This window comes from Mus caroli, unplaced genomic scaffold (assembly GCF_978045245.1).
Source record: "Mus caroli unplaced genomic scaffold, Mus_caroli_1 scaffold_3, whole genome shotgun sequence".
NCBI lineage: Eukaryota > Metazoa > Chordata > Mammalia > Rodentia > Muridae > Mus > Mus caroli.
Window position 1 is genome coordinate 146,321,255 of NW_028227258.1, and position 72,089 is coordinate 146,393,343.

Below are 72,089 nucleotides of genomic sequence, written 5' to 3' on the forward strand. Positions count from 1 at the left end.
TAAATCCATTTGTTTCATAACTTCTGTTAGTGTCCATATGTCTCGGTTTAGTTTCTGTTTCCAGGATCTATCCATTCAATGAGAGTGGAGTGTTGAAGTCTCCCACTATTATTGTGTGAGGTGCAATGTGTGCTTTGAGCTTTACTAAAGTTTCTTTAATGAATGTGGCTGCCCTTGCATTTGGAGCATTGATATTTAGAATTGAGAGTTCATCTTGGTAAAGTTTACCTTTGATGAGTATGAAGTTACACTCCTTATCTTTTTTGATAACTTTGGGTTGGAAGTCAATTTTATTCAATATTAGAATGACTACTCCAGCTTGTTTCTTCAAACCAATACCTTGGAAAATTGTTTTCTAGCCTTTTACTCTGAGGTAGTGTCTGTCTTTGTCCCTGAGGTCAGTTTCTTGTAAGCAGCAAAATCTTGGGTCCTGTTTGTGTAGCCAATCTATTAGTCCGTGTCTTTTTATTGGGGAGTTGAGTCCATTGATGTTAAGAGAAATCAAAGAAAAGTAATTGTTGCTTCCTGTCATTTTTGTTGTTAAATTTGGGATTCTGTTCTTGTGACTGTCTTCTTTTAGTTTTGTTGAAACATTCCTTTCTTGCTTTTTCTAGGGTGTAGGTTCCATCTTTGTGTAGGTGTTTTCCCTTTATTATCTATGAAGGACTGGATTCGTGAAAAGATATTGTGTGAATTTGGTTTTGTCATGGAATAATTTGGTTTCTCCATCTATGGTAATTGTGAATTTTGCTGGGTTTAGTAGCCTGAGCTGGCATTTGTGTTCTCTTAGTGTCTGTATAACATCTGTCCAGGATCTTCTGGCTTTCATAGTCTCTGGTGAGAAGTCTGGAATAATCTAATAGGCCTGCCTTTATATGTTACTTGAACTTTTTCCCTTACTTCTTTGAGTATTCTGTCTTTATTTAGTGCATTTGTTGTTCTGATTATTATGTGTCAGGAGGAATTTCTTTTCTGGTCCAGTCTATTTGGAGTTCTGTAGGCTTCTTGTATGCTCATGAACATCTCTTTCTTTAGGTATGGGAAGTTTTCTTCTATAATTTTGTTGAAGATATCTGCTGGCCCTTTAAGTTGAAAAAATATTCTTTCTCAACTACTCCTATTATGCTCAGATTTGGTCTTCCATTATGTCCTGGATTCCCTGGATGTTTTGAGTTAGGATCTTTTTGCATTTTGTATTTTCTTGGATTGTTGTGTCCATGTTCTCTATGGAATCTTCTGCATCTGAAATTCTATCTTCCATCTCTTGTATTCTGTTGCTGATGCTCACATCTATGGTTCCTGATTTCTTTCCTAGGGTTTCTATCTCCAGAGTTATCTCCCTTTGGGTTTTCTTCATTGTTTCTACTTCCATTTTTAGATCTTGGATGGTTTTGTTAAATTCCATCCCCTGCTTAGTTGTGTTTTCCTGTAATTCTGTAGGGAATTTTGTGTTTCTTCTTAAAATACTGCTAGTGTTTAGCAGTGTTCTCCTGTAATTCTTTAAGCAATTCTACCTGTTCAGTAGTGTTCTCTTGTATTTCTTTAAGTGAGTTACTAATGCCCTTATTAAAATCTTCTACCACCATCATGAGACATGATTTTAAATCTGATCTTGCTTTTTGGGTGTGTTTGGGTTTTCAGGACTTGCTGTGGTGGGCATACTGGGTTCTGATCATGCCTAGTGTTCTTGGTTTCTGTTGGTAAGATTCTTACTTTTGCCTTTCGCCATCTGGTAATCTCTGGTGTTAGTGTTCAAGCAGTCTCTGGATGGATGGCTGGAACTTGATCCTCCTGTGATTCTTTTTGTTTGTTTGTTTGTTTGTTTGGTTGGTTGGTTTTTCTGTTTGTTTGTTTGTTTGTTTGTTTTGGTTTTTCTTGACAGGGTTTCTCTGTATGTTCTCAGGCTGTCCTGGAACTCACTTTGTAGACCAGGCTGGCCTCGAACTCAGAAATCTGCCTTCCTCTGCCTCCCAAGTCCTGAGATTAAAGGCATGAGCCACCACTGCCTGGCTCTCCTGTGATTCTGTTAGCCTTTGTCAGCACTCCTGGTAGTCCAAATCTCACCTGAGTCCCAGTGGTCAGAGCACTCTCTGCAGTCAATCTCTCCTCTTGCAGAGCAGGTATCCAGAAGTCTGGATCTCTGATCCACCTCCTGAGTCCTGGGGTCAGAGCCCTCCCTGTAGGGGAACTCTCCTCTGGCAAGGAAGGTGCCCAGTGGTCTGTGTCTCAGCTCTGCCTCCTGAAGGCCTGAAGGAACCCTGTCCAAGAAGCTCTGTTGCTTCTGTACCTCATGTGCTCTCCAGTGATCATGAGGTCCTGGGTGTGCCCGCGGTCCTGCGGAGTGGAGAGTCTTCTGGGGCCCTCTATGCCCTAGGTCGGGTTCATGCTGAAGATGGCCGGGCTGGCCCTGACTGGAAAGAATCCAGATCTGGTTGGGTGGGGTTCCTTTGTCCCTTTTCCTCCTGGCACAAGACCCTCCTCAATTCTTCCGAACTGATGTTGCATTCCACTCACCTGTGATCCTAAGGTCCCGGGTGTGCTAGGGGGTCCTGTGGTGTGGTGAGTCCTCTGGGTCTCTTAGAACCCTTGACTGGGTTCACAAGGTAGATGGTGGAGCTGACCCTGAATGGAAAGGATCCCAGCCTCTGGTTGGGTGGGGTTCCTTTGTCCCTGTTCCTGCTGGCACAAGACCCTCCTTGATTCTTTGGAGCTGATGTTGCGATCTACTCACCTGTGATCCCGAGGTGATCCGGAGGTCCTGAGGAATGGAGAGTACTCTGGGGTCCTTGGCAGCCTTCGGCGGGTTCACGTGAAAGATCGCAAATACATTTCAATTCTGTACTTGGTTAGTGAATGATATTACAACATTGGACAAAGGCTCATGGCCAATTCCTACTGTGATCCAAAAAAGTTGTCAATGTTTTGTCACTTCTATAATTCAGTTGAGGTTCATATGCTTCTTACACAGAAGCATCATTTTCAACTAGAAATACTTCACTGTAGTCCTTCCAGTTATGTCTAAATTTGTTTGCATCCTCAAACGTATTCACAGCCTTCTAGCCAATAAGTGTAAAGTGGTATCTTAAAATTCTCATTATCTGTCTTCCACTCTGCTGGCATGACTTATTGGATGGCAATGAAAGGGAGATATCAAGAGGCTAAGTTGGCAAATGATGAAAATAAGTATATTCAAATTAAATGAAAGTGGAATTTTCATTTTCTGTTAACAGGGTCTTACTATGTACTACTGGCTGGCATCAAACTCAGGGAGATGCACCTGACTCTGTCTGATTGATGAGATTAAAGGCATGTGACACCACACCTGGCTTGAGTTCCATTCTTATTCTGCTTGGGTTCACCTGCATAAGGTAGCATTGCCCAAATTGAGCTAGATCTTCCTTAGTTTCCAATGGAAAGAGTATACCACAGATATACTCATAGGGCAGCATTGAGCAGAAAAATTCTCAACTGAGGTTCCTGTTCTTAGGTACCCTGGTATGGTGTTCACAGCCAATATTAGCTCTTACACCCACTAAAACACCAAAGCAAACATTTCTTACACCTGGTTTAGATAGGAGAGAATTTGGTCTTGACGATTAGCTTTCTTGCTCTTTTTCCCAGCTCATATCTAAAGTTAGTGAGGGCACTTATACGTCTTTCTCCCTAGTTCCTATCTGAACACAGTAAGAATTGAAATATCTTCTTTCTATACAAAATAGAAACTGACATCCTTGTTTCAGCTAGTTCTCCATGTCTTAAGAAGCAATCTACTCAATTTCCTTTACAGTATACTGATGTACACATTCATGCTCCATTAAGAATATATGATCATATACCCCAGTACAGGGGAATGCCAGGGCCAGGAAGCAGGAGTGAGTGGGTTGGGGAGCAGGACAGGGGGAAGGTGTAGGGGATTTTAAGGATAGCATTTGAAATGTAAATGAAGAAAATATCTAATTAAAAAAGAAGAAGAAAAAAGAATATACTTATTAAAATGTTCCCATTTTAAAGGAGTCAAAAGCTGACTTCTGAGAGGCTCTGCCAGAGCCTGACCAGTACAGATGTTGATGCAGTCAACTATTGGACTGAGCATGGGAAACCCCATGGAGGAGTTAGGAGAAGGACTGAAGGAACTGAAGGGGATTGCAACCCCATAGGCAAAACAACAATATCAACAAATCAGACCCCCAGAGCTCCCAGGGACTAAACCAACAACCAAAGAATGGAACCTATGGATTCAGCTGCATATGTAGCAGAGGAAGGCCTTATCTAGCATCAGAGGGAGAGGGGCCCTTGGTCCTGTGAAGGCTTGATGCCCCAGTGTAGGGTAATGCTAGGGCAGTGAGGCAGAAGTGGGTAGGTGGGTGAGAGGGGGAGCACCCTCATAGAAACAGGGGATGGGGATAGGATAGAGGGTTTGAGGAGGAGAAACCAAGAAAGGGGATGACATTTGAAATGTAAATAAATAAAATATCCAACAAAAAAAAATCATTGTTTTATCATTTTCTCATTTTTTCTCTGGCAAAAATCAGGATGATATGATTGAAACATCTGGCAAAGGCAACTTAAAAGATCACAGATTTACTGAACTTACAACTCCAAATTATAGTTTATCATTGCAGCGATATCAGGGTGCCAAGATTTTTAAGCATGGAGTCATTATATATCCATTGATAAGAGTAGGGAGCAAAGAGTTTATGCATATATGCTAGGATTCATCTAACCTATCCATTTTATTGTTCAAGAGGACCTACTTAGAACATAATTTTGTCCAAAATTAAGATGAGTTTTCTCAAACCAATTAACTAAAGACATCCCACTCAGATGGTTTAAGAGGCCTTCTAAACCTCATCAAACTCACAGATGTTCCTAGTGGTCTGTTTCTTGTATGCCAGGTTGAGAATTAATACTATTTGCAATATATACTGTTACATGTTTGTGTATGCAAAAAGGCTCTTAAGTCTCATTTTGACAACATATCAGGATATTAGTAAAGGATATTCAAAGGATCATGAGAAAAAAACAGCACTGAGCTGTTCTCACAAATATGGGCTTAACTGTGAAGTTTTATGTGGCACTTGAAAATGATATATAGACTTGGGTGTATGGGAAACACTTTTTGGGGGATTCTAACTGGGGAGTTACTAAGTCAAGATATCTTGAAACCACAGGAATCCAAGACAGGTTTAAGAGAAAGAGAAAGGATTACTTAAAGTATAAATATCTGAGTTTCTCTACAAATAACTGCCAAAAACAACTCTTCCGTTGCAGCTTCCTGCAACACTGTGAATCTATTTCAAAATAACCTGTATTGTTCCTCTTTCCCCATAACACTGACATATACTTATTGCAGAAAAAGCCACAATACCTCTTTTCTCTTCAGACCAGAGGCTAGGACCTCACAAGAAAGTAGAAAAGACTCCTTAAACCTGACCATGCATCACCTGAACTTCAGGCCACATACTCTCCACAGAACTCTGCTCATGACTCTACTCCTGGGACTTACAGGTAAGCATGTCACAATAGCATCATCTTCCTGCTTCTGGACTATCTTCTGCTATTGAAACTACAGAAATAAGGATAACCACTTGAACTGCCGCAGGAGAGAAGTCCAGAACATTGTCTCAGGTCTTCACCCGAATCCTGAGCACTGCTCAGCATGTCGATAAGTTGCAGCAGTTAGCTAGAACATCCTATTAAAAAATGCTTCAAAAAGCATAATTTCTAATACTTCACCTAATAAAAGTTGGTTTACAGAATCTCACTTAAACTACTGTATCTCTTAGGCCCATCAGAGCCAGGAGTCACTGCCAATGAAGCTGATGGGGCTACCTGTCACTAAGCTCAGTACTCTCTGCTCATTTCCTGAAACACTGAAGCTGACATGCAGACCACTGACAGGATTCTGGGTGAAGCATGTTGGGCAATACTCAGCCACTATACTGTCTTGCGGAGGTTTCTCATTTTGTCTTCAGGCCTGCAGTTCCTCCCTCAACTGATCTCAGTCTTCTCACATGGTTATTGCTTCCATGACAAGCATGTACTAATATTTTTCTCATCTAACGCTGTGTTTTACTGCTGTGGTTGCTGTAACAAGTACCACAGTGTGGTGGTCAAAAGAGTAGACATTCATTTCCTCAAAATTTTGAAGGCTGGAATCTCAGAGTCAAGGTGTCCACAGAGATATTTTTTTCCAAGATGCTTCTACTTTGTAAATTAAATCTTCTCTTTCTGTCTTTATGTATTATCTTACCTCATTCTTTCTCTGCGAATATTTTCTACTTCCTGAAATAAAACCAATCACATTGGGTTAATATTCACCCAAATGACTTCTATTGACTTTGACTCCTTAAATACTCTCCACCATATATAGTCACTATATGGCACATGAGATTATGGCATTGATATGCAGAGTATACGCACTGTATCCATAACAGGTTCCCACATGTCCCTGGTCTTCTCAATCTTCTCCAGTGAACTTTCCTTCCTTCTACTTGTAGCAAACAGGATTAGTGACACACTGAGTGTTCCCTACTCACGATTCACCTAAGAATATTTGTTCGCTGTTCATTTTTCAGTGGTGAGGAAGACTCTATTACTGATTCCGTGGCTTTAGGTCTGGGCATAGCAGCCTTCAGGTTCCACTTTGGCTCATGTGTTATATCGTCTAACAAGATAAAAGTCTAAGTTTTAAATGTTCTCATTACACTCTCTCTGCACCTGAGAGTAGCAGTAAGAGAATAGTCCTGCTGATTCTTTTAACACTTCCTAAAGCTTTCTGTATTTCAAATTTTCTAAAATTAATATGTAATTACTTCATTTCCCTGCTGTCTCTTTTCAAGTCCATAGCCCTTGTTTATTTCTTTCTTTAAGTGCTTTACATACACACACACACACACACACACACACACACACACCCATACACACACTTACTCATATATATCTATATGTTCCTAAATATATAAATACAACTTGTAATGTCTCTATGTTACCAGCCTACATGGCCAGAAGAATGAAGGGCATATCTCAGTGAAGAAGACTGTATGGCCCTGCTGTATTCTTTTTATTCATGTTCCAGCCACTCTTTGCTTTACTGCTGTCTTCCTACCTCATGGTTTTCTGATGTATTCCCCCAAATCTCAGTGCAAAAGGACTGTTAGTGAGTTAAAATTCTAAACTGTAATATATAGGACAACTTCTGCTCTTATTGATTGATTTATATTAGAAATTTGCTTCTGTACTTGGAAGTGGTTTTACATAAATGTTATGCTTTGAGTTTCAAACATATCCAAAAATTCATGTACTAAAAATCCTTTCAACAGATTATGGCACTATTTTGAAAGTTGGTTCAGTATTTGGATATGAAGATCTAGTGGGGTAGGTCACAGAAACATGTCTTTGAAGGATGTAGCCCACATCCATTCTTGCCACTCAGTGTTTCCTGCCATCATGAGATGAACAACATTGTTCCATCACAGACCATCATCATGATGAGCTTCTGCCCAAACTGAGACAAATGGAACAGTCAACCCTCAGAATCTTTTTCTGTCTGAAACAATTAGCTAGACAAAGTATTTCTTCATTTAAACTGCTGATCCCAGTTGCCTTTCAAATCAATAAAAAGATAAATAGCAAGCTATAATTATATTTAGATCAACATTTGTTTCTAGAGCTAAACTCAACTTCAAAAACTGTAACCAGATCCATATTTTTATGCAGATCATTTAGTGTCAGTTGAGGCCTCCATGACTCAGTAAATTAATGGAGAAATTACTTTACTTTTCAAAGTCATGAAAATTCACCATGTCCCAGATTCTGTGAGAAGCAATCCATACTTCTACATCATATGGGCCAACATATCAGTTTCATGATCTTGTCACACTGACACTGACACACAAAAGGAATCAAAAAGTACAAACAACAGTAATTGTAACATCTAGAGCTTTGGACTGTTCTCAGGCTTTCTGACTGAGGTCTTAGTAAATAACTTCCCAGAAACTCTGATTGGTCCTGTGAGCTTTAGCATAATGAAGTAAGGACGGGGTCTATAATTTTTATTTCCTGGACTCTTCATCCTTACATGCAAACAGTTTTTCTTGAAAATGTCCTTCACTTGGCTTCTATTCTCCATAGATTACCAATTTAAAATGAGTTCCAGTGACTTAGAAAATGTCAAACTGAATGAATATTACATAGGGAAGATGTTTGTTGGATACTCACTAGGAGTTAGAGGCTGTTCTGGGAACGTGTGTGGCAATGGAGAAAAGAATTGGAGGCATAGTCACTCATGTAGAACTTAGATTCTCTTAGGGTAAGTGATAATAAAAAAATGGTGAAATGTATAATATTTTAATGAAGTATATTTGGACATATGTCCAATTATCTAAAAAAATAAGAAGACTTTTGGAAACTTAGATATCAAAAACTGGGTGATGAGTATGAACATCATTGAGAAGAAGAAAATTGATAAAACATTAGAGATATATAAAGATAAAAGTGGAATATGAGAATGAGTCATGTGGCCAAGCATTACTGAAAAGCTTTACTGAAGGCATTAGCATATGTAAAGGCCATAAGTAGAGCTTCCTGCCATTTAATGTTAGTGCTTTCAGTCTAAGAAAATTGGAGCAACTTCAGGCTGAGCTTAAAGAAGCACCACAGCATTATATGAATTTTAAATTGATTTTTTTATCTCATGATTGAACACAAACTCTTCAAGGAGAAATAGAAGGAGGTTAATGCATGTGAGAATTGAGCAAGGACCGCTTGCCCAGGATACTGGCAGGAGAGGGACAGGAAGAGATCTCTGTTTCCATAAGTGCTGAAGTGGAGCCTGTAGAATTTTCTGAAGGATCACACTTGATGTGAGAGTAAAGACCCTAGTCTTGGGACCCAGGCATCTGAAAAAAAGGAATTTCAGCTAAAATATACAGGTCATGCAGGAAATTCCCCTGGACTTGTTTAGCCTGAGCTGATCACTTCGCTTGAGAGGCCACTCAAGTTCACTGCTAGATAAACCTAGATGGCTATTGGGGGAGTGGGGGAGGGCTGGGCTTTAGGTTTTTCTTCTAACTGTATTCATTCATGTTTCGGTACTGACACCTCAGCTCCTTCCTCTCACCTTTCCAATATGTTAAAACTCAAACCATCCAAGGGTCATGGACCATAGTTCCATGCCTGTGCTCTCTTAAGGAAGGAAGATCTGTAATATCACTTATACTTACAATGTATGTTATCAAATCATTCCCTCCTTATAATCTTTTCTTAAAGTTCCTTGCCAGGAATTTAACTGATATGATGTCCTTCAGGAACTGTTACTAGGATTATGTTGTACTTTATAAGTCATCCTGCTGGTACCTTGTCATCTTCTGGTTTTCAGTGAACACTTGAAAGTTCTACTTGAGATTTATGCATCAAATAATCTGTTATCTCTGCTACATTGATGAAAGGTCCTTTATAGTAAATGTGCTTTCTCCTGAAGATTGTCTATTATACAGTGTAAGTTTCATTTCTAACCTAGCACTATGATAAAGTCCCTCTGTACATTTTAGATTATTCTAATAACTTTACCACAGTTCATTACATGATCAAGCCAATGAGAACCATAAAGCCATAAATAACCTACATAGGAGAGGAGTACAGTGACTGCAGAATGGAGGAGAGGAAGCACAGTGTATAAGCATTCCAACAGGGGCAGTGTTAGTAACAGAAGAATGATATTTCTTCAATACATATGGAGTTAATCTCAGCTATGCGAACATGACTTTGGCTCTGAAGCCTGATGAGAAGAAGGGGTCTGAAGCTCTTGTCCATAAAACAAACAGCCACAATGGCATAAGACCATTTTCAATATAGACAGAAACATCAGAAGAAACATAATTTGCCTATTATGTTGTTTGATCAGGCCATGGACTTTGCAACAAATTAAGATAGGACCTAGAGGCAAAGTCGTGGCAGATAAACAGTGTTCACTTATTCTTAATCATAGCAGATAAACAGTGTTCACTTATTCTTAATCCTAACATTAATGCACAGCACATATTGATGACCACATATCCTTTAGCAAAAGAATTGCAATGTTCTTGACTCTTATTCCTACCTAACATGATCTAGTCTTCTCTTTGCTGAAGTACGTTTCTCCTACATCATCATGGTGCACTGGACAGATCACATGTTGCTCTCATTGTTCTTCTGGGTAAGATGAATAGTGAGGCTATAATGCAAGTGCTAATGTCCTGGGTTTTCTGTCTGAAATACTTCAATGGTTTAGATAGTACATACCTACTATTACCTGCTCTCTGACAATAGAAGAGAGAGGACAGGTGTGGTTGCCCCCTGCCCCCAGGCATAGCTGCTGTGCAGACTTCAGCTGATTTTCTTAAATAGATAAAGCCTGTAATAACATAATGCTTCCACTACCTATGATCACCTACATTCATGAAAATGGAGTTAGATGAGATTCTCAAATCCACTCCAAAAAGTAAATTCCACAGTTTTTAGACTAAGTTCAGTTTTCTGTGCCCTCATCCCAGCCAAAGTTCTAGACACTCTCTTGATGAGTTCCTCCTCATCTCCATCGTGGGTTGCCTCAAAGTGCAGTTGGTTTCTGCTTTAGTTCTTTGTAAGAGATGTGGTAGCACGCGGGCACATGCCACTGACATTCAAATCGCCCCCTATTTACCATGTTACATTTATAGAATAAACTTATCAAGCTACTTTATAATCTGTGCAAATAAGAAACACTGCAGAGAAACTGATACTACATCTGTCATGTCTAGACAATCATGTTGTAACAGAAGACATATTTACTGTTTCTATATTTTGTATTTTGGACAAATGCTCATTTTTACCATGTCTATTCTACAAATCCATGAGCATGGGAGAACTTTCCATTCTCTGATAACTTTTTCTTTTTTTTTTTATACCATAGATTTTTATTTTGTTTTTGAGATTATAATCACAATAGTTATGCCTTCCATTTCCTCCCTCTAAACCCTCCCATATACCCCCCTCTCTGCTTTCTTTCAAATTCATGAACCTGTTTTCGCTGATTGTTATTGTATGCATTAGTAATTATTAATTAGAAAATAGGGCAGGTTTCTTTTTTATTAGATATGTTCTTAATTTTCATTTCAAATGCTATCCCAAAAGCCCCCTATACCTCCCCACCTTTCTCCCCAACCCACCCACTCCTGCTTCTTGGCCCTGGCATTCCCCTGTACTGGGGCATATGATCTTTGCAAGACCAAGAGCCTCTCCTCGCATTGATGGCTGACTAGGCTATCCTCTGCTACATATGCAACTAGAGACGCAGCTCTGGGGAGGTACTGGTTAGTTCATATCGTTGTTCCTCCTATGGGATTGCAGACCCCGTTAGCTCCTTGGGTACTTTCTCTAGTTCCTTCAACATGGGCCCTGTGTTCCATCCAATAGATAACTGTGAGCATCCACTTCTGTATTTGCCAGGCACTGACATAGCCTCACACAAGAGAGCTATGTCAGGATCCTGTCAGCAAAATCTTTCTGACATATACAATAGTGTCTGGGTTTGGTGGTTGTATATGGAATGGGTCCCCGGGTGGTGCAGTCTCTGGATGGTCTTTCCTTCCATCTTAGCTCTGAACTTTGTCTCTGTAACTCCTTCCATGGGTATTTTCTTTCCAATTCTAAGAAGGAGCGAAGTATAGACACTTTGGTCTTCCTTCTTCTTGAGTTTCATGTGTTTTGCAAATTGCTCTGATAACTTTTTCAATATTTTTCTTCAGTGACATGAAGATATTGTCAAACAGGACTTTCACTTGCTTTTTCAGAATTACCCCCAGATTTTTTATATTGTTTGCATGTATTGTTAAGGGTGTTAAGTTCCTGATTTCTTTTTAGTGTCTTTGTTGTTTGTATGTAGAAGGGCTTCTGATATTTCTGAGTTAATCTGTATCCAGTTACATTACTTAAGTTGTTTTTCTTAAGCAATGTAGTAGTTTCTTGATAGAAATTTGGGAGTTACTTATGTATACTATAATATCATCTGCAAATAATGATATTTTGAAGTCTTCCTTTCAGATTTGTATCACCCTGATCTCCATTAGGTATCTTATTGCTATAGTTAGAATGTCAAGTAGGATATTGAAGAGATATAGTAAATGTAGACAGCCTTGCTTTGTATTGATTTTAGGGCAATTGTTCTGTGTTTCTATCCATTTAATTTGATGTTGCCTATAGACTTCTTGTAAACTGTCTTTATTATGTTTGGGCATGTTCAAACGTTAAAGTTCCTCTTCCTCAAAGAGCCAAGTCCTTATTTCACTGATTCTCTTTGTTTCTATTTTATTGATTTCAGCCCTCCGTTTGATTATTCTTCAGTCTTCTCTAGGATGTGTTTGCTTCCTTTTGTTCTAGAGATTTCATAGATGATGTTAAATTACTTATATAGATCTCCCAAAGCTCTTTATGAAAGTACTGAGGGCTATGAACTTTCCTCTTAGCACTGCTTTTACTGAGTCCATAGTTTGTGGGATTTGTGCATTCAATTTCATTGAACTCTAGGAAGCCTTTCATTTCTTATCCCTATTTCTTTTCTGACACAATTGTCATTCAGCAAGTGTTGTTCAGTTCTCATGAGTTTGTAGGCTTTACATTGATTTTGTTATTGTTGAAATATAGCTTTAAGAGATGGTGGTCTTATAGAATACAAGGTTTATTTCAATTATCTTGTATCTGTTGAAATTTTCTTTATGTCTGAGCATGTGCTTGACTTTGAAGAAAGTTCCACGAGATGCTGTGAAGAAAGTACATTTGAGTATGAATTTTTTTTAACTCCATTATTTCACTGTTTAGTTCTTGTCTGGAGTACTTGTCCGTGGGATATTGTAGTCTTTCATTATTATTGTAATGGATTCGATATTATGTGTGATTTAATCATATACACACAATTTCTTTATACAAAGAAATGTGTGCCCTGTGCTTGAGGCACATATGCTCAGAATAGAGCTGTGGTATTGGTGCTTTTTTTTTTTTTTTTCTGCTTACTATAAAATGTACTTCCCCATCTCCTTTGATTAATTTTAGTTGGAAGTCTGTTTATTTTAGTTGGTTTTGTTTTGTTTTGGGGGAATTATGGGTTTTTTTGTTTTGTTTTGTTTTGTTTGATATGAGAATGGCTACACCAACCTACTTATTGGGCCATTAGGGTGCATTTTTTTTACCCACCCCTTTGTGTGAAGTAGTGTTTATCTTTGTTGTTGAGGTATGTTTATTGTATTTAGTGTAAAGATAGATCCTGTTTTCACATCCATTCTGTTAAGCTGTTTGTATTTATTGGGAAATTTAGTTCCATTGATATTGAATGCTATTAGTAACTGTTTTATTCAGGATTTCTATTCCTGCACAAACATCATGACCAAGAAGGAAATTGGGGAGAAAGGTTTTTTCAGCTTACACTGCCACATTGCTGTTCATCACCAAAGAAAATCAGGACTGGAAGTCAAGCAGGTCAGGAAACAGGAGCTAATGAAGAGGCCATGAAGGGATGTTATTTACTGGGTTGATTTCCATGGCTTATCAGCTTGCTTTCTTATAGAACCCAAGACTACCATCCCAGGGATGGCATCACTCACAATGGGCACTCCCATCCTTGATCACTAATTGAGAAAATGCCTTACAGCTGGATCTCATGGAGGCATTTCCTCAAGGGAGGCTCCTTTCTCTGGGATAACTAGCTTATATCAAGTTGACACACAAAACCAGCCAGTACAGTAACCAATGTTTGTTAATTTCTATTCTTTTGTTATTATTGTTGGTGATGGTGGATAATAGTGTGTGTGTATGTGTGTGTGTGTGTGTGTGTGTGTGTGTGTGTGTGTGTGTGTGTGTTTTCTTTTGCATATTTGCTACTATTTATTTCTGGTGTTGTTTTGGATGCAATTTTTTAACATTGTGTTGAAGTTTTTCTTCTAGAATCTTCTGTGGTGTTGGATTTGGATTTGTGGATGAATATTGTTTAAATTTGGTTTTCTCATGAAATATTTTTTTTCTTTTTTTTTTTTATTATTATTATATGTAAGTACACTGTAGCTGTCGTCAGACACTCCAGAAGAGGGAGTCAGATCTCGTTAAGGATGGTTGTGAGCCACCATGTGGTTGCTGGGATTTGAACTCCGGACTTTCGGAAGAGCAGTCGGGTGCTCTTACCCACTGAGCCATCTCACCAGCCCCCTATTTTGTTTTCTAAATCTATGGTGATTAAAAGTATTGCTGGTAAAATAGTCTGGGCCAGAATCTGTGGTCATTTAGTGTCTGCAAGAAAACTTTCCATGCCTTTCTTGGCCTGTTTTCCCTTGTAGATTTTAACATTCTTTCTTTGTTCTATATGTCTAGCGGTTTTGTATTATTATGTGGCAATGTATTTCTTTTCTGATCTATTTGGTGTTTTGTAAGCTTCTGATACATTTATAAAAATCTTCTACTTTGTGTTAGAAAAATCTCTTCTATGATTTTGTTGAAAATAATTTTCTAGGCTTTTGAGGTAATTTTCTCCTTCTTCTGATTTTATTATTGTTAGGTTTGGTCTTCATTGTGCCCCAGATTTTCTGAGGTTTTGTGTTTTTAGATTTGATATTTTCCTTCAGAAATTTATCAGGGTTTTTTTTTTCTGTGTAACTTCAATGTGTGAGATTCTCTCTTCCATCTCTTTTAACCTATTGATGATATTTCCCTCTGAAGTTCCCGTTTGCTTACCTAAATTTTCTATCTCCATGATTGCCTCACTTTATGTTTTCATTATTGCTTCTATTTTCATTTCCAGGTCTTGAACAGTTGTCTTCATTTTCTTCACCTATTTGGATATTTTTTTTCTTTATGGTTGTATTTTTCCCTTCTATTGTGTTTGTGTTTTCCTAGTTTACTCATTTTCTTTTTAAGACCCCTATCACATTCAAAAAGCTGGTATTATGATCATTTCTTATGCTTCATCTATGCACAAAGTATGCTAAAGTAGAACATTTGGACCTTGTGATGCCATATTGTCCTGGATATTGCTGAACATATTCTTACAGTGCCATCTTAGCATTTGTGTTTATAATAAATATTGTTCTAGGAGTCATATTCTAAGTTTATTTTTGTGAATGGGTATTTTGTTTCTTAGTTTCCCTTTCCTCTGTCTTTTTCCAATGTCTGTGGTCCATATTTCTGGTGGCTAGCTTAACTTGTGGCTCTGCAAGGAGTCTTAGTCAGAGTTGGAGATTAGACTTCTGGTTGTTAGAATGCCCTTTGCTCCAGAAGGACTTCTATTTTTCTGACTAGCATGGCCTACACTTAAATATTAGGCATCTGCATGTGTAGGAGTAGGGTCATGGTAGCAGAAGGCAGATGGTTGGTGCAGGTATCAAAACCAGAGTATTTTTAGAAAGGAGAAAGTAGGAGGGTTTACATGGTGGGTGTGGCTCTTACCCATTCTCTCTTGTTTGGCTTTCACTGAATTATTGGATGTCTGCTCATATCCATGAGAAAGTGCATGGAATTTGGGTTGGGTCATTGACTTTCAAAACAAGTGTGTGGCTGGGTTAAGACAGCATGTAGAGCTCTTAACCTCTTCTGTCTGGTATGGACTGTACCTAAGCAGTAAATGTTCACCTGCATAGTGAAAGTGGGGAACAGTTGGGATATTGTAGGTCTGGAGGATGCCAGCAGCCTGGGCCTTTGGACTCTGAACTGAGGGAGGGAAAGGGGGGACATGTAACAGGTGGGTCTCTTACCTATTTTGGCTAGATCTTTTGTTTCTTAGTTTGGGTGATTGTTATTGTATATAGGGAAATGTTTATGGCATTATCACGCAATCTGATAAAGCAAATGCCATCGTGAGGATCTTGTAAACAAATGTAAAACTCACTATATTCATACCTCATTGGTTTCAAAGAACACATAATAAATCCAATACTATTATAACAGAAGTTTCATATCCATGTACACAAAAAGTAAAAACCAAGAAGATAGTGAATGAAGTATGAGGATTCCAAACCAAACTGGTGCTTCAGTCAGAATCCTCCCCAATTCCCAATGACCTTGTGATTCAGTTTCCTCATCTGTATTACATTCTTATTCTAAAAAGTCCAAATAAGAGGAATTATAATTAGAGTCATGCAATCATTATGTTTTCTTGTAAATAAGAATATTTGATCAAAAAGTTGAGGAGACAGGGTTTCCATCAGGATGAACATTAACTGATGTTTCCTGCAGGAACAGCTGCAAAAGAGCTGAAGGTGATTCAGCCTGAGAAATCAGTTTCTGTCATCACTGGAGAGTCGACCATTTTAAACTGCACTGTGACCTCCCTGCTTCCTGTGGGGCCCATAAAGTGGATCAGAAAAATAAGACAGTGTCAGCAGTTAATATATAGTTTCACAGGAGAGCACTTTCCCAGAGTTACAAATGTTTCAGATGCTACAAAAAGAAGCAACCTGGACTTTTCCATCCACATCAGTAATGTTACACTTGCAGACTACGGTACTTACTACTGTGTGAAGTTTTGGAGAACATACTCTGAAGAGGAAGAGTTTCAGTATGGGGGAGGCACTCAGTTGTATGTCTGTGGTAAGTACTCCATTATTTTCCTCTTCCCTGATATTTCCAACAGGTCCACACAGTGTCCAATATTTTTTGAACATGTTCACAGGGTCACTCTACCCCAACTGTGGAGCAAAGAATCTGAGAAGACAGATTTTCCTACTTGTAAATGGGATGAATCCATACCTTTATCTGCCTTCTCCACAGCACTTGTTTTTCTCAAACTACCCCAGCCTATTGGTTATATAAAGCCACAGAGGACTGACTTCCTTGCCAAGTTAAGGGGTGAGATATTTCCTACTGCCTCTAGAGAGTATTCCCCCCCCCCACCTAATTGGAGCCTCATTCTGACAAGTTCCACTCTCTATGTCAACAGACATACCAAGAATTTGTCAAGAAAGAGGTCTCACACAACATTTGTTTCTCCTCTCTCCCAAGAGAAAAAGCACATCAGGGTAGAGTGACAAAGCCAGGACATAATGTGCATTTCTTATTTCCTTAAAATTTCCTTTACACTGCAAACATTTCCAATATGCCCACATTCCCTGTGGAAACTCTAAGCTCTGGTTTAGGTATTGGGACAAAGCTAAGTCCTTGATATGGGACTGTCAGAGAACATTTTATATAAGGGAATTATTCTCACAGACATTAAAGTTTTGGGCCAATGATTTCTTGCCTCCTGGAAAAAGTATCATGTGGATGATTTCCAACACCAGGCCCGAGGCAGCCAGATTTTCATTTTGAATTTCTTGACAGAAGCATCTAACCAGGTCTTGACTTTGAGAATTTTACAACATGAAAATCACACATACTATCCAACCCAGCATGTTAAATATGTGACTTCTGTATGTGCTCTGTCCAAGACCACACAGTCAGTTAATGTTGGAATCTGGCCTGGAAACTACATCTCATTAAAGCCTACTGTACTGGCTATTTTTGTGTCAACTTGACACAGCTGGAGTTATCACAGAGAAAGGAGCTTCAGTTGAGGAAATGCCTCCATGAGATCCAACTGTAAGGCATTTTCTCAATTAGTGATCAAGGGGGAAAGGCCCCTGTGGGTGGGACCATCCCTGGGCTGGTAGTCTTGGTTCTATAAGAGAGTAGGCTGAGCAAGCCAGGGGAGGCAAGCCAGTAAAGAACATCCCTCCATGGCCTCTGCATCGGCTCCTGCTTTCTGACCTGCTTGAGTTCCAATCCTGACTTCCTTTCGTGATGAACAGCAGTATGGAAGTGTAAGCCGAATAAACCCTTTCATTCCCAACTTGCTTCTTGGTCATGATGTTTGTGCAGGAATAGAAACCCTGACTAAGACACCTACCTTCTTAGTGCCCAGCCAAGAGAAACTATCTCTTCTTAGAACCCTGATACATGAGAGATATTGTATCAGAATTTCTTAAATGCAACCAGCATTTTCATTCATCACCAGCTCCAAAGTTTCTAGATTTTCCTCATAATCAGAATCTAATATGCAGTAGTGATCAGAAAGCTACTTAAATGTCAACCATACTCACTGTGTATTGGATTTGAGAACTGTTCTTTTGTGGAAACAAAGCATAATAGTCCAGTAACTAGAGATACCATATTTAAGATCATAAGCTGTCAATGTTTCTTTTCTTCTTCAATTTGTGGCTACTAAGAAATAGTCTCAATTGCAGCCTAAGTTTCCTCTCCTGTGGCAGGTTGATGGTCACATATATTCAGAGGGAAACCCTGTGTCTCCAAATATTACCTGACACAGCAGCAGGCCAAAAACACCCCAAAACACACAAATACAAAGAAACAAATAAACAAGCAAACAAAACAGCTGCTATATTGTGGTTTTAAAACCTTGGATAACTCATTGAATCTGACCATTTGTTTTCTCGTGTTTAGAAGGTGAGACTTGTGTCCACTTTCCCAGGGTGTTCTGACTAGCCAGAGAAGTAAAGGGGTAACAGTGACTTATTCTCTGTGCAGTTCTCAGTTTCACATATTGTGATGATATCAGTGATAGTCCCTGGTAGTTGTTCTAGTTCTTCCTTGAGGAAAGATAAATCATGCATATATTCTTGGCTGGTGATGTTAAGGTCACTAGGAACATCATAATTTCAATGGTCTGTAGAGAGGAAGGAATCTAAATAACTGATTATGCATTCGAGGATTGCTAATCCATGATATGTACCCAGAAAGAGACCTTCAACACAGCAACTTCACATAATACCCTCTGCCTGTGAGCATAGTATATTGACTGACTCTACTAAAGTAGTAAAGCCATATGACATATTTAGAGAAACTGCTGAATTTTAGGAAATGTTTTATCACTGTTTGTTGTTTTACTAAGGGCTCATGTGACTTTGGACTTTTCACTTCCCCTCTCTAGGCCTTAGGCATCAATAAAGTTGGGGGAGGTTGCTAGCTTTTCAACTGGCTATTTTTTAGAATTACATAGGAAATTAAGAAAATCCCAGATTCAGGTTCCTTTTGTTGTTCTAATGTGGTTCTTGGATTCTGAAACATCAAACATATACTTCGAGGCAAGAAGAGATATTTGTGATTATTTCTTTGATATAGCTGTTAAGATACCAAACTGAAACATTACAAATCCTTATGCTTTGGAACAGCAGAACTGAGTCTGCTGTTCACCATTTCCTAAAGCCCAAGGAGTGTTCAAGGTACACTTCTCAGGGAGGAGACTCAGAGTCCCTAAGGTTCAACAAGACAGCACCATGTCGAACAGTAATCTCAGAGCAAATCATTTCTGAATTGCACAGGTAAGCATCAGGATAACTTCTGGGGCCAAAAATGTTTCTCTTTCACTCAGAACTCTATGTTAATGACATAGAAAGTCAACAACAGCTCTGTAAATCACCCATCTCATGGCCATCTGCTCTCTACAGTTAGCCCCTGTGGAAGCAAAGCTTATAGTCCTTACTGTACTGTAAAAGATACTGGTCAACTTTTTGAAAGGATCACTAAGAAAGTAGAGAATGTTACCGATATAGAAACTTTTGCTCAATAAGTAGAATTTTCTTCTTGTTTATTTATTAGATATTATCTTTCTTTACATTTCAAATATTATCCCCTTTCCTAGTTTCCCCTCCTAAAACCCCCATCCCTTCCCCAACCCCACCCCCTGCTCAGCGACCCACCCACTCCTGCTTCTTGGCCATGGCATTCCCCTGTACTAGGGCATAGAATCTTCACAGGATCAAGAGCCTCTTCCTCCCATTGATGACAACTAGGCCATCTTCTGCTACATATGCAGCTGGAACCCCGAGTCCCCATCCCCCCCCCATGTGTTTTCTCTGGTTGGTGGTTTAGTCCCAGGGAGCTCTGGAAAAACTGGTTAGTTCATATTGCTGTTCCTCCTGTGAGGCTGCAAAGCCCTTCAACTCCTTGGATATTTTCTCTAGCTCCTTCATTGGGTTGCCTATGATCCATCAAATGAATGGCTGTGAGCAACTGATTCTGCATTTGTCAGGCACTGGCAGAGCCTCTCAGGAGACAGCTATATCAGGTTCCTGTCAGCAAGCTCTTGTGGATATCCTCAATGTGTCTTGTTTTGGTGGTTGTTTATGGGATAGATCCCCAGGAGGGCAGTCTCTGGATGATCTGTCCTTCAGTGTCTGGTTTACATTTTGTCTCTGTAACTCCTTTGTCTTAGTCAGGGTTTTACTGCTGAGAACAGACACTATGACCAAGGCAAATCTTATAAAAACATTTAACTGGGGCTGGATTACAGGTTCAGAGGTTCAGTCCATTATCATCAAGGTGGAAGCATGGCAGTATCGGGGCAGTCATGGCACAGGTAGAGAGCTGAGAGTTCTACATCTTCATTCAAAGGCTGCTAGTGGAATACTGACTTCCAGGGACCTAGGGTGAGAGTGTTAAGCCCACACCCACAGTGACACACCTACTCCAACCATGTCACTCCTCCAAATGGTGCCACTCCCTGGTCCAAGAATAAACAAACCATCACATCCTTCCATGTGTATTTTGTTCAAACTTCTAAGAAGGATCAATGTATCCACACTTTGGTTTTCCTTCTTCTTGAATTTCATGTGTTTTCCATATCGTATCTTGGGTATTCCAAGCTTCTGGGCTAATATCCACTTATCAGTGAGTGCATATCATGTGTGTTCTTTTGTGATTGGGTTACCTCACTCAGGATGATGCCCTCCAGATCCATCCATTTGTCTAAGAATTTCATAATGCATTGTGTTTAATAGCTGAGTAGTACTCCATTGTGTAAACAAACCAGATTTTCTGTATCCATTCCTCTGTTGAGGGACATCTGGGTTTCTTCCAGCTTCTGGCTATTATATATAAGGCTGCTATGAACACAGTGGAGCATGTGTACTTATTACAAGTTGGAACATCTTCTGGGTTCCAACATGTAATAAGGACACATGCCCTGGAGAGGTATTGCTGGATCTTCCTGTAGTACTATATCCAAATTTCTGAGGAACCACCAAACTGATTTCCACAGTGGTTGTATCAGCTTTCAACCCCAACAGCAATGGAAGAGTGTCCTCTTTCACCACATCCTTGCCAGAATATGCTGTCTCCTGAGTTTTTGATCTTAGTCATTCTGACTGGTGTGAGGTGGAATCTCAGGGTTGTTTTGATTTGCATTTCCCTGATGACTAAGGATGTTGAACATTTTTTCAGGTGCTTCTCTGCCATTCAGTATTCCTCAGTTGAAAATTCTTTTTTCAGCTCTATGACGCTTTTTTAATAGGGTTATTTAGTTTTCTGGAATCTAACTTCTTGATTCTTTTTATATATTCAATATTAGGATATTAGCCGTCTATCAGATTTAGGATTGGTAAAGATATTTTCCTGCTTTTCGGCCGCCACAACCATCTTCCAGTAACTCGCCAAAATGACGAACACAAAGGGAAAGAGGAGAGGCACCTGGTATATGTTCTCTAGGCCTTTTAGGAAACATGGTGTTGTTCCTTTGGCCACATACATGCGAATCTACAAGAAGGGTGATATTGTAGATATCAAGGGAATGGGCACTGTTCAAAAAGGAATGCCCCATAAGTGCTACCACGGCAAAACTGGAAGAGTCTACAATGTCACCCAGCATGCCGTGGGCATCATTGTCAACAAGCAGGTCAAGGGCAAAATTCTGGCCAAGAGGATCAATGTGCGGATTGAGCACATCACGCACTCAAAGAGCAGGGACAGCTTCCTAAAGCGGGTGAAGGAGAACAACCAGAAGAAAAAGGAAGCCAAAGAGAAGGGCACCTGGGTGCAGCTGAAGCGCCAGTCTGTGCCACCCAGAGAAGCACACTTTGTGAGGACTAACAGAAAAGAGCCTGAGCTGTTAGAGCCCATTCCATACGAATTCATGGCCTAATGTACACAAAGAAATAAAATACCAGCACCAGGAAAAAAAAAAAAAAAGATATTTTCCCAATCTGTTGGTTACCTTTTCGTCCTATTGGCAGTGGCCTTTGCCTTACAAAAGCTTTGCAATCTTATAAGGTTCCATTTCTTTTTTTTCCAATTTTTATTAGGTATTTACTTCATTTACATTTCAAATTCTATCTTGAAAGTCTCCTATACCCTCCCACCCCTGCTCCCCTACCCACCCACTCCTACTTCTTGGCCCTGGTATTCCCCTGTTCTGAGGCATATAAAGTTTACAAGACCAAGGGGCCTCTCTTCCCAATGATGGTCGACTAGGCCATCTTCTGTTACATATACAGCTAGAGACACAAGCTCTGGGGGTAGGGGGTATACTGGTTAGTCCATATTGTTGTTCCATTTCTTAATTATTGATCTTACAGTATTGGTGTTCTTTTCAGGAATTTTTCCACTGTGGCCATATCTTCAAGATTCTTCCCCACTTTCTCATCTATAAGTTTCAGTGAGTCTGGTTTAATGTGGAGTTCCTTGATCCACTTAGACTTGAGCTTTGTAAAAGAAGACAAGAATTGGTTAATTTGCATTCTCCATTTGAGCCAGCGCCATTTCTTGAAAATGATGTCTTTTTTCCAATAGATAGTTTTAGATCCTTTGTCAAAGATTAAGTGACCATAGGTGTGTGGATTCATGTCTGGGTCTTCAATTCTATTCCATTGATCTTCCTGTCTGTCACTGTACCAGTACCATGCAGTTTTTAATCACAATTGCTCTGTAGTACAGCTTGAGATCTGTAATGGTGAATCCACCAGAGGTTCTTTTATAGTTGAGAATAGTTTTTTGTTGCGGCCGACCAGCAGCTCACAACGAACGGTTTAACTGAGATGGCAACTCGGCCTGTAAGAGTGGAACTAGACGGGGCGGAAGAAAGAACAGAGCCAAGTTAATGGTCACTCTGATTAAAGCTCAATTTTACTGTTCTGACACTCAGTTATGAAGGAAGGGGGAGGGGACCTGATTCCCGCTAAATAATCTCGGGGTCTAGTAGCAGGGTGAGCACGTGTGTGGCTCCAAACAGCAAAGCGGCACCGTCCAGCAGTGGGCGTGGCAGAATGAGTGAGCAGGAAACTACACCCCTGAGCAAGCAAGTTTCATGCTGGGGGAGGGGAGACTACATCTTCTCCCTGTTGTTAACAAAAATAAAAAAAGAAAAGAAAAGGCTGGCCTGAGGCAAAAAATTTATCTATGCTCAAATAGTTCTGCCTGAATTCTTAGGGCTAAAGAAAAAACTTGTTTCCGTGGGATTCCCTAATTTTTCTTATGGTAAACTGTGTCTGGCTAAGACTGTCCTTTTTATCCTAGTGAACAACTAACAGAAAAGCCTTGAGCTGTAGGCTCTGACTTTATAATGCTAATTAGTACTGAATAGGTAACTTTTTAGTTGAATTTTAAGTAGGGTGTTGGAACCCTGGCTAAGTTTGACTGAACAAATTTGAAATATATTTTATTAAGAATAACACTGAGTTGATATTTCTCTGTATTTTTGTATGACAGGCGGGAAACAGGGAGAAGGGGGTGACAACTGGCTCCGTAGTACAAGGCCAATTGGCTTATTATTTGGGTGGGAGGCAGTGAAGGGCTTGCCCTTCCAACAGTAAGGTCTCTAACCTCTCTCTCCCCTATTAATTAAGTTTAATAAGGCAAGGTTTAACTGAGGTGATCAAATGATTTTCTCATCCGTAGATGAGTGGGCTTTTAACCTTGGCTTGGGTGGACATTGACCCGATTCTTCTTGTGGGTGCAATCACGACCCACACCTGTGGCTCTTGGTATTTTGGGGGGAGGGGAGGCAGAGCCTTAGATATTTTTTTTTGTTTTTTAGCTGGAATAGGATACCAACCTCCATTTTAAACCAGGTATGTCGCACAGGGAACTTAGAAACGGTCAGGCTGGACCTCCCCCTGTAGTAATTTTCTGTACCAAGTGATACCCATGCTGTATTCGTATGATCACGAACCAGTATGCACAATTCTGAGTACTGTGCAGCTCCTAAAGGAGAATTGTCAACCTTAGATTTAGCAAGGCCTAGGCAAGAATTATGTCATTAGTAACACCACGATTTGTGGTTAAAATAGGAGCTGGAAGTCTTCCTCTTCATCCCTGTTATTCTCATAGCCTGAAGAACTAAGGACACCTTGCAGTAACAGCAAGGGTGAAACGCCAGGGGCCAGCTAAGGGACTAAGCCCATCTATCAAAAAAAAAAAAAAATCCAATCTCTTTTAATAGTTGAAATATCTGTTCTTCTAGCCCTCTAGGTAAACCTAAATTTTAACTCAGACTGAAAGCCACGTGCTGGAATGTCCTTGGAATGAAGATATGAAGATAGCAGTTGCCACCTGTGCTCTAGGGAGCAGGAATGCACATTCGATGGTCTGGCTGGAGAATGTTAATTAACCTGCTTGAAAAAAGAAAGAGATCTAGACAATGAGAAAGTAGCAATGTAAATTTTCTTTTTGGGGAAGTCCAGGTACTTTATTCAGTTGTAAATTGTAAAGCTAAGGCTAGTCTCCGGCCTCTTGTTGGGGAGCTGGCTCAGAGAGTAGCAGGAAAACAGCTTTTCTGGCAGCTTCCCTTCCCAGCTGAATTCTAAGCACAAGAGGAATTTTAGTCTTCAGAATGATACTTACGAGAAGAGTCAGAATCTGTGTTCATCTGACGAATTAATCTCTCTGCCAGCCACCGCGCTCCATCTTTATCTCGTGAAAAAACACAAACCGAGCCGTTTCCCCATATTAGAACAGGATTTGGACCCTTCCATTCGTTAGTCAGGGGGTCCTTCCATTTTACCAATGCATAAGAATTAGAAGTAACTGGATGCCAATGGCGATCTGCTGCAGAATGACCTTTAATATCAGTTTGCAAAAAATTTAGAACAAATAAGGTAAAGGCAAGGTGGGCCTTTGGTGACCTTGGGGGATATAGCTGCCCCTCTTTTGTTTTAAAAAGTCAATTTTTTAAGGTGTGATGAGTACGTTTAACTATTTTTTGTCTCATGGGGTTGTAAGAAATTCCAGTTTTATGTTTGATACTGAATTCTTTACAGAATGAAACAAAGTTTTTACTAGAATAAGATGGCCCGTTATTTGTCTTAATAAGTTTAGGCAATCCCATGGCATTAAAGGCTTGTAGGCAATGATCAATTATGTTTTTTGAAGTTTCTCTTGTATGTAGAGAAGCAAAAAGAAATTTTGAACAGGTATTGATGTAAACATGTATATATTTTAGTTTTTAAAATTTTGTATAATGGGTTATATTTATTTGTCAAATATGATTAGGCATAAGGCCTCTAGGATTGACTCTTAGATGTGGCACTGGAGATAATGTAATACATTTAGGACATTGTTTTATAATCATTTTTGCTTGCTCTTTAGTGATCTTATGTCGGAGCCTTAGGGTATGGCTAGAGAGATGAAACCTTTTATGATCACGTTGGGCCAAAGTAACAGGATCTGAAACTAAGGCTTTTTTTTTTTTTATTAGAGCTCTGTCAATGTGATCATTACCCTCAGCCAGAGGCCCAGGAAGACCAGAGTGAGACCGTATGTGGCCAATATAAAACGGATTTTTTTGGGCAAGAATGATGTTTTGTAATTTTGAAAATAAAGATCTTGACGGTGTATTGAAGTTAAACGTACCACAGGTTTTTAATAAGGGTATTGACTGAGCAACATATAAACTTTCAGTAAAGATATTAAAAGCCTCATGTACAGACTGAAAGACCTTTAGTACTGTTGTTAATTTGGCTAGTTGAGCCGAGAGACCAGGAGTCTCTATAATAACTTGTTGATTATTAATAAGATATCTAGCTTGTCCTTTAGAGGAGCCATCAGTAAAAATCAATAGAGCATTATTTAAAGGCTGTAAAGAAGTCATCTTAGGAAATATCATATTATGTACATTTAAAAATTTTATCAATCTATCTTGGGGGTAGTGGCTGTCTATAGTTTCGTTAAACTCTATTTGTGTAAGCAACCAATCTGTACTATGTTGTTTTAGCCAAGTTTTTTGACTTACTCTGTAAGGCTGAACAATGATATCTGGTTCTTTTTTGAAATAAGTCAATGCCTGTCTTTTTCTAGTGATAATCATCTGGGCCACTGTTTTGTGGTATGGTAAGATATTACGTTTGGGAGAAATCCTCGAATGTATCCACATTATAGGAAATTTTTGTCATAGTAGTGTCATAGGCACATGAGTCATATTAAAAATTAACAGGTGTAGTGGCAAGGAGTAATCTATATAAGTGACAAACTATTCTTTAATAGCCTTTTTTATTAGCTGTAAGGCCAGCAATCCTTTTGAGGTTAGGGATTTAGGGGAAGTGGGATTAGAACTCCCTTTAAGAATATCAAATAGTAGGTTTTAACTCTCTTGTAGTAAGCTTTAAATAGGGGAGAAGCCAATTAATATAACCTAACAATTTTTGAAAATCATTTAAGGTCTTTAAGTTATCTCTATGAATAACAATCTTTTGGGGAAAAACAACTTGATCAGTGAGTCTAAAACTCAAATAATTATAAGGATCCTGAGTTTGTATCTTTTTGGAAGCAATTTGTAATTTTTTATCAGGTAGGGCTTTTGTAAGCCTTTATAACATAAAAGCAAGTCTTGGGGATCTTTTCTTGCCATTAAGACATCATCTGTGAAATGAATGATGTAAATATTTGGCCATTGTTGTCTAACAGGCTGAATTGTTTTTGCCACAAACCTTTGACATAAGGTGGGACTATTAGCCATCCCCTGCGGGAGAATTGTCTATTGATATCTTTTTATGGGTTCCTTGAAATTTACTGAAGGAACACTAAAAGTAAATCTTTTACAATCCTTTGGATGTAAAGGGATGGTAAAGAAACAATCTTTTAAATCTATAACAATCTTATAATATCCCTTAGGAATGGCTACTGGGGAGGGGAGCCCCGGTTGTAAAGTTCTCATAAGTACCATGGTTTCATTAACCTTTTTTAAATCTTGTAACAGTCTCTATTTTCTCGATTTTTTCCTGATAATGAAAATGGGTGTATTCTAGGGAGAATGAGACTCTACCAAATGTCTTGCTTCTAACTGTTCTTGTACTAGCAAAGAAGTGGCCTCTATTTTCTCTTTAGGTAAAGACCACTGATTTATTTACACTGGAATATCATTACACCATTGAATTTTTTGGCGTGGGATGTAGGCAAGATAGTGGCCACTACTGAAAATATTTTAAACCTCTTATGTTAGAGTGGGGTTTAAGATCTTCAAAGGTCTTAATTCTCTGTCCTTTCTTTATTAGTCTATGACTAGGCAGGGGTCCCTGCCTGAATGTCTGCTCAGTCACCATCTCCTTAGAACTGCACAGAATAACACTTATCTGTAACAACAGATCATTTTTTATAGGGTTATAGGCAAATTTGACATAACATATGGCTGAATTTTTTTGATTTCCCATCTTTATCTCTCTAGGTTAGCAATTTGGAACTACGTTTTGGGTTACTGGCATACCTAATTCCTTGAAGGTGAGTCAAGGAATCAGTCAAGGGCCAGTTTGAGGGCCAGTCCTGCCCTCTTATAATCGTTACATCGGCCCTGGTATCTACTAATTCTTTAAAGCTTTTTTCGTCAAGCGTCAATTTAAGGTTAGGTCTCTGGTTAGTGATAGATTTTACCCAATTTACACCAGAGGAGTCAAAGTTATTTTGCCTTTTTCCATTTTTAAAGAATTTATATAGTGGCTGGCATAAAGGGATCAAGGTAAGTTGAGCAATTTTTTGATTAGCGGGTATAATACCACGAGGGCAAGCGGCTATGATTTTAATTTTTCCCTCATAATCATTATTTATAACACCTGGATAAATCTGTAGGCCTTTTACAATAGAACTGTTTTGTCTTAAGAGAAAGCCAGAGGTTTCTACAGGTAGTGGTCCAAAGACTCCGGTAGGCAGAGTTTGGACTCTCACTTCTGGGGTTAATACTGTGTGGACAGTGGAACAGAGGTCTAGTCTTGTATTTTTTTGGGGTTGACCTGACAAGCTCAAGAACTGATCTTGTTGGCTGGGCAGCAGATTTATAGCCCCATAAGCTGTCTTTTTTGAGTAACTCGGGGCCTGGGGCTGACCCCTTTCCTTGTTTTTTGGCACTGGGTGGCTTAAAACCCCTGGTTTATGTTTACATTTTTTTGTCCAGTGGTGGCCCTTTTTACACTGGGGACATATTTCTGGGGCACGGCCTGTTTGTCTACCCTTGGCACCCTTGTTCTTAGGACAATTACTTCTAAAATGATCCAAACTTTTACATTTAAAGCATGTATTATTTTCTCATTTTTTCGAGAACATTGTTTGCGTGTGGGTTTCCTGCGAGATCTCGCAGGAAGGCCCGATGTCTGCACAAAGACGTACATATCTCATCAAATCTGTCTGTCTCTTATGCGGTTGAATCGCAGTTCGGCAAATTGTGTTAGCATTTTTATAAGCCAATTGTATAATGAAAGGACTTTTCGTGTTTGGACTTTCAAGGATTTTACTAGCTGAAATTAACAGCCTGTCTATAAAGTCCTGATATAGTTTATCAGAACTCTGTAGAATGCTAGCTAAACTTCCACCAATATTTCCTTTGACTGGCAACCTTTTCTAAGCACGCCATGCGGCTGTCACAATTTGTGCATACACTGTAACGGGAAAATTAATCTGATTTGTCTGTCCCTTATATAGACCCTCTCTTAAAAGCATGTTGTTATTTCAGTCTGAATTACCAGCCTGAGCATTAGAAGCAGCAGTTTTCTTACTGGCGTCTCACCATTTAGAATCCCAAAGCAAAAAATCTCTTCCTAACAGGGTAACCTTAGAAAGAGTCTTCTAATCTAAGGGGGTTAAGTGTGACTCTATAACTGTGTCTAGTAATGTTTGAGTGAATGGGGCTGAAGGGCCATATTGTACAACAGCCGCCTTTAACTCTTTTATTAACTTGAAATTTAAGGTTTGGTAATGTCTGGCCCTAGTATCTTGTTGATCAACTACCTCGACCATAGGAAAGGCTAGCGTATTAGACATATTTTGTCTTTTCTCACGAGCCTGACTCACAACTCTTTTTAGCGGCACCTGGTGAACTATAGAAGAGTTACTCTTTTCTGCTTCTGACATCTTTTTTAGTTTTCGAAGCTCATTAGTCAGCCTCTGAAGCTTAATTTTAAACTCTAACTTGTTTAGTCGTGTGTCCCTATGAGTAGCACCTCCCGAGGTGGGGACTATAGGTGGAGCGGGAGATTTATAAGAGAACCAATTCTCATTAAAATAATTGGCAGTTCCTCTATCTGAGTGATTTTTGTTAAAAATCAGTTTATCATCCGAGTTTCCACATTTATCAATTTTTGAGTTAAGAAGATCTTTTTTTGAGGAGGCTCTCTCTGATAGGCACTCCTCCTGAGATACCACAAGCTCTGCCTGGGGACAATTTAGCCCTGGAGAAGTGATATCTTTTATAGCATCATTTATGAGTGCCCAGAGGCCTAAGGTAAAATTATCTGCCTGAACGATTTTTAAGGCCTCACCAACTTTTTCTTAGGTTTTGTAATCTACTGTTTCTTCTTCCTTGAACCATGGGCAACAGCTATTTATCTTACCTAAATTTTTTTTTACTTAATTGTACTTCAAGCCTTACTCCTCTGGCCTGAAACAACTCTTGAAAACTAAGGGCAACTGCCTGATCTATAACTTTAAACCCTTCTTTCTTTTGCCTGAAGCAGCTTCCTAAAAAGCTGCGGCCGACCGCCTGATTCCATTTTTAGTTTCGATTAATACGCTGCTGACCTAAGCAGAAACAGCATTGAGTTAGCACCGATTTAAGCTTAGTTTGTATCCTACCACACCCTCAGCAACACCTTACAAAACTGAAATTTTAAGCTAGCGCTAGCATGTGTTCCTGTTTGTTGCTCTGGTGCCTGATACGAAGATCCTTTGCCTTTCCTGTGGAGCTCCACACCAACAGCGTTCTCTTAGCATCCTTCTGCCATTCTTCAGGTCCCTGTTCGGGCGCCAAACTGTTGCAGCCGACCAGCAGCTCTCAACGAAAGGTTCAACTGAGATGGCAACTCGGGCTGCAAGAGAGGAACTAGACAGGGTGGAAGAAAGAACAGTGCCAAGTCAATGGTCACTCTGATCAAAGCTCAATTTTACTGTTCTGACAGTTATGAAGGAAGGGGGAGGGGACCTGATTCCCACCAAATAATCTCGGGGTCCAGTAGCAGGGTGAGCACTTGTGTGGCTCCAAACAGCAAAGTGGCATGGTCCAGCAGTGGGCGTGGCAGAACAAGTGAGCAGGAAACTCTACCCCTGAGCAAGCAGGTTTCAGGCTGGGGGAGGGGAGACTACAGTTTTTGCTCTCCTAGGTTTTTTTTTTGTTATACCAGATAAATTTGCAAATTGCCCTTTCTAACACTGTGAAGAATTGAGTTGGAATTTTGATGGAATTGCATTGAATCTGTAGATTGCTTTTGGCAAGATGGCCATTTTTACTCTACAAATGCTGCAAATCCATGATCATGGGAGATCTTTCCATCTTCTGAGGCCTTCTTGAATTTCTTTCTTCAAAGACATGAAGTTCTTATCATACAGATCTTTAGGTTGCTTAGTTAGAGTCACACAATGGTATTTTATATTGTGAATGGTAGTGTTTGCCTAATTTCTTTCTTAGCTTGTTTGTCCTTTGTTTAGAAAAATGCCACTGTGTGTTTGAGTTAATTTTATATCCAGCTGTTTATCAGGCTTAGGAGTTACCTGGTCGAATTTATACGGTCACTTATGTATACTTTTATATCTTCTACAAAAAGTTATGTTTTGACTTCTTCCTTTCTAATCTGTATCCAGTTGATCTCCTTTTGTTGTCTAATTGCTCTGGCTAGGACTTCAAGTACTATATTGAATAGGTAGGGAGAAAGTGGGCAGCCTTGTCTAGTCCCTGATTTTAGTAGGATTGCTTCAAGTTTTATTCCATTTAGTTTGATATTGGCTACTGGTTTGCTGTATATTGCTTTTATTATGCTTAGGTATGGGCCTTGAATTTCTGATCTTCCAAGACATTTATCATGAACCGGTGTTGGATTTTATCATATGCTTTCTCAGCATCTAATGAGATGATCATGTGGTTTTTTTTTCTTTGAGTTTGTTAATATGTGGGATTACATATATGGATTTACATATATTGAACCATCCCTGCCTACCTGGGATGAAGGCTATTTTATCATGATAGATGATCATTTTGATGTGTTCTTGGATTTTGTTTGCAAAAATTTTATTGAGTATTTTTGCATCGATATTTATAAGGGAAATTGGTCTGAAGTTCTCTTTCTTTGGTAGATCTTTATGTTGTTTAGGTATCAGAGTAATTGTGGCTTCATAGAACAAATTGGTTAGAGTACCTTCTGTTTCTATTTTGTGGAATAGTTTGAGGAGTATTCATATTAGGTCTTCTTTGAAGTTCTGATAAAATTCTGCACGATACCAATCTGGTTCTGGGCTTTTTTTTTGGTTGGGAGACTATTAATGACTGCTTCTATTCCTTGAGAGGACATGAGGCTCTTCAGATCGTTAATCTGATCTTGATTTAACTTTGGTACCTGATATCTGTTTAGAAATTTGTCCATTTCATCCAGGTTGTCTAGTTTTGTTGAGTATAGCCTTTTGTAGCAGGATCTTATGATTTTGGAGATGTCCTCAGATTTTGTTATTAAATCTCCCATTTCATTTCTGACTTTGTTAATTGGGATAATGTCTCTGTGCCCTCTAGTTAGACTGCCTAAGGGTTTATCTATTTTGTTGATTTTTGCAAAGAATCAGCTCCTGGTTTGGTCCATTCTTTGTATAGTTCTTTTTATTTCCACTTGGTTGATTTCAGCCCTGAGTTTCATTATTTCCTGCCCTCTACTAATCGTCAGTAAATTTGCTTCCTTTTGTTTAGGTGTGCTGTCAGGCTGCTAATCTATGCTCTCTCCAATTTCTTTTTGGAGGCAGACAGAGCTATGAGTTTTCCTCCTAGGATTGCTTTCATTGTGTCCCATAAGTTTGGGTATGTTGTGGCTTCATTTTCTTTAAACTCTAAAAAGTCTTTAATTTCTTTCTTTATTTCTTGCTTGACTAAATTAACTTGAGAAGAGTATTGTTCAGTTTCCACGTGTATGTGGGCTTTCAATTATTGAAGATCAGCCTTAGTACATGGTAACCTGATAGGGTACACAGGATAAGTTTAATATTTTTGTATCTGTTGAGGCCTGTTTTGTGACCAATTATATGGGCAATTTTGGAGAAGGTACCAAGAGGTGCTTATAAGTTATATCCTTTTCTTTGGATAAAATATTTTATAGATATCTGTTAAATCCATTTGTTTCATAACTTCTTTTAGTTTCAATGTGTCTCTGTTTAGTTTCGGTTTCCAGAATCTGTCCATTGCTGAGAGTGGGATGTGGATGTCTCCCATTATTATTTTGTGCAGTACATTGTGTACTTTGAAGTTTCATAAACTTTCTTATTTGTTTGTTTTGTTTTGTTTTTTGTTTTTCAAGACAGAGTTTCTCTATATATAGCCCTGGCTGTCCTGGAAGTCACTTTGTAGACCAGGCTGGCCTTGAACTTAGAAATCCGCCTGCCTCTGCCTCCTGAGTGCTGGGATTAAAGGCATGTGCCACCATGTCCGGCTGCATAAAGTTTCTTTAATGAATATGGACGCCCTTGCATTTGGAGCAAAGATGTTCAGAATTGAGAGTTCATCTTGGAAGAGTTTACCTTTGATGACTGCCAAGTGCCCCTCCTTGTCTTTTTTTTTTTTTTTTTTTTTTTTTTGGATAACTTTGGGTTGGAAGTTGATTTTATTCGATATAAGAATGGCTACTCCAGCTTGTTTCTTCAGACCATTTGCTTAGAAAATTGTTTTCCAGCCTTTTACTCTGAGGTAGTGTCTGTCTTTGTCCCTGAGGTAGGTTCCCTGTATGTAGCAAAATGTTTGGTCCTGTTTGTGTAGCCAATCTGTTAGTCTATTTCTTTTTATTTGGGAATTGAGTCCATTGAAATTAAGAGCTATTAAGGAGAAAGAACAGTCTGCACAAGAATTATGCACGGGCAGCAGAAGCAACAAAGCTGCTGGAACAGGGTCTCTTTTGGACCTTCATCTTCAGCCAGGAAGCAGAAATGAGCTCCAAACCTCTGGGCACCTACCCTGCAAGAGGAGAGCTTGCCTACAGAGAGTTCTTGGACCACTGAGACTCAGGAGACAGTTGGAATACCAGGAGTGCTGACAGAGGCTAAAGAATCACAGGAGGAGCAACCTCCAGCCAGAGACAGCTATACCAACTAACTCCAGAGATTACCAGATGGCAAAATGCAAATGTAAGAATCTTACTAACAGAAAACAAGACAACTCAGCATCATCAGAAACCAGCACTCCCACCACAGTGAGTCCTGAATACCCCAACATACCCAAAAAGCAAGATTCAGATTTAAAATCATATCTCATGATACTGGTAGAGGATTTTTAAAAGGGCATTAATAACTCACTTAAAGAAATACAGGAGAACACAGCTACACAGATAGAAGGCCTTAAAGATGAAGCACAAAACTCCCTTAAAGAATTATAGGAAAACACAATCAAACAGGTGATGGGATTGAACAAAAATATCCAAGATCTAAAAAGGGAAGTAGAAACAATAAAGAAAACCTAAAGGGAGAGAACTCTGGAGATAGAAACCCTAGGAAAGAAATCAGGAAGCATAGATGCAAGCATCAGCAATAGAATACGGGAGATGGAAGAGAGAACCTCAGGTGCAGAAGATTCCATAGGGAACATGGACACAACAATCAAAGAAAATGCAAAATGCAAAAAGATCCTAACTCAAAACATCCAGGAAATCAAGGACACAATCAGAAAACCAAACCTACGCATAATAGGAGAAGATGAGAGTGAAGATTTTCAACTTAAAGGGCCAGCAAATATCTTCAACAACATTATAGAAGAAAACTTTCCTAACCTAAAGAAAGGGATGCCCATGAACATACAAGAAGCCTGCAGAACTCCAAATAGACTGTACCAGAAAAGAAATTCCTCTGGAAATATAATAATCAGAACAACAAATGCACTAAATAAAGAGAGAATATTAAAAGCAGCAAGCAAAAAAAGGTCGAGTAACATGTAAAGGCATACCTATTAGAATTACACCAGACTTTTCACCAGAGACTATAAAAGCCAGAAGATCCTGGACAGATGTTATACAGACCCTAAGAGAACACAAATGCCAGCCCAGACTACTATACCTAGCAAAACTCTCAATCACCATAAATGGAGAAACCAAGATATTCCATGACAAAACCAAATTCACACTGTATCTTTCCAAGAATCCAGCCCTTCAAAGGATAATAAAGGTAAAACACCAACACAAGGACAGAAACTACACCCTAGAAAAAGCAAGAAAGTAATCCTTTAACAAAACTAAAAGAAGACAGCCAAAAGAACAGAATCCCAACTTTAACAACAACAAAAAAATGACAGAAAGCAATAATTACTTTTCCTTAATATCTCTTAATATCAATGGACTCAATTCCCAAATAAAAAGAAATAGACTAACAGACTGGCTATACAAACAGTACCAAACATTTTGCTGCTTATAGGAAATCTACCTCTGGGAAAAAGACAGACACTACTTCAGAGTGAAAGGCTGGAAAAAAATTTTCCAAGCAAACGGTCTGCAGAAACAAGCTGGAGTAGCAATTCTAATATGGAATAATATCAACTTCCAACCCAAAGTTATCAAAAAAGACAAGGAGGGGCACTTGATACTCATTAAAGATAAAACCTTTCAAGATGAACTCTCAATTCTGAACTTCTATGCTCCAAATGCAAGGGCAGCTACATAAATTAAAGAAACTTTTGTAAAGCTCAAAGCACACAAGGCACATTACACAATAATAGTGGCAGACTTCAACACCCCACTCTCATCAGTGGACAGATCCTGGAAACAGAAACTAAACCAAGACACATGGAAACTAAAAAAGTTATGAAATAAATGGATTTAACAGATATCTGCAGAATATTTCATCCTAAAACAAAGGATATACCTTCTTCTCAACACCTCATGGTACTTTCTCCAAAATTGACCATATAATTGGTCACAAAACAGGCCTAAACAGATACAAAAATATTGAAATTATCCTATGTACCCTATCAGATCGCCACGTACTAAGGCTTATCTTCAATACAAACATAAATAATAGAAAGTCATTATTGACATGGAAGCTGAACAACACTCTACTCAGTGATACCTTGTTCAAGGAAGAAAAAATAAAGAAATGAAAGACATTTTAGAGTTTAATGAAAATGAAGCCACAACATACCCCAACTTATGGGATACAAAGAAAGTGTTCCTAAGAGGAAAACTCATAGCTCTGAGTGCCTCCAAAAAGAAACTATCGAAAGCATACACTAGCAACTTGACAGTACACCTAAAAGCTCTAGAACAAAAAAGGAAGCAAATATACCAAAGAGGAGTATACAGCAGGAACTAATTAAACTCAGGGATGAAATCAACCAAGGGGAAACAAATAGAACTATTCAAAGAATCAACCAATCCAGGAGGTGGTTCTTTGAGAAAATCAACAAGATAGATAAACCCTTAGCCAGACTCACTAGAGTGCATATGGACAGTATCCTAATTAACAAAATCAGAAATGAAAAGGGGGGAGACATAACAACAGAACATGAGGAAATTCAAAACATCATCAGATCCTACTACAAAAGACTATACTCAATAAAACTGGAAAACCTGGATGAAATGGACAAATTTCTAGACAGATACGATGTACCAAAATTAAATCAGGATCCGATTAATGATCTAAACTGTCCCATATCCCCTAAAGAAATGGAAGTAGTCATTAACAGTCTCCCAACCAAAAAAAAAAAAAAAAAATGGCCAGGACCAGATGGGTTTAGTGCAGATTTCTATCAGACCTTCAAAGAAGAACTAATTCTAATTCTCCTCAAACTATTCCACAAAATAGAAACAGAAGGTACTCTATCTAATTCATTCTATGAAGTCACAATTACTCTGATACCTAAACCACATAAAGACCCAACAAAGAAAGAGAACTTCAGACCAATTTCCCTAAGGAATATGGATTCAAAAATACTCAATACTCAGACCATCACACTGAAATGATTCAAAATGGAAAGGATCACTCTCACTTTTATAGTACTGTGGACCCCAAATAAGAGAGCACTCCTACATTGTCTTCTGCAAAAATCGTGCTGAGAACCAGGGAGGTTGCACTCAGATCTTCTTTAAGGTGAGCCATATCACATCTTAAGGAAGCACTCTTTGTGGTAGAGCCAACTTGTCTCATACCATCTGTGGGAGTTGCCTTTGAATCTGAGTTCCAGCTTCTATCTGATCAGGATGGTTCTTTCATATTTCCCAAACAAGTACTCATAAATACCACACAGTAGGGATCATAGTCGATGATCAACACCTAAAGGAAATTGTACTTATTTTTAACAGAAGTTATTGAAGCTATATTAATTTTGATTTACATTCCTCATGCCCAGCATTTTCAGGCATTTATTTTTCATAGTGTATCTGAGAGTTATGCTTATTGATTTCACTTCTTAGAATCTTCAATCCACCACTGCCCGAGCTCCTCTGTGTTAGGAGCTGTACTTAGTTGTGATCTGCTCTATACCAAACACTAATTCTGACCCCAAGGTGCACTTGTAACAGGGGGGGTTTCTCACCACTGTAGCTCTTCTCTGGGGTCTGCCAATGACTCATTTCAATATATCTCCGCTTTTATTAGTAATTTTCAATTCTACTCTCCCTTAGATCAACCAACAGCCAGCATGGATATGGAATCTGATGTCATGTGACAGGTGCAGTAGTTCTATCTTTTGAGTCTTCAGTTGACCTGTTAAAGAATAGAAATATGTCACAGATAATTGGCTTCTATACTTAAACAAGAATAGAACTTACAACTGGACCAGATGTCTCTGGTGAACCTATCTGCCCATGAGGATGACACATTACTCACATGACAGGTTAAGCAAGATGGACAACCATCAGTCATTAAAACCCACAATGTGGTGGTCAGTGCACATAAGAGGGAGTGTAGTGCTATATCTCTTGTGATGTCTCCACCCCACCTTCTTGTCTATGTGTAAAATTGGCCTCTTTTTAATGAAAGAGGTAGCATTCATGCTTAATATTTATGTAACCTGATAGCTACAACAAAGTAAAATGTTAAAGTCAGATTTCATTCCCACTTCTCACAAGTTTCATACATATTTCCACTGATGAGTTAACATATATAGATTAAATAAGTAAGAAACTAAGATCTCATCCAACTCTTAACATCTTGACCCTTCCTATTTTTACCTAAAACTTGTTACAACCTCAAGTTTATATCATTTCTTTACAGTATCTTCTCTGCCTCCATTCTGGTTTAGATTTTTTTCATGAACATTTGTGTCCTCTTTTGGGTGAAATTCCAACAGTCCACCTGAAATCCTATAGTGTGCCAGTTATTTAGGCACCCAGCTGTCTGAGTGATGTTATAAGAAGAAATTCATGTCTTTCCGCTTTGTGTGTGTGTCTGTGTGTGTCTGTGTATATATATGTATATACACACAGCAAACCAAGATGCACCTTTATTACATGAAAATTTTAGTTTAGCTGCAATCTCTTTCCTTATTCAATCACCTTATGAGTCAGTAGGTTTTTTTTTAGCATGGTAATAATATTTTTCTTACCACGACCCAGACTTTGGCTGTAACATCTTTACAGAACCAGCCATAATTGTGTTGCTTTTTCAGTGATCAACCGGCCCTGGGGAGGCCCTACTTTTTAATAGAACATTTATTGACAAACTCATTAAAGGATCACTCCCTAACACAGTTAGTGAACTTATGATCTTAACTCTTGAGTCAGTAGTTTTACAGTCAAAACTCTAGTAGTTGGGAAGCAATAGGGATGTTGAATTCTTGCCCTGAGAACATGTAATCTGGTCTAATGAAATAATTGAAAATCAATTGTTCCTGAGACACAGCTGTTCTCAGGGTACAAGGCAAATTTGCAGTAAAGTAATTCTTCTGGACTTGTTATTATGTAAGAGTTTTAGTTAGATAAAGGTACATCACTGTGAATATTTTTCCCCTCTCATGAAACAATAAGGAGGTCTGCAAATCCAATGATTTTGGAAAACTCAGGTTCCTTGGTGCCAGGTCCAGCATGGCTGTGTAAGGAGAGGTGTGACACTGTTCCTACCCCTGGAGAGTCACCAGGCCATTGATTCCATGATCCCCACATGTGATGGTGGTTGCTGTTGCTCTGAAGCTGATCTACTGTCTTTACTACTTTACTTTCAGTCTTTCTTTTTGGGGACTATATCCCCCTGACACCCACCCATTACTCAGAGCTAATCACACCATAGTCATTGAAACAGATGTGGTTTTCAGGAATGAGCAATGGGGATCGTCTTGGGGCTGTGGAGGATGAGGAACAGGCCTTCAACTTGGCCTTTTAGTCCATGGGAAAAGATCTAGACAGCATAACAATAAGGTCCATAAAAGCTTACATGGTCCTTTGTAGAAATAATTCATTGACAAAATTGGCCTTAAATTTGGGATCAGGAGGAAGCACATATACTCTCTGGTCCAATGACTGACGCATTAATCAGTCAGGGTGAACTTGGGGACATTAAGGATGAAAAGTTAAATTAGTCTCAGGAAGAAAATGAATAAACAGAAAAAATAGGAAATTATATATGATTTAGGACTAAATAGTATTAGAAGGAAAGTACATGAGAGTATGGAATTACTGGGATAAGGAAATGATGTTCAGAGAATTAGAAAATGATGTAGAAGCATATGAAAAGTTAGTGCTCTGTTTTTCTAGCTGATTGGAGAATTAGAGATAGCAATTCCTGGAAAGATATTAGAGAGTGCTAATGAAAGAGTCCAAACTCCCAAAGGGAGGCACTTACTCAAGCCTCGGGTCAGCCACGCACCCAAGAAGACACTGAGACCGGTACTTAAGATGTATAGGGAGTAAGATTTAATACATCAACGACAAGAAAGCAGACAAAACAAACAAAAAGCACATATATACCAGATATCTGGGGCCGGACCTCATGCAGCAGGTGCAGAGGAGATCCGGCCCCTAGCCCAAATTTTCACAGGCTTTTATAAGAAAAGGGCAAGGGGGGAGGAGGGCAGGGAAAATACAGTTTTTACGTCACTAAGTGATTCAACCAAGGGTTTTTCCAAAGTGCTTTTGCAACCGCGTCCCACACTTTGGCCATGTACTTGATTCATTGAAACTGAGGTTTTTACTCACACCCTTATCTCAAAGATGTCCCTGGCACAGTCCTTAGTTGGGAGGGGTAGGACTGGGTTCGTTCCAGGAAACCCTTATCTCAGAAATGTCCCCGGAACAGTTTTCATTTGAGAGGGGGTCTGACTCTGGTGTGAGAGTTCAGAATGTACTCTGGGGTGAGAATTCTGGTGGTCAGTAATTTTCCTCTTTCATTCCCCCCTTCTTTTAGTAAATAATTCTAATCTTAGAATTTCAGATACTGCATAATGCACCAAATGAAAGACTCTATTTTAACATGGGAACAAAAACAGAATAAGAAGCATTAGTAAACAGAACTAGGCAGGGGCCCTTTTAGCGAGGCTTGAGGGTCTGGGCATGATGTAGGTGCACGTAGATCAGATCTCTGGCTGGAACTGGTGAGATGTCCTTGGGGTACCCAGCTCGTTCACTGTCTCAGCTGTTGGGATCCCTGGAGCAATGTCGTCCGCGTACTCAGTCCAATTTTTCCCAGTTGTGACCAGACCACCTACAAGCCTTTTAACTTAGCATACAGAGCATTATTAACAACATAGGTTTAAACACATCATTTAAGACTATGATGGGCATAGGAGTTTCATAAAGGATTTTAAACAGAGTAAAACTGAATCAAGAGATAGGGCATAGGGAAGGAACACCAAGTCCATGCCAGTCTCCACGATTAATTTAGTCAAGGTCTGTCATAGAGTTTTAAACTAATTTTTATCTATCCTGAGCTCTGAGGTCTATACACACAATGTAATTTTTATTTGACCTCTAAATGCTTGGCCACACCCTGACTTACCTGGGCAACAAAGCAGGGCTATTATCTGACACTATTGCTTTTGGCACTCTGAACCTTGGAAAAATTTTCTTCCCTTCAATCATGAGGCTACTGCTGTCCGTGTACCAGCTCAAACTCTCAGGACAAGGCTGATCTGATCTTTACTTGCCGAGGTAAGTAGCCCCCTCTGTTGGTAGATGGCCCCATGGATATGAGCTGCTTTCCATCAACTACTGCTGCTCCTGTGACAAAGCTGCTGCCATCTGTGTACCAGGCAGGCACACCTGACCAAGGCTGATCAGTCAGATCTCTCCTTGTTCCAGTTTCCTCAGCCAGGACATCACAGCACATTGATGTACAGGAGTGGAGTCATCCGCCAAGGAGCAGTAAACTCTGGTAGTGGGTATAGTCACATGCTGACCCAGAGTAAGCTTGTCAGCGTCTTTAACAAGCAGGGCTGCCTTTATGCTGTCAAAGGCTTTTTGGTGTTTTTCAGTCCAGGTGAATGGGACTTTTTCTTTCTGCAAAAGCCCGCCGTCCCCAGAAACTCACGTACTTGGCGCGGGGTGGTGGGGGTTGGGATCAGCATCACAGTCTTTTTCTGGCCTCGGTGAGCCACCGCTTTTCGTCGTCTCGGCACCTCGGTCTCTGCCTTTAGCCAACCGCAGGGCTTGGGTTAGTGCCAGGAGTTCAGCCTTCTGAGCCGAAGTTCCTTCTGCCAGAATGTCAGTGATGAGTCAACAAAAAGCTCTGATAATATGTCCATCAGTCAGGGGAACAATTGGATCATGTTTTCCAGAGCATTAGTCAGCCATCGGTCAGGGGGCTGAACCACACTTTTAGGGCATGTGCCAAGTTTTGTCTCAGAGTCAGTTTATCTGCGTCCTTGACAAGCAGATTATGGCAGCAATAGCTTTCAGGCAAGAAAATCACCCGCTGGCAACAGGGTGTAACTTCTTGGATAGGTAAGCCACTGGCCTTTTTCAAAGTCCCAATTTCTGAGTAAGAACCTCTTTGGCAATACTTTTGTTCTCAGTCACATCTAGGAGTCCCAAAGTTAGGGACAACATTAGGGCAGTCTCAATAGCATCTAAGGCCATCCAAGGTTGTTCTTTTTATTTTTCATACGAAGGGCTGTTTATCTTTTTAATTCAGCAAAACCTGGAATCCACAGTCTGCAAAGGCCTGCAGTATCCAGGAACCTTTTAAACTTGCTTTGCACTGGTCAGTGGAGGAATATGAAACACAGTCTCTTTTTAGCTGCTTTTAACAGGTAGACCACCGGTCTCTTTTAAGGACTCAGCTTCTGTGTTAGCACCCCTTCTGATTTTTCTTTACTTTCAGCCACAAACAGGTGAAGGGTTTGGTCATGAGGGGGGGCTCCTCTTCTTTTTGTTAGGACAGTCTCTCACCCAGTGCTCTTTTTCTTTAACAGCAAACACTCTGATCTTTAGCCAAAAGCTTTCTTTTTTTCTGTTGCCAGGTACTAAGTTTTCTAGTCTCCCTGACTTTTGTGACCAGCATTTCATTTCTCTTATCTTTTTTAGAAAATTTTCTGGCTCCTTATTTCTTACAGATCATCTCTAAGTGCTAGTATTATTAGCAAGTATCACTGTGCTAAGTTCTAGTCTTTGTCATTTATCTCTCTTTACTCCTGTTTCTTAACTGCAATGGATCTAATTATTACATCTATATTCTGTCACTTAACTTTTTCATAGTTCGACTACCCTGGTTTATTTTTCTGTCTTACAGCACATTTCTGATTCTGACTCTGGTCTCTGTACTTGCCAGCCTCATTTTACTGGTTCCTCTTTTAAATATTTCTCATTTAGAGTATCTTTCTCATTTCAGACCTAATTTTTCTTTATCTCTATTTTTACCTCTTTTCACTGTTAACCTATCTCTTCTGAGTCTGCTGAAGCTTTGCTCTCAGCTCTTTTTTGCAGACCTCTATCCTTCATCAGAGCCTGGCAGTTAGACCCGTTGGTGCTCCTTACCTTGCATGTCTCTCTCACCGGAGCTTAGAACAAACTCACACAGCTCAGGGCAGTGCCTGAGAAGAGAAAACACATGGGGCAGAGAAGGGAGTGTAGCTTTTACATCTAGCTACACCAGACCACTGATATTCCAAGATGAACACAATTTTTTCTGTTAACAGTTAGCAAGAGACAGGATACAGGGGACAGGAGAATGAGCCTTTCTCCCACCCAAGAGGCAGGCAAAGGCTGAGTCTCCGCCGCGCGCCACAGCGGAAATGTGGGAGTGGCAAACAAACGCTGGCAGGCAGAGGCTGCAATTTAACTATTTAACTACCTGATAGATTCCTGGTGCTCTCTGCACTGTCTTTGGGGAGGGAGCACGCAGCCAGGCCGGCACAAGGGAGTGCGGGTAGACTCTGGGGGGGGGGGGACCAAAAGAGGGACGCTGTAGTCGGCCCCTCCCCAGCTGTGGCAGGCTTCACGGCCACTCCGGGACTGGCAGGGGGGGGGGCCGGCAGGCCGCTGCACTCACTATCAGCATTTTACAACTCGGGGCACAGACAGCCTCTGCTTCTGCCGTGCCTGCAGAAGCCAGAACCTCAGCGCCACTGCTGCTATCAAAGCCCTACCCGCGCTGCCAAAGCCGGAAATCTTTAGCCCAGCTCTGCATTTCAGAGCTCTTTTGAGCAGCCTGGGACTCACCAGCACTGAGTTTTTTTTCCTTTTTTTTCCTTTTTTAAAACTATTGCTGACAAATTTTGTCCTGACGTCAGTCCAAGTCTACAGTCGACAAAGGGTTAACACACACACACACACACACACAGTCTTTTCATGTGGCCACAAACAAGCACACTCGTCCACGCCTGGACTTACACAACCAGCCAAACACTATTTTCTGACGGGGTCGGATTCCACATTGACTCCTTTTCCTGATAGGGGTGGGATTCCACATCCACTCCCGCCCTGGCAGAGAGTACACTCTCTCTCTCCTTCACTCTGCCAGGCAACAGCCAGGTCTTTTTAACTGTTCTGTACCCTGGGCACTCCTTCCAGGGTCTCCCTTGGAACATCTTTTTTGGGGTGCAGACTGCCAGAATAAACCCACAATCTCAGAATACACAAATGCAGCAGTTCCACACCTACACACCCAGCAGATTGTCCCATTTCTAGAATAATAGCAGACACGACAAAAGCAGACACGAGACTGAGACAAAAAGAAAAAAACCAAAGCACGAGGTGGGACTCGAACCCACGATCTCGCAACCTGAAGCACGAGGTGGGACTCGAACCCACGATCTCGCACAGAGGCACGAGGTGGGACTCGAACCCACGATCTCGCAACCAGAAGCACGAGGTGGGACTCGAACCCACGATCTCGCACCCTAAAGCACGAGGTGGGACTCGAACCCACGATCTCGCACAGAGGGGTCCACTAAGCGTCCTTAGTCCTCCCCTTGTCCTCCTGGGACGTCTCCCAGGGCGCACAGACGGTGGACACCTGGACACGTCTGTCTGTCCACACCCTACGCTCCTACCCGGAGCGCGGTCTCACTGTGCACATTGCACACTGAGCGTCTGCAAAACCGAAACAGCGATCGCACCAGATCAGAAACTAACAGAACACAGACACCAGACCAAAGCAGAACAGTAAATCTTACTTCTGAGTGGGTCCAGGACTTCTGGGTAAACGCGCTGATTCCCGGCCAATGCACCAAATGAAAGAGTCCAAACTCCCAAAGGGAGGCACTTACTCAAGCCTCGGGTCAGCCACGCACCCAAGAAGACACTGAGACCGGTACTTAAGATGTATAGGGAGTAAGATTTAATACATCAACGACAAGAAAGCAGACAAAACAAACAAAAAGCACATATATACCAGATATCTGGGGCCGGACCTCATGCAGCAGGTGCAGAGGAGATCCGGCCCCTAGCCCAAATTTTCACAGGCTTTTATAAGAAAAGGGCAAGGGGGGAGGAGGGCAGGGAAAATACAGTTTTTACGTCACTAAGTGATTCAACCAAGGGTTTTTCCAAAGTGCTTTTGCAACCGCGTCCCACACTTTGGCCATGTACTTGATTCATTGAAACTGAGGTTTTTACTCACACCCTTATCTCAAAGATGTCCCTGGCACAGTCCTTAGTTGGGAGGGGTAGGACTGGGTTCGTTCCAGGAAACCCTTATCTCAGAAATGTCCCCGGAACAGTTTTCATTTGAGAGGGGGTCTGACTCTGGTGTGAGAGTTCAGAATGTACTCTGGGGTGAGAATTCTGGTGGTCAGTAATTTTCCTCTTTCACTAACCCTTTTACTTACATAAATTCAAATTTTTGTAAGGAATCATTTTAATTTTAGTAGTGTTATCTTTCTGTTTTTATATGAGAATAGTTACTGAAGACTGCTGTCTGCTGTACCAGGAAACTGCAAGAGCTATGCCCAGCTACCCATGAAGAACAGACTATGTAAACCTGTAGAGAAATGTGCATTTGTGTGTTTAGTTCTACTCTAAGAAAATGGTGGTTGGGACTATTGATCCAGGACTCACAGAGTTTATATAAATTTAAGAAATTTTGATAATTATTAACAATGATCAGAGCCTTGATGATGTAGATCTGGTAAATAAAAGACTGGGTTTAGGCTTTTTCTGATCATTAAGCTTAAGAAAAATTAAGCTGAAAAATTAAGCTGAAGAAAAAAGAATTGTGAGACATGTCAGGGAACAGAGAGAGTACCTGAACTAACAGCTTGCATCTACTACTGACTCCTAGAAATTCCAGCCTTTCTCAGGACTCTCCTCATGCCAAGGTTAAACCTCTGCACTTGGAATACAGACCTTTTTGTGAGTTCACAAGCTAGATAAACACTGGGTCACCTAATTATCTATGTACATACCTGTTAAAACAGTAATATTTAAAAAGCACCAACTCCCTTAGATTAGGAGCTACTTAGATATTGCATAACAATACCCTCTGATGGCTCTGTCACATATGCTCATGAAAGGCAAATGATATACACACTGAATTCTCAGATAATAACTATTTTCATTCAAAACAAATGTCATCATTACATTCAATGGAATTATCTATAATGTCCAAGGATGATCTCAAATGGACAGTATTTTAAATTTTTCAAAATTACTTTCATAGTCTTTTGTGGGCACCAAAATTAGGTTTTATTTCACCATTAAATCCTCATCAGATTTGTTCGTTAAAATCTTTAGACCTCAAGAAATGAACTCCAATGTGATAAAATGTTGAAATCAGTTTCTCTTAACGTTTACAAAATGTCATATCACCCATCTGATACTGGGTGTTGAATATGGTATTTTTGGAGACTTTATTGATTTTTATCTGAATTTTCAAATGTCTGCAATAGAGTTTCTCAAAGGATATTCTTGACTATTTTTAAGTCTTGGTTCTATAGTGATATTTCTCTACAGGGTTGCTGTGTAAACTTGTCATTTCTCTTACATTCCATTAGTCTTTCTAGACACATGATGCACTACTTGTGGAGAGTTAGAAAGAGCAGTGCATCCCATAGTACCAAAGAGAATAAGCTTAAGTACTAGACAGCTTCTGAAAAAAAAAATAGAGGAAAAAATCGAAGGAGAAAAAGGAAAAAGGAGAAAAAAGAAAAAGAAAAAATAGTTCTTTATGGTTGGTCATTAGGATGGTTAAGAAGACCTAACTGAACTTTACTGAAGCTCAACTTGCAGAACCTGTGTTGGAGGAAAGAAATCTGGGAACAAGGGCAGTACTTTTAAAAAAAAATTATTTCACATATTTATTTAGCATGGTCCAAGCTAAATATGATATTCCAAGGACCCAAGCTAGAAATTATATTCTCCGGATGTGAAGATTTTATTGCTTGAGCTTTATTCCTACTCGAAAGATATGATTTTCCATATTCTGTTTTTCCTGGTTTAGTTTGGTCTTATAGCATTCCTTGAAGTTGGAGGCAATTGATTTCAATGCCTTGTGTAAAATAATTACTTTCTGTGGAAAACAATTGGCCACTAATTTAATGTAAAACAATTAGACTCTGGTTACTCATTGGTACTGGGATCTTCAAAACCCCAAGTTCATTAATCAGAACCAAACTGAGTATCAGATTTTGATTTCTCCTATTTGAGTGTACCGTCCAGGCCACTTTCCAGGTCAGAATCGCAAGAATGTTTACTATGTTGGATGTAGCAAAGCAAACCATTTTGGAGAAATATAAATATCATCACAGGTATAAAACAACTTGTCTAAGTGAGACATGTGATCACACTCAGGAACAATGAAATACACCACAACTCATCAGAAAGCTGGAGCATGGGATGGCTATTATTTTAGAGAGAAGAGCAGGTAAGAGGCAATAGAATTTGTATCTTAATGCTGCTGCATATGGTCAGCTTTCTGTTTCTTCCTATGGTCCCACAAAGACCACTTGATTCTTGTTTGTGTGCAATTTCAGGCAATGATATACTTTCACTTGTGTTATGGTGATAAAATACCCTGACAAAGAAAAGCACAAGGAATGAAATGTTTTTGTGTTAGTGATAATTCCAAAGAAATTGGGCAGGAACTAAATACTGTGAAAATCAGGCAAAAACTCAAATGCCAAATCCACAGTCAGGATTAAAGAGGAAAATTACACCCATAATTTCTATTTGCTGTGTAATGCTTGCTTTCTTCATTGATCATTCACATTATGGAGTCCAGTGTCTAAAAAATGATACCACATGAATTCAGAGTGATGCTATCGTGTCTATTAACAATCATGTCTATTATCTAATTATCATGTCTATTAACAATCAAGACAGTCCTCTACAGACCCACCAAGAAACCAACTCAATTTAATCAAGTGCTTAACTGCAATTTTCCTCTTGAGCAATTCTAGGTTGGGGTAACATTTAAAACTAACTACCAAACAGTGTCTCATAATCATGGGCAAGTAAGAAATCATGCTTCTGATCCTCTTGTTTCCATGCTCCTGTGTTAGGATTATAGACACAACCACAGAAAGATCTAAGAAAGATAGAGAACTTCAGACCAATTTCCCTTATGAATATCGATGCAAAAATACTCAATAAAATTCTTGCTAACCGAATCCAAGAACACATTAAAACAGTCATCCATCCTGACCAAGCAGGTTTTCTTCCAGGGATGCAGGGATGGTTTAATATACAGAAATCCATCAAAGTAACCCATTATATAAACAAACTCAAAGACAAAAACCACATGATCATCTCGTTAGATGCAGAAAAAAGCATTCAACAAGATCCAACACCCATTCATGATAAAAGTCTTGGAAAGATCAGGAATTCAAGGCCCATACCTGAACATGATAAAAGCAATCTACAGCAAACCAGTAGCCAACATCAAAGTAAATGGTGAGAAGCTGGAAGCAATCCCACTAAAATCAGGGACTAGACAAGGCTGCCCATTTTCTCCCTACCTATTCAACATTGTAATTGAAGTCCTAACCAGAGCAATTCGACAACAAAAGGAGATCAAGGGGATACAAATTGGAACAGATGAAGTCAAAATATCACTTTTTGCAGATGATATGATAGTATATATAAGTGACCCTAAAAATTCCACCAGAGAACTCCTAAACCTGATAAAAAGCTTCAGTGAAGTAGCTGGATATAAAATTAACTCAAACAAGTCAATGGCCTTTCTCTACACAAAGAATAAACAGGCTGAGTAAGAAATTAGGGAAACAACACCCTTCTCAATAGTCACAAATAATATAAAATATCTTGGCATGACTCTAACTAAGGAAGTGAAAGATCCGTATGATAAGAATTTCAAGTCTCTGAAGAAAGAAATTAAAGAAGATCTCAGAAGATGGAAAGATCTTCCATGCTCACGGATTGGCAGGATCAACATTGTAAAAATGGCTATCTTGCCAAAAGCAATCTACAGATTCAATGGAATCCCCATCAAAATTCCAACTCAATTCTTCAACGAATTAGAAAGTGCAATCTGCAAATTCATCTGGAATAACAAAAAACCTAGGATAGCAAAAACTCTTCTCAAGGATAAAAGAACCTCTGGTGGAATCACCATGTCTGACCTAAAGCTTTACTACAGAGCAATTGTGATAAAAACTGCATGGTACTGGTATAGTCACAGACAAGTACACCAATGGAATAGAACTGAAGACCCAGAAATGAAGCCACACACCTATGGTCACTTGATCTTCAACAAGGGAGCTAAAACCATCCAGTGGAAAAAAGACAGCATTTTCAACAAATGATGCTGGCACAACTGGTGGTTATCATGTAGAAGAATGGAGAATTGAACCATTCCTATCTCCTTGTACTGAGGTCAAATCTAAATGGATCAAGGAATTCCACATAAAACCAGAGACACTGAAACTTATAGAGGAGAAAGTGGGGAAAAGCCTGGAAGGTATGGGCACAGGGGAAAAATTCCTGAATAGAACAGCAATGGCTTGTGCTGTAAGATCGAGAATTGACCAATGGGACCTCATGAAACTACAAAGCTTCTGTAAGACAAAAGACACCATCAATAAGACAAAAAGGCCACCAACAGATTGGGAAAGGATCTTTACCTATCCTAAATCAGATAGGGGACTAATATCCAATATATATAAAGAACTCAAGAAGGTGGACTCCAGAAAATCAAATAACCCCATTAAAAAATGGGGCTCAGAGGTAAACAAAGAATTCTCACCTGAGGAATACCAAATGGCTGAGAAGCACCTGAAAAAATGTTCAGCATCCTTAATCATCAGAAAAATGCAAATCAAAACAACCCTGAGATTCCACCTCACACCAGTCAGAATGGCTAAGATCAAAAATTCAGGTGACAGCAGATGCTGGCGAGGATGTGGAGAAAGAGGAACACTCCTCCATTGTTGGTGGGATTGCAAGCTTGTACAACCACTCTGGAAATCAATTTGGCGGTTCCTCAGAAAATTGGACATAGTACTACCGGAGGATCCAGCAATACCTCTCCTGGGCATATATCCAGAAGATGTTCCAACTAGGAAGAAGGACACATGCTCCACTATGTTCACAGCAGCCTTATTTATAATAGCCAGAAGCTAGAAAGAACCCAGATGCCCCTCAACAGAGGAATGGATACAAAAATTGTGGTACATTTACACAATGGAGTACTACTCAGCTATTAAAAGGAATGAATTTATGAAATTCCTAGGCAAATGGATGGACCTGGAGGGCATCATCCTGAGTGAGGTAACACAATCACAAAAGAACTCAAATGATATGTACTCACTGATAAGTGAATATTAGCCCAGAAACTTAGTATACCCGAGATATAAGATACAACTTGCAAAATACATGAAACTGAAGAAGAAAGAAGATCAAAGTTTGGACACTTTGCCCCTTCTTAGAATTGGGAACAATCACCCATGGAAGGAGTTACAGAGACAAAGTTTGGAGCTGAGACAAAAGGATGGACCATCTAGAGACTGCCATATCCGGTGACCCATCCCATAATCAGCCTCCAAACGATGACACCATTGCATACACGAGCAAGAGTTTGCTGAAAGGACCCAGATATAGCTGTCTCTTGTGAGACTAGGCCGGGGCCTAGCAAATACAGAAGTGGATGCCCACATTCAGCTATTGGATGGATTACAAGGCCCCCAATGGAGGAGCTAGAGAAAGTATCCAAGGAGCTAAAGAGATCTGCAACCCTGTAGGTGCAACAACATTATGAACAAACCAGTACCCCGGAGCTCTTGACTCTAGCTGCATATGTATCAAAAGATAACCTAGTTGGCCATCACTGGAAAGAGAGGCCCATTGGACATGCAAACTTTATATGCCCCACTACAGGGGAACGCCAGGGCCAAAAAGTGGGGATGGGTGGGTAGGGGAGTGGGGGAGAGGGTATGGGGGACTTTTGGGATAGCATTGGAAATGTAATTGAGGAAAATATGTAATAAAAAAAAAAAGGTTTTTTGAGACAGGGTTTCTCTGTATTGCCCTGGCTGTCCTGGAACTCACTTTGTAGACCAGGCTGGCCTCGAACTCAGAAATCTGCCTGCCGCCGGGCGTGGTGGCACACGCCTTTAATCCCAGCACTCGGGAGGCAGAGGCAGGCGGATTTCTGAGTTCGAGGCCAGCCTGGTCTACAAAGTGAGTGCCAGGACAGCCAGGGCTACACAGAGAAACCCTGTCTCGAAAAACCAAATAAAAAAAAAAAAAAAAAAAAAAAGAAATCTGCCTGCCTCTGCCTCCCGAGTGCTGGGATTAAAGGCGTGCGCCACCAGTTCGAGGCCAGCCTGGTCTACAAAGTGAGTTCCAAGACAGCCACGGCAATACAGAGAAACCCTGTCTCAAAAAACCAAAAAAAAAAAAAAAAAGGATTATAGACACAAGCTACTAAATTATTTGTGTTGTTGGTTGTGATGCACTGGAGATTGAATCCGCGGCCTCTAATATATCAGGCAAACACTGCACCCAGGGAACTATGCACCCAGCCTGTTTCTATTCTTAAAATATATTTTGATCTTTCATTAACTTCAAAATTAATTACTTTCATGAGAAAGATTTGAGATGGTATCTACACTAGAATGGACTTTGACTACATGATGGTTGAGGTTCCAAACCATAAAAATGATTCTCACAGACTGTTATGTATACAGTTTTCATTCATATTTTTCATGTTTTCAAGAAAGTGCTTTCACCGGGCTGTTTGCCACTTCACCATGATCCCTTCATTACCAAGAACATGGAATTTTCCAGCATGCCTTTTATCTAAACAAGGCAGTCTGTCATCATCCTCTTTCATGGGTATGTCCTGTTCACAGCTATTCCTGAGTACTTGAGCTACTGAACCTGTTTTGTTCCAAAGACACTATCCTATGGATTATGCTAACTACCACCAATAAGGAGCATCTCACTATTCCACTAGCCTTGTGATCCTCCCTAGGGATAAGTCATTCGAGCAGAATTCAAATAATAGTCACTGACTCACAGAATGCATGTTCATTCTGATGTAAATATCAGTGACTATGTTCCAGGAACACAGATTCATGATACCTAAAGGCCCACTGTAGAAGCAACTTACAATTTTTTTTTTATTTTTTTATTTTAATTTTTTTAGTAACAAAACATAGCAAGTCATTAATCAAGAACTTTTATTACTAGAAACATGAAAGAGGTGGGTTACAATATTGCTGAGAAAGATGTTACAATCTTCAGATGCTCTCTAATAACACACTTAGTATGTGCATTAGTTGAAACTTGTAGTCTTCTAAGTAAATACATTCTTAAAAAACTAGAACTCTGCTTTTACATTCCACATGATTCACCTAATTATCACAAAGCTGTTCTATCAGGTACAAAAGACTATATATGGCTATTAACAGGACTAAATAATATTCAACATTATTTGGCTCTGGATCTTCAACATGCCAAAATCTACAATGCATTGAAGTTCTAAACAGTTGATAGGCCTTGAAAAAGTTTCAGATTGAAGGTTAATCTTCTTTGTGTACATTTTATTTTCATGTGATACTGAGTACAAATTCTTTAGAAGGACAAGTTAATAAACTTACTTAAGGCCAATGGACAAATAGATACCTTTGTAATAATGTGTTGTAATGACGTAATGATGTCTTTGTAATGATGAACTTGTGTTTTGAATGGGGACAGAGAACACATATGACATCCTCAGAGCTTTATTAGGCTTAGGATTCCACAGATGGGTCAAGAGAAGACCACTGATGAAGAACTGCATGTGACTTTTCTAATGGTTTTTCCTGTTACTTTACTTTCAGAGCAGAAGACAACAGATACTGCTAAAATCATAGTAGCTGCACTCCTTGGACCCAAACTTCTTCTGGTTATTGTCTTTGTCATGTACAGGCACAAGAAGCAGAAGGCCTGAATGTAAGTTACAATGGTTATAGCTATATGAACTTTCTGTTTCTGTGACAAAACACCATGACTAAAATAGCTTATAGAAGAAAGGATTTATTTGGCCTCTTGTTATTCCAGAGTCAAATGAGTCCATTATGCTGGAGAAGAGTGGAAACCAAAATAGATAGAAGAGTGTTCACATTCTAGCAGAATTTATGAATCAGAATGAACAAACTCTAAATGGCAAAAAGGTTTGAATCTCAATGCTCTTCTTATGTGACATACTTTCTCTAGCAAGTGTCTATCACCTAAATTTTACCAAAACAGAACTGCCAACTGAAAACCAAGGTACAAATATCTTAGGATGTAGGCAATGTTTCTTATTCAAAACACCATGTCTTAGGGTTATATTGCTGTGAACAGACACCATGACCAAGGCAACTCTTATACAGTACAACATTTAATTGGGACTGGCTTATAGGTTTAGAGGTTCAGTCCATTATCATCAAGGTGGGATTATGGAAGCATCCAGGAAGACATGGTGCAGGAGGAGCTGAGAGTTCTATATCTTCACCTGAAGGCCATTGGGAGAAAACTGGCTTCCAGGCACCTAAGACTGTGTCTTAAAACCTATGCTCACAGTAACACACTTACTCCAACAAGGCTACACCTTCAAAGAGTGCCATGCTCTGGGTCAAGCATATTCAACTCACCACACACCAGACAGTTTTCAGTCTATGGACTAACATATAAGGGGCAGGATCAATAGCAGGGCCATGTCATCACACAGTGTTAGGATCTGTGATAATGGGCCATTTCTGAGGTTCTTCAAGAATCTCATTAAACAGTTTGAGACACCACAAGCTCCAAGAAAATATATGCATACTGCAGAATTTTTCAGTCCTGGATCAACAAAGATGCCCAAAGTGGCCTAGGGAATATGAAAAACATAGGCCCATAAGGAAGATTTGCTGTACTGGCCTAACTGCTCCTGATTGAGGTGACTGCAGTGAATATGAGACAAAGTGACCATGGGAAACATTAATCTACATTATGGGCCAATATTTATATATTTGAGATGGTCTATGACTCAGGAGTGAGGCTGCAATGATACACCACAATTTTATGATATGGGTATCTCATCCCCTCAGGATAGGAGAGCTAGGAATAAAACTATATCAGGGACAATGTAGAACTAAGATTATGTGTAAGAAATAAACAAAATATTGAGTCAGAGGTGATTCTCTAAATGTTTCACTAACACTCTGCCACATTGCACTCTAAATATCTGCCTTCATTTTTCTTACAGGGGGTCTTGAGAAGCTGTGGAAGACTGCTCCCAAAGACTCCCTTAAAAAAACAACCCCAAAAGAGATTTTCTTGTTTTTTTTCTCTACATATGCATTGTTATCCCAGAGCTCTAATGCTATGCATAGTTGTATTCTTGTGGATTTTATTGTAATTATTTTAAAAATAAAACATTGAAAAAAATAAAAATAAAGATGGACTTAAAAGTCAAGGATAATCTATTCAAGTACAAAGAATTTTGACATTACAGGCAAAGTGTAAATATCAGGAACCTTATGCTAGAGGAGAATGGAAGAGAAAAGAGAAAACAGACTTGTTATTTCAGAAGTCATGGATATCAGACACATGATGGAAAAAGTAACACATGGTGGGAAGGGGCAGAGATTTAAAAAATTAAAGCAGAAAAAAAAATATCAAAACTGGTATACTTGGGTTCTTGGCAGACCTAAAAGGGAGAGACAAAACATACAGAAAATGATAAGATGATGGGTTCTTAGTCTGGCTATGGAAAAATAGAGTATACACATCTCCATCTTCATTAATAACTTTTAACCAGGATCAATGAAAGCCTCATAACATACACTTATACCACATCCCCATGGCCCACTATTTAATTTTCTTATAATTTTTGGTCAAATCCCTCTTTCTTTTGACACCCAGAAAAAATTTTTTTCAAATGATTCTCCTTAATTCATTAGCCATATGGATATTTTTTGCTGATCATTCAATATTTTCTAAGATAGCATCTTACTTACATATTTATTAATTACTGTTATTTACCCTAGTAGAAGCTCACTTCAAAACAGGCAACAATATGGTTTCTTTTACCCACCATTGATAAATATTTTTTTATAACAATAATTATCTCAAGATGAGTATCTAATAAATATTTTTATTGTGTATTAAATCTTTAGTGTGATATAACTCATGCCACTGAATTATATTTTAAATTAGTGATTATATGAAACTTGTCAGAAACTCCATTTCTATATACAGCTTCATGAAAAGTACGCATTTTTTCAGATAGGAAGGAAGCTGAAGAAATCCAGAAGAAACAGCAACTTTTCACTCAGTCCACTTTCTTCAGTACCCCAAGACAGAACTGGAGAAAGGCCATAGGAGAGACCAAGGTATCTGAATAGGAATATTGAAGCCATGAGTACAAGCAGACTACATGAATTGGAACCACAGCCCTAGTCATTGCTGTTGACAGACTTTGAAGCTCTTAGTAACTCTGTTTCTCAGTGACTTAGCATAAGAAATCTACCTATGCATACCTACCTACATGAGGTAGAATTAAAGGTGCTTGTCCTTGTCACATAGGATTTATAGGAAAAGTTATTGTCAACTTCTTGAGCCATGTAGTATTTGATACACATTAGAATATTTTTGTAGAGACATTGGAATGAACAGTTTTTGAGCTGTATACAGATATAGACCTACTGTTGACTTTTTGGCTAACCTATGCAGATCTTGTCTGCTGGACCTAGAATCTGTGGACCAGAAATAATGGAACAGACTATAGTCTATTGCTGTAGATAATCACAGTTCAGATTCAGTGTACATTTACACACTAATTTAACCAAGAAAGTAATGATCTTTCTACAAGTAATTTATACCAAAAAGCCAAGTAGCAAACTGCACTTAAAATGAAGAATTAGGGAGTGGTGGGGCTGGGTCTATTACTTAATGGTGAGCATGAATTTAACATGTGTGAGTCAATGATTTCAACACCCCACTCCAAAAGAGGAGTAATGAAATAAGAGATTAAGAAAAAAGGAAAGGATAAATTTCAACTTGGTTGGCCTTAACTTAAGTCTGAGATTTTTTGATGAATAAGATATATAATTCCTCTCTCTGCCTCAACCCTCCACACACTTGAAAAGACTAATAGGTAAAAGTATTGCAAAGAAGCCGGACGTGGTGGCGCACGCCTTTAATCCCAGCACTTGGGAGGCAGAGGCAGGCGGATTTCTGAGTTCGAGGCCAGCCTGGTCTACAAAGTGAGTTCCAGAACAGCCAGGGCTACACAGAGAAACCCTGTCTCGAAAAACCAAAAAAAAAAAAAAAAAAAAAAAAAAAAAAAGTATTGCAAAGAGATGTAGAGCAGATTTGACATGTAAGGAATACAAGATGTTAAAATCATTTGAACTCAACCTTTGTGTCTAGCCTTACATGCTATGAGAAGTAATGTTAATATTTTTAAGTTAGATTACATTATATCTTTGACTACATATGGATTCTGTGAGGGGCTTGATTCTGATCTGAGGCCATAGATCTGTATTCATGGTAGGACTGTGCACAGAGAAGTGTTTTTGGGAAGCATAGGTAGGCATGGAGTGTGTTGAATTCTGCCTATCACAATAAGCAGGGGGGAAAGCATTCTGGAGAAAGTCAAGAGGACCTGGGATGTATGTGAACCTGTTGAGGATGAACAGTATCCAAGTCATATGTTAAAACCACACCCTGATATCCTTAATGTGATTCTATTACATATAGCATATTTAAAGTGGGGGTTAAGGACAATTGAGATCATTAGGGTGGGTCTCAATCTGACTTGTAAAATGTAAGGAATATGCACACTGAGAAAAATAATGTGTAAAAACAGAAAGTGTAATCAACAATGAAAGAAGAGAAGTCACAGAAAATATAATATCCGCGGACATTTTGACTTTGGAACTCAAGGCTTCAGAATTATGTGGAAATTAATAAATGTTGTTTTATAACACCCCTAGACATCTAACACAGACATCACCAAGAAAGTAAAATGTAAAAACTTTCAAAAAGAAAGCAATTGTTGTGAAGACGCAGTCAGATCACAAAGGTGACTGAATATCAGGACAGGGAAAACTAGGTGACTCATCTGATGAGAATAATGACTGTGTACTACATGGACCATCTCACCTATACTCCCTTTGTATGGGACTTTAAGTGGGATTTGTCATTTTCAGGCAGCGAGCAGAGAGTTCTAAGCTAGAAGCCAGGCAAACTCATCAGGCTTTGGGATTTCTCAATGAATCTGAAGTTCTTGGAGTTAAAGAATTTACACGATTCTTCCGAAAAATGTTTTTACAGCCAAAATGAAAAAAAAAAAAAAAACAATTGTTGTTTTTATTTGAACTATCATTATCTAATTGAATTTTATGGCCACCTGCTGCAGATGATTAATGTACCATGTCAATGCTCAGGTCTGTGGCTCTAGGGTCTCAGACAATACCTTGAACATTCCTTCTGAGGTAGTATGGAATTCCACAGACAGGAATGGTCTAGAGAAGGAAAAAGAGGATTCTACTCTTGAACTCTTGAAGCATGCTCATCTTTGAGTTTCAGGAGAATGGTCTGATATGAGGACATTGTGAGGGGTAAGAGACCAAGAATCAGGTCTCAGCATCATGGAGCTCCTAGAATCTGTTCTGTACAGTGTTAGTACTGCTGATTTCCCAGATTCAACCTTAGGCAAGATGGGATGTTTTGACTCTTTCAGCATAAAAAGAATATCTGTATTGCAAATACACAACTGTTGCATTCATGATTACAGAAACAAGGCAGTGAAGGTGCCTGGAAAGGAGAGAGACGTTACTTATGGTAACTTTGCAATCAATATTTCTTTCTTTCTGAACCCTCCTTTTGATCCACTTTGGCCCCTCAGGACATCTATCTTTAGGTCTTGGTGACCCACCAATCAGAAACAGAATGAAATGGATATTTCCCCATTTCCCAAGCCTAGATGTACCTGGCATCTGGCCTATTCCTCCCACATCTCACCTAGAGATACCCATTTACATCAGGATGACGCTCCTGATAAATGATCAGTGCCAGAAATGGAGCTCATTCTTCTCTTAAAATGAACTTTTGGCCATCATTTATTGATATACTAATAAAGTAATTTGAAGTGTAGTCAAATGCGATGCTTAGAACTTCATAAGCTTGGATCCAGCACATGTAATCACTTCCTGATATATTTAAGAGAAACAAATTTGCACTTTGATAGACATGTACATAATGGGGAGATAGTATTACTCGGCATGGGAAGTAATAGAGTTTTAGTGGCTTGTTGGTTACTTTTCCATTCCTGTTATAAAACATGATAAAAGCAACTTATAAAATGGGGATTTTAATCTGGCTTATAGTTCCAGAAGCTTAGAGTCTATTATTATAAGCCAAAAGAATAGCAACTAGAGCATCAGAGTGCTCACATATCAGAACCTCAGACAGGAGGCAGAGAACATGCTACGCATGACATGAATCTTTCCAAAACTCAGTCTACTCCCTATGACATGCCTTCTAATTCTTTCCATACAGTCCCACTAACTGCGACCAATTATTTAAACATATTAGCCCAAAGGGATAATTCTCATTCAAACCATCACAACTGGGATACAAATAAGGTAGAGTTTCCTGGGGAGGGCCATGGGCTGTTATATTCCTATCTAAACTCTTCTGCATCAAAAGTTTCTGTCATATCCACACTGCAGTGATATGGGTGGGATAGATCTCATCTTGCAATGGGGCTCCCGACAAAAAAACTGAGAATTATTTTAGGTTTGAGCATAGACAAGCATGTGAGGGATTACTGTATTTTTGGAACTTTTTTGCCATGTTAAACTGTTTTCACTTTTAAAATTTATTCTATTAATTAATTATTATATTTATTTACCTACCAAATGTTGCTCCCCCTCAATATCCTCTCTGGCCTTCAAGAAGGTCTACCCCCATGTATCCCTCCTCCCTGGAGCATCATCACTCTACAGAATTAGGTGCAACTTCTTCCACTAAGGCCAGACAAAGCAGCTCTCTGCTAAATAAGAGCTGGAGACCTTGATCGGTCCCTGTATGCTCTTTGGTTGTTGGCATAGTATCTGGGAGCTCCCGGTTGGGGGGGATCCAAAATAATTGACACTGTTGATTTTTTCCAAAGGATTGTCATCACCTTCCTTTCCTTCAAACCATTCCCTAACTCTTCCATAGGGGTCCCTAACCTCCATCCTCCATCCTCTATCCAATGCTAGGCTGTGAATATCTTTTTTTATCTACCTAAGTCACTTGATTGGTAGAACCTCTCAGAGAACAGGCATGCTAGAATCCTCTCTGCGAGTACAACATAGCATAGTAATCATGTCAGGGTGTTCCTGCACATGGAATGGGTCCCTAGTTGGACCTTTCACTGATCTGCCATTCCTTCATTCATTCTCTGCTCCATTTTTCTCCCTGCATTGATTTTAGACAGTAGCAATTTAGGACAGAAAGTTTAGTAGGTGGGCTGATGTCCACCTCCCTCCCCCCCCCAATGAAGGTCCTGTGTTACTATTGGAGGTGGTCAGGTTCCACCTCCCCACTGTTGGACATTTCAGCTAAGGTCATCCATGTTGAGTACTAGGAGCCTCCCCATCCCAGGTCTCTGGGATTTTTTTAAAGGTTCCACCCACTCCCCCACCCATGGCAGGTACATATTTCTATCCATTCTCCTGGTCCTCTGGACCTCTCTCCTGTCTTCCCCTAAAACTGATCCTGCCCCAGTATCCCCTCTCCCTCCTCTCTCACACCCAGATCCCTCCTTCCCTCAGGCTCGCTCTAAAATGTTGGAGTAGGATGTAGGAGAGCAGGAGCATTTTTTTTTCTTCCTGACTATATGAATACTTTGTGACCCCATGTATCACATTCCTGCTACTGTGTTTCCTCAGTAAAATGCACTGTACTCTCCCACTGTAAGTCAGTGCACAGTAATTCCTTCTTTAAATTGCTTGCATCAGGAATTTTCTTTTTTTTAAATTTTTAATATTTTTATTACATACTTTCCTCAATTACATTTCCAATGTTATCCCAAAAGTCCCCCATAGCGCCCCCCACTTCCCTACCCACCCATTCCCATTCTTTTGGCCCTGGCATTCCCCTATATTGGGGCATATAAAGTTTGCAAGTAAAATGGGCCGCTCTTTCCAGTGATGGCCAACTAGGCCATCTTTCGATACATATGCACCTAGAGACAAGAGCTCCGGGGTACTGGTTAGTTCATCATGTTGTTCCAACTATAGGGTTGCAGATCCCTTTAGCTCCTTGGGAACTTTCTCTAGCTTCTCCATTGGGAGCCCTGTGATACATCCAATAGCTGACTGTGAGCATCCACTCCTGTGTTTGCTAGGCCCCTGCATAGTCTCACAAGAGACAGCTATATTTGGGTCCTTTCAGCAAAATCTTGCTAGTGTATGCAATGGTGTCCACGTTTAGAATCTGATTATGGGATGGATCCCTGGATATGGCAGTCTCTAGATGGTCCATCCTTTCATCACAGCTCCAAACTTTGTCTCTGTAACTCCTTCCATGGGTGTTTTTTTCCCAATTCTAAGAAGGGGCACAGTGTCCACATTTTGGTCTTCATTCTTCTTGAGTTTCATGCGTTTAGCAAATTGTATCTTATATCTTGGGTATCCTAAGTTTTGGCCTAATATCCACTTATCAGTGAATACATATTGTGTGAGTTCCTTTGTGATTGTGTTACCTCACTCAAGATGATGCCCTCCAGGTCCATCCATTTAGCTAGGAATCTCATAAATTCATTCTTTTTAATAGCTGAGTAGTACTCCATTGTGTAAATGTACCATAATTTCTGTATCCATTCCTCTGTTGAGGGACATCTGGGTTCTTTCCAGCTTCTGGCTATTATAAATAAGGCTGCTATGAACATATTGGAGCATGTGTCCTTCTTACTGGTTGGGAAATCTTCTGGATATATGCCCAGGAGAGGTATTGCTGGATCCTCCGGTAGTACTATGTCCAATTTTCTGAGGAACCGCCAGACTGATTTCCAGAGTGGTTGTACAAGCTTGCAATCCCACCAACAATGGAAGAGTGTTCCTCTTTCTCCACATCCTCGCCAGCATCTGCTGTCACCTGATTTTTGATCTTAGCCATTCTGACTGGTGTGAGGTGGAATCTCAGGGTTGTTTTGATTTGCATTTCCCTGATGATTAAGGATGTTGAACATTTTTTCAAGTGCTTCTCTGCCATTCGGTATTCCTCAGGTGAGAATTCTTTGTTCAGTTCTGAGCCCCATTTTTAATGGGGTTATTTGACTTTCTTGGGTCCACCTTATTGAGTTCTTTATATATATTGGATATTAGTCCCTTATCTGATTTAGGATAGGTAAAGATCCTTTCCCAATCTGTTGGTGGTCTTTTTGTCTTATTGATGGTGTCTTTTGCCTTGCAGAAGCTTTGCAGTTTCATGAGGTCCCACTTGTCAATTCTCGATCTTACAGCACAAGCCATTACTGTTCTATTCAAGAATTTTTCCCCTGTGCCCATATCTTCAAGGCTTTTCCCCACTTTTTCCTCTATAAGTTTCAGTGTCTCTAGTTTTACGTGAAGTTCCTTGATCCACTTAGACTTGACCTTAGTACAAGGAGATAGGAATGGATCGATTTGCATTCTTCTACATGTTAACAACCAGTTGTACCAGCACCATTTGTTGAAAATGCTGTCTTTCTTCCACTGGATGTTTTTAGCTCCCTTGTCGAAGAACAAGTGACCGTAGGTGTGTGGGTTCATCTCTGGGTCTTCAATTCTATTCCATTGATCTATTTGTCTGTCACTATACCAGTAACACTCAGTTTTTATCACAATTGATCTGTAGTAAAGCTTTAGGTCCGGCATGGTGATTCCACCAGAGGTTCTTTTATCCTTGAGAAGAGTTTTTGATATCCTAGGTTTTTTGTTGTTCCAGATAAATTTGCAGATTGCACTTTCTAATTCGTTGAAGAATTGAGTTGGAATTTTGATGGGGATTGCATTGAATCTGTAGATTGCTTTTGGCAAGATAGGCATTTTTACAATGTTGATCCTGCCAATCCATGAGCATGGGAGATCTTTCCATCTTCTGAGATCTTCTATAATTTCTTTCTTCAGAGACTTGAAGTTTTTATTATACAGATCTTTCACTTCCTTAGTTAGAGTCACGCCAAGATATTTAATATTATTTGTGACTATTAAGAAGGGTGTTGTTTCCCTAATTTCTTTCTCAGCATGTTTATTCTTTGTGTAGAGAAAGGCCATTGATTTGTTTGAGTTAATTTTATATCCAGCTACTTCACCAAAGCTGTTTATCAGGCTTAGGAGTTCTCTGGTGGAATTTTTAGAGTCACTTATATATACTATCATATCATCTGCAAAAAGTGATATTTTGACTTCATCTTTTCCAATTTGTATTCCTTTGATCTCCTTTTGTTGTCGAATTGCTCTGGCTAGGACTTCAAGTACAATGTTGAATAGGTATGGAGAAAGTGGACAGCCTTGTCTAGTCCCTGATTTTAGAGGGATTGCTTCAAGCTTCTCACCATTTACTTTGATGTTGGCTACTGGTTTGCTGTATTTTGCTTTTATCATGTTTAGGTATGGCCCTTGAATTCCTGATCTTTCCAAGACTTTTATCATGAATGGGTGTTGGATCTTGTCAAATGTTTTTTCCGCATCTAACGAGATGACCATGTGGTTTTTGTCTTTGAGTTTGTTTATATACTGGATTACGTCGATGGATTTCCGTATATTGAACCATCCCTGCATCCCTGGGATGAAACCTACTTGGTCAGGATGGATGATTGTTTTGATGTGTTCTTGAATTCGGTTAGCAAGAACTTTATTGAGGATTTTTGCATCAATATTCATAAGGGATATTGGTCTGAAGTTTTCTATCTTTGTTGGGTCTTTTTGTGGTTTAGGTATCAGAGTAATTGTGGCTTCATAGAATGAGTTGGGTAGAGTACCTTCTGTTTCTATTTTGTGGAATAGTTTGTGAAGAACTGGGATTAGATCTTCTTTGAAGGTCTGATAGAACTCTGCACTAAACCCATCTGGTCCTGGGCTTTTTTTGGTTGGGAGACTATTAATGACTGCTTCTATTTCTTTGGGGGATATAGGGCTGTTTAGATCATTAACCTGATCTTGATTCAACTTTGGTACCTGGTATCTGTCTAGGAACTTCTCCATTTCATCCAGGTTCTCCAGTTTTGTTGAGTATAGCCTTTGGTAGAAGGATCTGATGGTGTTTTGGATGGTCTTCAGGATCTGTTGTTATGTCTCCTTTTTCATTTCTGATTTTGTTAATTAGAATGCTTTCCCAGTGCCCTCTAGTGAGTCTGGCTAAGGGTTTATCTATCTTGTTGATTTTCTCAAAGAACCAGCTCCTTGATTGGTTGATTCTTTGAATAGTTCTTCTTGTTTCCACTTGGTTGATTTTGCCCCTGAGTTTGATTATTTCCTGTCGTCTACTCCTCTTGGGTGAATTTGCTTCCTTTTTTCTAGTGCTTTTAGGTGTATTGTCAAGCTGCTAATGTGTGCTCTCTCTAGTTTCTTTTTGGAGGCACTCAGAGCTATGAGTTTTCCTCTTAGAAATGCTTTCATTGCGTCCCATAAGTTTGGGTATGTTATGGCTTCATTTTCATTGAACTCTAAAAAGTCCTTAATTTCTTTCTTTATTCCTTCCTTGACCAAGGTATCACTGAGAAGAGTGTTGTTCAGTTTCCACGTGAATGTTGGCTTTCTATTATTTATTTTGTTATTGAAGATCAGCCTTAATCCATTCTGAACTGATAGGATGCATGGGACAATTTCAATATTTTTGTACCTGTTGAGGCCTGTTTTGTGACCAATTATGTGGTCAATTTTGGAGAAGGTACCATGAGGTGCTGAGAAGAATGTATATCCTTTTGTTTTAGGATAGAATGTTCTGTAGATATCTGCCAGATCCATTTGATTCATAACTTCTGTTAGTTTCACTGTGTCCCTGTTTAGTTTCTGTTTCCATGCTCTGTCCATTGGTGAATGTGGTGTGTTGAAGTCTCCCACTATTATTGTGTGAGGTGCAATATGTGCTTTGAGATTTACTAAAGTTTCTTTAATGAATGTGGTTGCCTTTGTATTTGGAGCATAGATATTCAGGATTGATAGTTCCTCTTGGAGGATTTTACCTTTGATGAGTATGAAGTGCCGCTCCCTGTGTTTTTTGATGACTTTGGGTTGGAAGTCAATCTTATCAGATATTAGAATGGCTACTCCAGCTTATTTCTTCATACCATTTGCTTGGAAAATTGTTTTCCAGCCTTTAATTCTGAGGTAGTGTCTATCTTTTTCTCTGAGATGAGTTTCCTGTAAGCAGCAAAATGTTGGGTCTTGTTTGTGTAGCCAGTTTGTTAGTCTATGTCTTTTTATCGGGGAGTTGAGTCCATTGATATTAAGAGATATTAAGGAAAAGTAATTGTTGTTTCCTGTTATTTTTGTTGTTAAAGTTGGCATTCTGTTCTTGTGGCTGTCTTCTTTTAGGTTTGTTGAGGGATTACCTTCTTGTTGTTTCTAGGGCGTGGTTCCTGTGCTTGTATTGGTTTTTTCCTGTTATTATTCTTTGAAGGGCTGGATTCGTGGAGAGATAATGTGTGAATTTGGTTTTGTCGTGGAATACTTTGGTTTCTCCATCTATGTTAATTGAGAGTTTGGCTGGGTATAGTAGCCTGGGCTGGAATTTGTGTTCTTTTAGTGTCTGTATAACATCTGTCCAGGATCTTCTGGCTTTCATAGTCTCTGGTGAAAAATCTGGTGTATTTCTGATAGGCTTGCCTTTATATGTTACTTGGCCTTTTTCTCTTACTGCTTTTAGTATTCTATCTTTATTTAGTGCATTTGTTGTTCTGATTATTATGTGTCGGGAGGTATTTCTTTTCTGGTCCAGTCTATTTGGAGTTCTGTAGGCTTCTTGTATGTTCATGGACATCTCTATCTTTAGGTTTGGGAAGTTTTCTTCTATAATTTTGTTGAAGATGTTTGCTGGTCCTTTGAGTTGAAAATCTTCATTCTCATCCACTCCTATTATCCGTAGGTTTGGTCTTCTCATTGTGTCCTATATTTCTTGGATGTTTTGAGTTAGGATCTTTTTGCGTTTCACATTTTCCTTGATTGTTGTGCCGATGTTCTCTATGGAATCTTCTGCACCTGAGATTCTCTCTTCCATCTCTTGTATTCTGTTGCTGATGCTGGTATCTATGGTTCCAGATTTCTTTCCTAGGGTTTCTATCTCCAGTGTTGCCTCATTTTGGGTTTTCTTTATTGTGTCTACTTCCCTTTTTAGGTCTAGTATGGTTTTGTTCATTTCCATCATCTGTTTGGATGTGTTTTCCTGATTTTCTTTAAGGACTTTTACCTGTTTGATTGTGTTATCCTGTTTTTCTTTAAGGACTTCTACCTGTTTGATTGTGTTATCCTGTTTTTCTTTAAGGACTTGTAACTCTTTAGCCATGTTCTCCTGTAATTCTTTAAGTGAGTTATTAAAATCCTTCTTGATGTCCTCTACCATCATCATGAGATATGCTTTTAGATCTGTGTCTAGCTTTTCCGGTGTGTTGGGGTGCCCTGGACTGGGTGAAGTGGGAGTGCTGGGTTCTGATGATGGTGAGTGGTCTTGGTTTCTGTTAGTAAGATTATTACGTTTACCTTTCGCCATCTGGTAATCTCTGGGGTTAGTTGTTATTGTTGTCACTGTTTAAAGATTGGAGCAGACTCTGTGTTCCACTCACCCGAAGTCTCAAAATCCTGTGGTGGGTGTCATGGGTAGCTGGCGGGTGTCAGCCGACCCTGCGTTCTAGCTACCCTGGTGCTAGTCCGGCCGGAAGAGGCCTGTGGCCCTACTCAGGCCGGTTTTCTGCTTCCCTAACTAATGCAGTCTCAGGTCCTGCACGCAATCGGATTGGAGCAGAAGCTGTGTTCCACTCACCAGAAGTCTTAAGATCTTGTGGCGGGTGTTGTGGGTAGCTGGCGAGTGTCAGCCGACCCTGCGCCCTAGCTACTCCGGTGCTGTTCTGACCGGAAGAGGCTTGTGACCCTACTCAGGCCGCATTTCTGCCTCCCCAACCAAAGCAGTCTCAGTTCCCGCGCGATTGGACTGGAGCAGAAGCTGTGTTCCACTCTCCAGAAGTCTCAAGATCCTGTAGAGGGTGTCGTGGGTAGCTGGTGGGTGTCAGCCGACCCTGCGCTCTAGCTACTCCGGTGCTGGTCTGACTGGAAGAGCCATCCTCCTCTTTCTTAATGATCTTTTCACTAAGTTGGTCAGTGGATTTTACAGTACAATCAGGACCACAAGCACTTTATTCAGAGGTACTAATTATAGAGAGCAGATGACCATAAGATGGGAGAAACACAGAGCTATTTTTGACATTATGTGTCATTAATGTAGAGTTATGAGTAAAAGGAAGAAATTTCTGTTCCCAGAAATTGTTCTACTGCAGACCTGTATAATACAGGAAACATTTGCCCTAAGTTTGGAGTTGAACAAGGCACTCCCTTGGTTTGACCTTAGGGACCCTGGGTTTCCTCCTTAGGGACCCTGGGTTTCCTCCTTAGGAGGTGTCCTTGGCACATCACTTAGGCTTTAGAAAGTTGTATGCAGCAGACTGAGACCCGCTATTCTGATACATAAGAGATTGTTATATACCAGCTTGCTGTTCTAACATTTCTATCAAGGGAAAAATCACAAATATCTTTGGTTGTTTTAAAGCCTATACTTGGTATTTCAGATGCCAATACCCATATCAAAACAATTAAAGGAATCTGGAGCCAAGATTTCTTTCAGTTTGGTAGGTAATTCTAAAGATAGCCAGGTAAACAGCCAGCAATCTTTGCCAGGGTTTAGTCTCAATAAGAGTTGGGGGTAGTCAAAGACTAGAGATACCTGATGGGTAAATAAGAAAACACATTGACTGAGAAGCAGTCTTGTTTTTTTCCATGAGATCTTTCTGAACTCAGAAGTCAGAATACTCATATAGATGTGACTCAGCCTCAGTCTTTTATTGAAATCACAAAAGGAGGTTGGGTTACAGCATTCATTGGTGGGGTGGGTAAAAGCGTCTCTATTTTCTTGTGCCAACATTCTCTTGTGATCCAGAGTAGTACAGATTTAGAACAGAAAAAAGGGAACCATAAAATCTCAAACACAAGGTTTGCAGGAAGCACATTTATATATATATTTCCCCAACCACTAGTCCCCAGGGAGGTTGGGGTGGGGGGCAGCAGTATTGTAGTTGTGGTCAGTATCTTTCAGACATGGGTGAGACAGTATTGTTTTATAAAAGGGCAAAAATAAGGTCATCCTGATAACCTTACAGTCTTCAGGACTCTCTCCCTGTCTGTCTAGACAAACATCCTCACTTGACCTGTATGGAGAATTCCTACAGGGCTACTATCATCCTCGCTGAACCCAAGGAAGCCATTGCTGACTTTCTGGGAAATAGCTGTATGCTATTCCATCCTCAGTTTTGTAATAAAAATGTCCTGTTTTTATTATACAGAACTGAGACTAAGACTGGGGGAACAGCTGCAGATTTACTCATCTCTGCCTGTGGCTCTAGGTTACTTTCATTTCCATCTCGAGCGAGTGACTGTAACATACATTTCTCTCAAATTCATGAACAACTTTCACTGTAATATTATCGGTAGCAGCTAGTTTTTGGATATTAAGCAGCCTCCTACTAGGTCTTGCCAGGTCACCATACCAGTTTAATGCAGGAAGGAGAAAAGAGAAGGAACAGTAAGTAGATAAGGAGAATGATAAGTACTAAGGATGGTTGCAGGAAAGACATCACAAGGTACCTGCATCAAAGAAGCAGGCCTTGGGGCCTCTCAGTGCTCATACTAGCACCCAGAAGAGGCCATACCTCATGCTCTGAGACATGGTTCCCCCAGCAGGTTTTTTCCTTGTCATCAGGGGTCCTAGGCATCTCGAGCTTAATGTGGCATGTCTCCAACAAATCTCAACTAAACTTCATTAATATCTAAGGCCTAGAAAGGGAAAGTGAAAGGTGCAAAGTCACATGCCCCCTTAGTAACACAGTTCACAGTGATAAACCTTGCCTAAAAGTCAGTATGTTGTATAACTTTACCACTTCTGTAGAGCCAATCTATATACTGTGCTAGCAGGAAGCAGGTATCAAGTGAGGGCCCTGTGTAGAAGGTCTTTTCCGGGTACTTGACAAAGAGTAGCAATGCCTGGATGCATATCTAGGCATTCCTTCCTCTCTCCTGAAAACTACTACAAATCTGATGCTCTTATGACCCTGATATTACCATTATAGTATGCGTATGGTTTCTCTTTCCTCAAGAAATACCTAGCAGGGACAATGGCTGTCATCATAGAAAGGAAACTGAGGAGTCCGCAGAGAGTAAGGTTTTCTCATTCCATGGCTTCCTGATGCCACAGTCTTAACACTTGGGTAGTCATAGCACTCTGGAAAAGTGGGCACTGGAGCCACATTCTGTAGAAGTAGAAACTAAGGGTCAGGTTGAACAAGTTATCTGCCTTATTACAACCATGATATGCTGGCTGGTTTTTGGTGTCCTGCTATGACAGGTAATACATGGAGGCCCAGGCTTTCCTTCTTAAGGATCTCTGATCATCACCATGCTACAGATAATATTGAGACTGAAACAGAGACTGTTTCATCTTGCTTGACCATTCTCAGAGGCCATGTTCTGTGCCCTCCGTTTCATTTCCCACAGAAACCAACTATCCTTACACTGAGCCCTGCCACTTACATCACTCTACTCATGCCCCCTCCCCCCCCACACACACCCAATCAGACATGAGGTATTCTCTGCCAAATGTCTACTTTAGGTAGCTTCGGGCATAACCAGGATTTGTTCCAGGGGCCTCAGGCTCCTGAAGAAACTCACTTATTTAATTCTTCTTCACGTTTTTGAGACGTATGCAGGAGGCAGTTCTATTCTGTGGCTGCGGCTCAGAGAATAAGCTATGCAGAAATAATTGCATGTATGCTGTGTTAATTAATGAGGGGGAGTGACATAGTGATCTCTTACCTATTTCTTACCATCTCACAAATTCAGTGCTCTTTATGAACCTCAGGGTCTTCTTCTCTAAGGAAAGAAGTAACCTTTCTCCCGTAGAACATGCTTATAAAAAATAAAATAACAAAGATATGATACATAGTGTCCCTCCTTCCACCTACATTATCATCAAGATCATCATTCATTATAAAAAATGGCATGGCAGATAAAGCTAGTGTCACTAGTAAGCTATGTATTACATCTTATCTGCATCACTTGCTGGTTGGGGTCTCGTGCACATTGCATTACCTAGAAATTCGCTGCCCATATATATGATATATATGGATTCAAGATGAACCTACCACCCCTGTTTATCTCCATTGTGGGGTTGTGAGAAGACTTTCCACACCAAACTCATGTGGATAAATGATAACATCCTTATATAAACTAATTCACCCTCAAATGTAGCAGCTGTTCCCCAGAAGGCATATGCCTTTTGGACAGGATTGTGGCTATAAGAGTTGGTCCAGTGTCAAAATGCTTCAGTAGCCACAAATTGAAACATATGAAGCATTCATGTCCTGGGATCTGAAATCTGGTATCTCTAGCTCTTGGACTATTATGCTTTCTCTCCACAGGGGGACAGTTTTTACATAAAATATGGGGTGACAATATGGTTGACTGAGGGTAGCTTTTGATAACTACAGCATATTAGTGTGATGACAATCTTGAAAGTTTGGAGCTGGTGATGAATGAAAAAGCTCACTGAATTCAAGATATTCTGATAATGCATCAGGATTTTTTGATTGGATATTTAATGTATTTACATTTGAAATATTATCCTTTTTACCAGTTTCTCCTCCAGAGCCCCAACCCCTTCTACTTCCCCCTGCTTCTACGAGGGTGCTCCTCCTCCCACCCACACACTCCCACCTCACTGCCCTGGCATTCCCCTACACTGGGAAATCGAGCCTTTACAGGACCAAGGGCCTCTGCTCCCATCAATTCCATACAATGCCATCCTCTGCTACATGTGTGGCTGGAGTCATGGGTCCTCCATGTGTACTCTTTGGTTGGTGGTTTAGTCCTGGAGGGTATGGAAGGTCTGGTTGGTTGATATTGTTGTTCTTCCTATAGGGTTACAAACCCCTTCAGCTTCTTCAGTCCTTTCTCTAACTCCTCCATAGGGGTCCCCATGCTCAGTCCAATGGTTGGCTATGAGCCTCTGTCTTTGTCAGAGCCTCTCAGGAGACAGCTATATCAGGCTCCTGTCAACAAGCACTTCTTGGCATCCACATAGTGACTGGGTTTGGTGTCTGTATATGGGATGGATTCTCAGGTGGGGCAGTCTCTGGATGGCCTTTCCTTCAGTGGTTGTTGAGACCACTTATCCTTGCCTTTCCCTAGTTCCAACTGCACACAGTAAGAAATGTAATATATTTTCTTTCTATTCAGAACAGACTGACATCATTGTGAAAGTGTGTTCTTCCTATCTCAAGAAGCAGTCTATTCCATTTCCTTCTCAATAAAATGATATGCCCTTTCATGCTCTCTTTAAGCATGTACTTATTAAAATGTGCCCATTAGCTTTCTGGAAAAAAATCAGCATGATATGATTATCATCCTGACAAATGCAACTTAAGAAATCAAGTGCTTATTGGGATTATAACACCAAATTACAGTTTATCGTTACAGTAACTTCAATGTGGTAAGATCTTGGAGCAGGGAGTCATATCATATTCATAGACAATACGAGGGATAAATAAATAAGTGCATGCATGCTAGTACTCCCCTGGCCCTCTCCATCTTACAGTTCAAGATTCCCTACTCAGGACAATATTCTGCCCAAAATTAAGATTAGATTTTCCAAATCTAACTAAAGACAATCCCTCACTGACTTGATAAGAGACATTCTGACTTCAAATATCTCTTCCCTGGTGGCATGCTTCATTTGTAACAAGTTGACAGTTAATAATACTTATAATATATAGACTTCTAAGTGTAACTTGAACTACATTTACCAGGTTATCAGTAAAGAATATCCAAGGGATCATTCAGAAAGAACAGCTGGCTTCCTGCAGGATTAAGCTGCTCTCACAAATATTACATGGGCCCAACTGAGAAATTTTATGTGACTTTGAGAAAGAATATGCCACAAATCAACAATATCTGTTGTTGATTATTTTGTACTAGATTCTAACCAAGACAACGTATCTTGAGGCCAAATGGATCTAGCCCAAGTACAAGAAGAGGAGGAGGAGGAAGAGGAGGAGGAAGGATGAGGAAGAGGAGGAAGAGGAGAAGAGAGAGACAGAGACAGAGAGAGATAAAGAAACAAAGAGAAACCGTGGATTTGAAAAAGAAAGTGCAGGAAAATTATATAACTATATATTAATTTCAGAAAATTAAAAAACAGAAAGCTTCAGGGAGTATTAAATTCTTCCAGCAGCTGACTGAGACAGATGCAGATATTTACAGCCAATCACTGGACTGTGGTCAGGGACACATATAGAAGAATTAGGAGAAGAACTGAAGGAGCTGAAGGGGAGGAAAACTCCATAAAAAGACCAAAAGTGTCAACTAAATTGGTCCCCTGTGAGCTCTCCAAGACTAAGCCACCAACCAAAGAGCATTCACAGGCTTGTGTGAGGCCTACTGCTCATAAGAGGCAGAGGGCTGCTCTGTCTGGCCACAATTGGAGATGAGAAGTCAAATCCTGAGACTTGATGACCAGAGAAAGGAGATCCTGGCAGGGGTGCACCCTCTCAGAAGTAAAGGGGAGTAGGGAAGGAGTGGTAAACTCTGGGAAGGGGTACTAGGAGGGGAGACAATGTTTGAGATGTAAATAAATAAAATAATAATTTTTTAAAAGAAGCTTGGGTACTTTAATTCTGAAAGCAGACAGTGGAAGATCCAGATGGCAGGTTGGTATCTTACCTGTTCTGGTCTGTGTGTCCTTCACCTGAGGAGTGGAAATCTGCCCAAGTAGGGGTAGGTATATAGAGTGGGGCAAGGGCAGTGGGCAGGGGAAAGTGTCAATGGCTTTTGTTATGCCTTTCAAAACAAGGGAGTGGGAGGGTTCAGACAGCAGGTAGGGCTCATACCTCTTCTGGCTGGCAAGGGCTGCACCTGAACAGTGAATGTTTCCTTAAGTAGTAAAACTGGGAGGGGGAAGTAGAGGTGGGTGAAGGTATGTGTTGGGTGTGAGAAGCTTGGGTCTTTGTGCTATGAATCAAAGGAGTGGGAAGGGAAGTGTTCAAACAACAGATGGGGCTCTTAACTTCTCTGGCTGGAGTTTTTATTTCCTAATTAGGATTCTTGTTATTGCTTATTGAGACTAATCTATAGCATTACCACCCAATCTGATAAAGGAAATACCATCAAGATACCTTGTAAACAATGTACACCTCATAATACATAAACACTTACATTCATATCTCATTGGTCTAAAAGAATCCCATAATCACACCCATAACTACTATAGCAGAAGTTCCATATGCCACTTGTACAGAAAATGAAAACTACTCAGATGAAGCATAAGAATGCCAAGCAAAATTATGGCTTCATTCATTATACTCCCAACTTCCCAGTGTCTCTGTGATTAAGTTTCCTCATCTGTACTATATTCTTGTATTAAAAGGCCCAAGTTAGAGGACGTATGCTCATGTACATGCAGAGCTCTTCAAAAACTTGAAGAGACTATGGGTTCCAATGAGTCCTAACTGATGTTTTCTGAAGGAATAGCTGTGGAATAGCTGAAGATGATTCATCTGGAGAAACCACTTTCTATTGCTGTTGATGGGTCAGCCACTCTGAAGAACACTGTGACTACCCTGTTCCCTGTGCAGCCCATGAAGTGGTTCAGGGCTGTCAGACACAGTCAGCAACATAATATGAAATTTCATAGGATAGCAAAACCCCAGGGTAACAAATCTTTCAGATGCTTCAAGGAGAAACAATCTGGGCTTTTCCATCTTCATTAGTAATGTCACACATGCTGATGCTCATACTTACTACTCTATGAAGTTCAACATGGCAGACTCTGCCAAGGAGA

The 72,089-nt window shown here is 39.8% G+C and overlaps 1 protein-coding gene, 1 long non-coding RNA gene and 1 pseudogene across 2 annotated transcripts; 2 read left to right on the plus strand and 1 right to left on the minus strand.

The window, feature by feature from the left end:
- Positions 1-5,435: 5,435 nt before the first annotated feature.
- Positions 5,436-51,942, plus strand: LOC110291151 (tyrosine-protein phosphatase non-receptor type substrate 1-like). The gene is made up of 3 exons (XM_021158124.2): positions 5,436-5,508; positions 16,231-16,584; positions 51,833-51,942. Exons 1-3 carry the CDS (start codon positions 5,436-5,438, stop codon positions 51,940-51,942), a joined length of 537 nt encoding a protein of 178 aa, XP_021013783.1.
- Positions 21,408-21,907, plus strand: LOC147005676 (large ribosomal subunit protein eL21 pseudogene; annotated as a pseudogene).
- LOC147005677 (uncharacterized) lies at positions 39,007-44,352 on the minus strand. The gene is made up of 2 exons (XR_015046791.1): positions 42,087-44,352; positions 39,007-40,804 (listed from the first exon to the last, which is right to left on the minus strand). It is a non-coding gene; the product is annotated as an uncharacterized LOC147005677 (long non-coding RNA).
- Positions 51,943-72,089: the final 20,147 nt, after the last annotated feature.

Bases quoted from the DNA above. Each gene is read 5' to 3' on its own strand.
- LOC110291151 (XM_021158124.2), top strand. From the start codon at position 5,436: ATGCATCACCTGAACTTCAGGCCACATACTCTCCACAGAACTCTGCTC. The intron at 5,509-16,230 runs GTAAGCATGTCA...TGTTTCCTGCAG, and splicing joins TCTACTCCTGGGACTTACAG to GAACAGCTGCAAAAGAGCTG. The intron at 16,585-51,832 runs GTAAGTACTCCA...CTTTACTTTCAG, and splicing joins CACTCAGTTGTATGTCTGTG to AGCAGAAGACAACAGATACT.